At 43.4% G+C, this 72,089-nt stretch overlaps 2 protein-coding genes across 2 annotated transcripts; one reads left to right on the top strand and one right to left on the bottom strand.

Moving 5' to 3' along the window:
• The first annotated feature begins 25,793 nt into the window (after nt 1-25,793).
• polh (polymerase (DNA directed), eta) lies at nt 25,794-36,096 on the top strand. Its single transcript, XM_084153124.1, has 10 exons — nt 25,794-26,250; nt 26,599-26,733; nt 26,846-27,078; nt 32,691-32,857; nt 33,068-33,171; nt 33,378-33,497; nt 33,719-33,842; nt 34,007-34,072; nt 34,239-34,411; nt 34,627-36,096. The coding sequence occupies exons 1-10, from the start codon at nt 26,114-26,116 to the stop codon at nt 35,735-35,737; spliced, it is 2,370 nt and encodes a 789-aa protein (XP_084009250.1). The 5' UTR covers nt 25,794-26,113; the 3' UTR covers nt 35,738-36,096.
• A 982-nt stretch (nt 36,097-37,078) lies between these two features.
• gtpbp2a (GTP binding protein 2a) lies at nt 37,079-69,442 on the bottom strand. The gene is made up of 12 exons (XM_084153382.1): nt 69,051-69,442; nt 65,950-65,976; nt 63,550-63,734; nt 63,322-63,430; nt 62,965-63,162; nt 62,666-62,840; nt 41,394-41,613; nt 41,073-41,208; nt 40,924-40,982; nt 40,224-40,395; nt 39,882-40,046; nt 37,079-39,405 (listed from the first exon to the last, which is right to left on the bottom strand). Exons 1-12 carry the CDS (start codon nt 69,264-69,266, stop codon nt 39,220-39,222), a joined length of 1,848 nt encoding a protein of 615 aa, XP_084009508.1. The 5' UTR covers nt 69,267-69,442; the 3' UTR covers nt 37,079-39,219.
• Between the last annotated feature and the right edge of the window lie 2,647 nt (nt 69,443-72,089).

Raw genomic sequence — 72,089 nt, 5'->3', positions numbered from 1 at the left:
CCTCTGGATGAGCGTTTTCCTGTTTACTTATGGCCTTATACAGCTCATTGAGCGCAATCTTAGTGCCAGCATCGGTTTGTGTTGGTAAATAGTGTGGTCTACAGTTTATCATGAGATAATCTTCCTCAGGCAAACAAAACTTTGAGACTTCCTCAGCTGTTGTTTACAAATATACACAGACCGCCACCCCTTGTCTTACTGGAGTCAGCCGTTCTATCCTGCTGATGTAGGGTATATCCCGCCAGCTGTATGTTATCCATGTCGTCGTTCAGCCACGACTCGGTGAAACACAATATATTACAGTTTTTAATGTCCCGTTGGTAGGATAACCTTAATCTTAGGTCGTCCAATTTATTTTCAAATGATTGAACATTGACTAATAGGATTGATGGAAGAGGCAGTTTACTCGCTCACCTTCGGATCCTTACAAGGCACCCCAACCTACGTCCACGATATCTCCGTCTCTTTCTCATGCGAATGACGGGGATTTGGGCCTTGTCAGGTGTCTGTAGGATATCTTTCGCGTCCGACTAGTTGAAGAAAAAATCTTCGTCCAATACGAGGTGAGTAATCGCTGTCCTGATATCCAGAAGCTCTTTTTGGTCATAAGAGACGGTGGCAGAAACATTATGTACAGAATAAATTACAAATAAAGCGAAAAAACACACATAATAGTACAATTGGTTTGAGGGCTGTAAAACGGCAGCCATCTTCTCCTGCGCCATTGCTCTGCTGCTACCTTCTGCTGGAGAGAAATTAAACCTTCAGTCACTCACTTAAAACCATCATTTGTGTGCAGTATGGTATCCAACATGTAGTCAGACACAGTTAAAAGATGACAGCAAATGAAAAGGTGAACATGCTGCATAACTGAAGAGTTATGTTATGTTTATGCTTTATACAGACCTATCTCTGGTTTGGGGCCACTGTGCTGTTGACCACATAATCTGGTTCTGCTGCCTGCTAGAGAGGAGGAACACACACACACAGTTGTAATGTTGATATACAGCGCCTTCTGTATTGACACAGTACACAGTAGACACATACAGGTATGAATAAGTTAAGCAAATCATCAACACAATAGAGCAGCTTTTTATGTAGGCCTACATTTGGTTGGGTCTTGTTCTTGGTGACCAAGGTGCTGTATGTCACTGCATCATCCGGAAATGGGTCCTGCTGGTAGACAGTTACACAGGGAGTTATTCAGAAAACATTTACATTCATTTTGAATCCACTGTACATTCTACAACACATCAGAGCTGCAAATTCAATTTCTGCTTTTCAAGACAGAAAACATTTTCTATAAGACTAACCATGCTTATATGTTCATTTAGTTTAATGTTTACCCTTTGTGCTTTCCTGTGCTGCATAGGAATCACATTGCTGTACAAGTCAACATGTCTCTCAGGGTTTAAGCCCTGTGTGATGGAGGAGCGAGAGCAACATGATCACATCAACTCAGAGATAGACAGACAGTGTGGACTTTCACTTTGAGTTGGTTTGCAGAGGGTTTAGGTTGTGTTGAAGGGGGGTTGGGTCAAAGGGGTTTGGTTTAACCTGTTGTGTTGCTCCTCTGATGTGACTCACAGTGCTGTAGGTAATGTCCTGCTCAGGGTCAGCAGACTGCTGAAGGAATGAAACAAACCTTCTTTACAAACTGTTTTACCATACGCCATAGAAGGATACTGCATGCATACTGACATGAAATAGAATATTTTTTGCAGTTTCATTTTTCTCCAATGATAACACAAAATGTGTTATTGTTCAAGTGTCAGTAGTTGTGGTGTGAGATTTGAGGAAGTCTGTTCTGGTCAAAGATGCATACTTAGTGCATGACTAAATGAAAAATAAAAGTGATCTTTAAACTGTTTACTTTAATATTACACATAAGAGATCGGGTTGATTTAAAATGTTAGTTATGACTAACTATTAATCAAAGAGAACCCTAGAATATCAAGAAGAGAAAGGAACAGATGAGTGAGAAGATAACATGATCATAGCTTACTACTGAGGTGTTTGGTGGTTGGCCCTTTGCCTTCTTGTCCTCTGGAATAAAGAAAATAGGATGTTGGTACTAATGATCTGTCAGAGCGGGTGTAGGTGTGGTGTAGGAATCAGATGCAGGACACAGATGCTAGTCCAAAAATACTTTAGTAAAGTCCACAAAAGAACGGCTACAAAACAGAGCCGGAGGCACGAGAAAAATAACGCACACAGCGTAATAAATGCAAAACACAGCAAACTCGCACAACAAGTGCGGACTCTCTATCTAATACAAAATAGAGCACTAACTGACTGGAAGCACCTGCTGACAAGGAACAACTACACACAACCACAAGACAGAAACAACGAGAACTTAAAGGACACATAATCAAGACAAAATGAGAAACAGGTGTACCAAAACAGACCAAACCAAACAAACACAGAAACAACGAACGGTGGCAGCTAGTACTCCAGAGACGACGACCGCCGAAGCCTGCCCGAAAAAGGAGAAGGAGCAGCCTCGGCCGAAACCGTGACAGTACCCCCCCCCCTTGACGCGCGGCTCCAGCCTCGGGGACGACCAGGAGGACGCGGAGCAGGGCGTGTGGGATGACCACGATGGAACTCAGTCAGAAGGGACGTGTCTAAGATATCTCTCCTCGGCACCCAGCACCGCTCCTCCGGACCGTACCCCTCCCACTCCACGAGATATTGGAGACCCCCCATCTGACGTCTCGAATCCAGGATGGACCGAACTGTGTACGCCGGAGCCCCCTCGATGTCCAGCGGGGGCAGAGGAGTCTATGCTATCTCACAGTCCTGGAGTGGACCAGCTACCACCGGCCTGAAGAGAGACACATGGAACGAGGGGTTAATATTCTTATAATCAATAGGTAGTTGTAATCTGTAACACACCTCGTTCAACCTCCTCAGGACTTTAAAAGGCCCCACAAACCGCCGACCCAGCTTCCGGCAGGGCAGGCGGAGGGGCAGGTTTCTGGTCGAGAGCCAGACTCGATCTCCCGGTGCGTACACCGGTCCCTCACTGCGGTGGAGATCGGCGCTTGCCTTGTGTCGACGGATGGCCCGCTGCAGATGTACGTGAGCAGCGTTCCACGTCTCCTCCGAGCGCCGCACCCACTCATCCACCGCAGGGGCCTCGATCTGGCTCTGATGCCAAGGTGCCAGAGCCGGTTGGTACCCTAATACACATTGGAAGGGAGTTAGTGTGGTGGAGGAGTGGCGAAGGGAGTTCTGGGCCATCTCGGCCCAGGGAACATACCTTGCCCACTCCTCCGGCTGGTCCTGGCAATACGACCTCAGAAACCTACCCACATCCTGGTTTACCCGTTCAACCTGCCCATTGCTCTCCGGGTGGTACCCCGAGGTAAGGCTCACCGAGACCCCCAAGCGCTCCATGAACGCTCTCCAGACTCGAGAGGTAAACTGGGGGCCTCGATCAGACACTATATCCTCGGGTACCCCGTAATGCCGGAAGACGTGAGTGAATAGTGCCTCAGCGGTCTGTAGGGCAGTAGGGAGACCCTGCAGGGGAAGGAGACGACAGGCCTTCGAGAACCGATCCACAACGACCAGGTTGGTGGTATTCCCCTGGGAGGGGGGAAGGTCAGTAACAAAATCCACAGAGAGGTGAGACCAGGGTCGTTGTGGAACGGGCAGGGGTTGTAGCTTACCCCGGGGCAGGTGTCTGGGTGCCTTACACTGGGCACACACCGAGCAGGAGGAAACATAAACCCTCACATCCCTGGCTAACGTTGGCCACCAGTATTTAGTGCTAAGGCAGTGCACTGTCCGGCCAATACCTGGATGTCCAGAGGAGGGTGACGTGTGAGCCCAATATATAAGTCGATCCCGAACCTCGAGCGGAACGTACGTCCGACCCACAGGACACTGTGGAGGGCTAGGATCGGTACGCAACGCCCGCTCGATTTCGGAATCGACCTCCCACACCACCGGTGCCACCAGGCAAGACGGCGGTAGTATGGGCGTGGGCTCAACGGACCTCTCCTCCGTGTCATACCACCGGGACAGGGCATCTGCCTTACCGTTCTGGGACCCAGGGATGTACGTGATCTTAAAAATGAACCGGGCCAGAAACATGTTCCACCTAGCCTGGCGAGGGTTCAGTCTCCTAGCTGCCCGGATGTACTCCAGGTTACAGTGGTCAGTCAAAATGAGGAAAGGGTCTTGAGCCCCCTCAAGCCAATGCCTCCACACCTTTAGGGCCTGTACCACGGCTAGCAGCTCCCTGTCCCCCACGTCATAATTTCGCTCCACCGGACTGAGCTTTTTAGAGTAAAAAGCACAGGGACTGAGTTTCGGTCGCGTGCCAGACCGTTGCGAGAGCATGGCCCCTATACCGGCTTCAGACGCGTCTACCTCGAACTGGAATGGTAGCGCGGGATCCGGATGCGCCAGCACCGGCGCCGAGGTAAACAGGTCCTTCAGTCTCCCAAAAGCCCTATCAGCCTCAGCAGACCACTGCAAGCGCACCGGACCTCCCTTTAGAAGGGACGTTATGGGAGCTGCCACCTGTCCAAAACCCCGGATAAACCTCCTGTAGTAATTCGCAAAGCCCAAGAACCGCTGCACCTCTTTAACAGTGGTTGGAGTTTGCCAATTACGCACGGCCGACACACGGTCAACCTCCATCTTCACCCCTGACGCAGACAACTGATAACCCAAAAAGGAGACAGACTCCTGGAAAAACAGACATTTCTCTGCCTTGACATATAGGTCATGCTCCAACAATCTCCTCAACACTCGGCGCACGTGCTCAGCTCGGGTAGAAGAATACACCAGAATGTCGTCAATGTACACGACCACTCCTTGCCCCTGCATATCCCGGAAGATCTCATCTACGAAGGATTGGAAGACTGACGGAGCATTCATTAACCCGTATGGCATGACGAGATACTCGTAATGACCCGAGGTGGTACTAAATGCTGTCTTCCATTCGTCTCCCTCCCTAATACGCACCAAGCTGTATGCGCTCCTGAGGTCCAATTTTGTGAAGAACCGCTCCCCGTGTAAAGATTCCGTCATAGTCGCAATCAGAGGGAGTGGATAACTGTATTTCACAGTAATCTGATTGAGACTGCGGTAATCAATACACGGGAGCAAACCTCCATCCTTTTTCTTCACAAAAAAGAAACTCGAGGACGCAGGGGAAGTGGAGGGCCGTATGTATCCCTGTCTCAGAGACTCGGCTATGTAAGTCTCCATAGCTCTCTTCTCCTCTTGAGACAAATGATACACATGGCTCCGCGGAAGCGCAGCTCCTACCTGGAGGTCTATCGCACAATCCCCCTGTCTATGTGGTGGCAATTGCGTCGCCGTCGCCTTACTAAACACAAGTGCTAAATCCTCATACTCGGGGGGGAATGTGCAATGCGGGCACTTGGTTTGGACTCTCCACCGAGGTCGCCCCTACGGAAACGCCCAGACATCGCCTTACACACTGGGCAGACCACTCCTTAAGAGCCCTCTGTTGCCACGAAATAGAGGGATTATGGGTAATTAACCAGGGAAGCCCCAGCACCACCGGATACGCAGGAGAGTCAATAAGATATAGCTGAATAGTCTCCTCATGACCCTCCTGCGTCCCCATCCTAAGTGGAGCTGTGACCTCCCTAATCAACCCCAATCCCAACGGACGGCTATCTAGAGCATGTACAGGAAAAGGATTGTTGACAGGAAGGAGGGGAATCCCTAACTCTACACAAAATCTCAGATCTATAAAATTCCCGGCTGCGCCTGAATCTACTAGCGCCTTATGCTGGGAACGAGGTGCAACCTGTGGGAAACAAACAGGTATGGTTAGGTGCACAACAGAGAGCTCTGGGTAAGTGGGGCGCCTACTCACCTGGAAGGACTCCCCAGTGCGGGGCCTGCCGTCTCGTCCCCTAGGAGACCCCCCCCAGCACCTAGCCGCAGTGTGTCCTCCACGGCCACAGTTGGTACAGGGGCTGGTCCCTTTCGGGCTCCTTCTCCTCTCCTCTCTAGCGCCAGCACCCCCGAGCTCCATAGGACTAGGCTCGGAGGTGTTGGAGGGTGGAATGGACGACCCCCACTCAGGACGTCCGTGGGTAACCAGCAGGGTGTCTAGGCGAATGGCCATGTCCACCAACTGGTCAAACGTTAGGGTGGTGTCCCTGCAGGCCAACTCACGACGGACGTCCTCCCGTAGGCTGCAGCGGAAGTGGTCTATGAGGGCCCGCTCATTCCACCCTGCGTCTGCCGCTAGAGTCCGGAACTCCAGTGCAAACTCCTGGGCGCTCCTCCTCCCCTGTCGGAGGTAGAATAGACGTTCTCCCGCCGCCTTCCCCTCAGGTGGATGGTCGAATACAGCCCTGAAGCGACGGGAGAACTCCGCATAGGTGATCGTCGCAGGGTCTATTCTCCTCCATTCGGCGTTGGCCCACTCCAACGCCTTGCCGGTGAGACAGGAGATGAGGGCGGAAACGCTCTCGTGTCCCGAGGGCACCGGGTGTACGGTGGCGAGGTAGAGTTCAACATGTAGGAGGAAACCTTGACACCCGGCAGCGGTACCATCATACGCCCTCGGGAGCGAGAGCCGAATCCCACTGGGTTCCGGAGCGTGGACAAAGGGACTGACCGGTGCTGGTGGTAATGTGGGAGGAGGCGTGGGTGCCCAACTGGTCTCCAGGCGATGCAGGGTATTCATTACTCCCTGCAGAGCGTTGGTGATTTGGGCTATCCGCTCGTCCTGTCCGTGGACGCGCTCCTCCCAAGACTCGGTCGCTGCTGCTGCTCCTGCTGATTCCATGGGTGGTGTGTAGTTCTGTCAGAGCGGGCGTAGGTGTGGTGTAGGAATCAGATGCAGGACACAGATGCTAGTCCAAAAATACTTTAGTAAAGTCCACAAAAGAACGGCTACAAAACAGAGCCGGAGGCACGAGAAAAATAACGCACACAGCGTAATAAATGCAAAACACAGCAAACTCGCACAACAAGTGCGGACTCTCTATCTAATACAACATAGAGCACTAACTGACTGGAAGCACCAGCTGACAAGGAACAACTACACACAACCACAAGACAGAAACAACGAGAACTTAAAGGACACATAATCAAGACAAAATGAGAAACAGGTGTACCAAAACAGACCAAACCAAACAAACACAGAAACAACGAACGGTGGCAGCTAGTACTCCGGAGACGATGACCGCCGAAGCCTGCCCAAACAAGGAGAAGGAGCAGCCTCGGCCGAAACCGTGACATGATCTTTGATGTCAAACCTTTCATTTGTAGTAGCAACTGTCCTGTATTTATTATATTCTGCAAATCACAGTCGTAAACATTATACAAATTTTTACATAATTAAAACAAATACTTACTATGTTTTCTCAACATCTTCCATGTGATCAAGGTACCAGCTATCACCACCCCCAACAGGCTCAGAGGAATGAGCAGGACTACCAGCAAACTGGAATATAAAATACAATAAAATAGAATAGAATATTTAGATAATCACTGTCATTGATCTACATGTCATAGGCATAATTTTTGTTTGAACTGTTGCGATAGAGTAGAAATACTTAATGGCCTATCATATTATAACGGCAGTTAGCCTAACGGTTAAGAGAGTTGGGCCAGTAACCAAAAGCTCACTGGTTTGAATCCCAGAGCCAGCAAGGTTAAGAAATCTGCCGTTTTGCCCTTGAGCAAGGCAGTTAAACCCCAACAACATCTGCTCGCCGGGTGCCGATGAAGTTGATTAAGGCAGCCCCCCGCACCTCTCTGATTCAGAGGGGTTGGGTTAAATGCGGAAGACACATTATGGTTGAATGCATTCAGTTGTGCAGCTGACTAGGTATACCCCTTTCCCTTTTAATCGTATCATACTAAGGAACTTGACCAGAGAAGAGAAGAAAGCCACACATTCTTATATATGTCACAGGACACACACAAAGATATCTAACCATGGGGAAGTGGTAAATGTTTAAGCAAGAACATTTAAAGCAAGTGTTTCATTTTGTATACAATCTTCTATATCTGAAAATGAAATAGACATTTATTTATAATTTGGGGAATTAAAAGTATTCTTGTTAACCCAGACACCTGTCTCTAGCCTTGCTAGTCACAGGCAGGGGCAGACTTAAATATTTGAAGGCCCCAGACATAGGCCAGTCTGGGTTTTATAGTAAAGACATGTAACTTAACTGTAAAAATGTTTTAATGTGCCATGAACCTGTTTTCATCTGATTGTCAAACAAATCATATTAAAAATAATGTTACCTTCGCACCTTCTCCAGCATCCGAACAGTGCACTGTGCACCCGCCAACTTCCCTTGTGGCTGAAACTATCTCAACGGAGAAAGCATCCGAGCAAGCGAAACAGCTCCCCTCTGTCTTACTATATGTACTTCATGTACACTATATACAGTAAACAAAAGTATGTGGACACCCCTTCAAATTAGTGTATTCGGCTAATTCAGCCACACCCCATTGCTTACAGGTGTATAAAATCGAGCCCACAGCCATGCAATCTCCATAAACAAACATTGCCTTACTGAAGAGCTCAGTGACTTTCAATGTGGCACCATCATACTGTAGGATGCCACCATTCCAACAAGTCAGTTTGTCACATTTCTGCCCTGCTAGAGCTGCTCCGGTTAACTATAAGTGCTGTTATTGTGAAGTAGAAATGTCTAGGATCAACAACGGCTCAGCCGCAAAATGGTAGGCCACACAAGCTCATAGAACAGGACCGCCGAGTGCTGAAGCATGTAGCATGTAAAAATCGTCTGTCCTCGGTTACAACACTCACTAACAAGGTCCAAACTGCCTCTGGAAGCAACGTCAGCACAAGAAATGTTCGTCGGGAGCTTCATGAAATGGGTTTCTATGGCCGAGCAGCCGCACACAAGCTTAAGATCACCATGCGCAATGCCAAGCGTCGGCTGGAGTGGTGTAAAGCTCGCCGCCATTGGACTGGAGTAGTGGAAACACTATCTCTTGAGTGATGAATCACGCTTCACCATCTGGCAGTCCGATGGACGAATCTGGGTTTGGCGGATGCCAGGAGAACGCTACCTGCCCCAATGCATAGTGCCAGCTGTAAAGTTTGGTGGATGAGGTATAATAGTCTGGGGCTGTTTTTCATGGTTCGGGCTAGGCCCCTTAGTTCCAGTGAAGGGAAATCTTAAAACTACAGCATACAATGACATTCTAGATGATTCTGTGCTTCCAACTTTGTGACAACAGTTTGGGGAAGGCCCTCTCCTGTTTCAGCATGACAATGCCCCTGTGCACAAAGCGAAGTGCATACAGAAATGGTTTGTTGAGATCGGTGTGGAAGAACTTGACTGGCCTGCACAGAGCCCTGACCTAAACCCCATCAAACACCTTTGGGATTAATTGGAACGCCGACTGCGAGCAAGGCCTAATCGCCCAACATCAGTGCCCGACCTCACTAATGCTCTTGTGGCTGAATGGAAGCATGTCCCCGCAGCAATGTCCTACATTTAGTGGAAAGCCTTCCCAGAGAGTAGAGACTGTTATAGCAGCAAAGAAAGGACCAACTCCATTTTAATGTCATTGATTTTGGAATGAGATGCTCGATGAGCACGTGTCCACATACATTTGGTCATGTAGTGTATCTGATGCTGTCTGGCCAAAAAGATATGACATGCCATACTCTTTTTGGCCAGACCGCATCAGATACATGGGTTACACATACACTGAGTGTACAAAACATTAGGAACACCTGCTCTTTCATTGACATAGACTGACCAGGTGAATCCAGGTGAAAGCAATGATCCCTTATTGATGTCACTTGTTAAATCCACTTCATCAGTGTAGATTTCCTACTAAGCTAACATATGGAATTGTTTTAAGATGGTCATACCAAGGATCATCTAGCTATTTAATTTAGAATTTTAGGACCCCTTTAGGTATATATAACAAAAAACTTTTAAACAATTATTTGATAAATTATTGAATTTGATCTTTGCTACCATAGCCAATAGAAACGCATTGAATAACACATTCATAAACCGCAAAACAGACAGTCAAAAAATAAATCATAAGGAATAAGGTTTTGAAGTCTCTTTCCTATATCTACAGTGTATTCGGAAAGCATTCAGACCCCTTGACTTTTTCCACATTTTGTTATGTTACAGACTTGGATTAAATTGTTTTTTCCCCTCATCAATCTAAACACAATAATTTTTTTCCTCATCAATCTACACACCATATCACATAATGACAAAGCAGAAACAGGCTTTTAGAAATGTTTGGAAATTTAAAACTGAACTATAACATTTATATAATTATTCATACCCTTTTCATGCTTCACCGTAGGGATGGTGCCTGGTTTCCTCCAGACGTGACACTTTGTGTTGCCAAAGTGTTCAATCTTGGTTTCATCAGAACAGAGAATCTTGTTTCTTATGGTCTGAGAGTCCTTTAGGTGCCTTTTAGCAAACTCCATGCGGGCTGTCATGTGCCTTTTACTCAGGAGTGGCATCCGTCTGGCCACTAAACCATAAAGGCCTGATTGGTGGAGTGCTGCAGAGATGGTTGTCCTTCTGGAAGGTTCTCCCATCTCCACAGAGGAACTCTGGAGCTCTGGCAGAGTGACCATCGGGTTCTTGGTCACCTCCCTGACCAAGGCCCTTCTCCCCTGACTGCTCAGTTTGGCAGGGGAGCCAGCTCTAGGAAGAGTCTTGGTGGTTCCAAACTTTTTCCAGTTAAGAATGATGGAGGCCTCTGTGTTCTTGGGGACCTTCAATGCTGCAGAAATGTTTTGGTACCCTTCCCCAGAGCTGTGCCTCGACACAATCCTGTTTCAGAGCTCTATGGACAATTCCTTCGACCTCATGGCTTGGTTTTTGCTCCGACATGCATAGTCAACTGTAGGACCTTGTATAGACAGGTTTGTGCTTTTCCAAATCATGTCCAATCAATTGAATTTACCACAGGTGGACTCCAATCAAGTTGTAGAAACATCTCAAGAATGATCAATGGAAACATAGCAAAGGGTCTGAATACTTATGTAAATAAGGTATTTCTGTTTTATTTTACTTCATAAATTTGCAAAAATGTCTAAACACCTGTTTCAATTTGTCATTATGGGGTATTGTGTGTAGATTGATGAGGATTTGTTTTGATCCATTTTAGAATAAGGCTGTAACATAACAAAATGTGGAAAAAGTCAAGGGGTCTGAATGATTTCTAAATGCACTGTATATACAGTGGGGAAAAAAAGTATTTAGTCAGCCACCAATTGTACAAGTTTTCCCACTTAAAAAGATGAGAGAGGCCTGTAATTTTTATCATAGGTACACGTCAACTATAACAGACAAATTGAGAAAAAAAAATCAAGAAAATCACATTGTAGGATTTTTACAGAATTTATTTGCAAATTATGGTGGAAAATAAGTATTTGGTCACCTACAAACAAGCAAGATTTCAGGCTCTCACAGACCTGTAACTTCTTCTTTAAGAGGCTCCTCTGTCCTCCACTCATTACCTGTATTAATGGCACCTGTTTGAACTTGTTATCAGTATTAAAGACACCTGTCCACAACCTCAAACAGTCACACTCCAAACTCCACTATGGCCAAGACCAAAGAGCTGTCAAAGGACACCAGAAACAAAATTGTAGACCTGCACCAGGCTGGGAAGACTGAATCTGCAATAGGTAAGCAACTTGGTTTGAAGAAATCAACTGTGGGAGCAATTATTAGGAAATGGAAGACATACAAGACCACTGATAATCTCCCTCGATCTGGGGCTCCACGCAAGATCTCACCCCGTGGGGTCAAAATGATCACAAGCAAAAATCCCAGAACCACACGGGGGGACCTAGTGAATGACCTGCAGAGAGCTGGGACCAAAGTAACAAAGCCAACCATCAGTAACACACTACGCCGCCATGTACTCAAATCCTGCAGTGCCAGACGTGTCCCCCTGCTTAAGCCAGTACATGTCCAGGCCCGTCTGAAGTTTGCTAGAGTGCATTTGGATGATCCAGAAGAGGATTGGGAGAATGTCATATGGTCAGATGAAACCAAAATAGAACTTTTTGGTAAAAACTCAACTCGTCGTGTTTGGAGGACAAAGAATGCTGAGTTGCATCCAAAGAACACCATACCTACTGTGAAGCATGGGGGTGTAAACATCATGCTTTGGGGCTGTTTTTCTGCAAAGGGACCAGGACGACTGATCCGTGTAAAGGAAAGAATGAATGGGGCCATGTATCGTGAGATTTTGAGTGAAAACCTCCTTCCATCAGCAAGGGCATTGAAGATGAAACGTGGCTGGGTCTTTCAGCATGACAATGATCCCAAACACACCGCCCGGGCAACGAAGGAGTGGCTTCGTAAGAAGCATTTCAAGGTCCTGGAGTGGCCTAGCCAGTCTCCAGATCTCAACCCCATAGAAAATCTTTGGGGGGAGTTGAAAGTCCGTGTTGCCCAGTGACAGCCCCAAAACATCACTGCTCTAGAGGAGATTTGCATGGAGGAATGGGCCAAAATACCAGCAACAGTGTGTGAAAACCTTGTGAAGACTTACAGAAAACGTTTGACCTGTGTCATTGCCAACAAAGGGTATATAACAAAGTATTGAGAAACTTTTGTTATTGACCAAATACTTATTTTCCACCATAATTTGCAAATAAATTAATTAACAATCCTACAATGTGATTTTCTGAAAAAAAAAATCTCATTTTGTCTGTCATAGTTGACGTGTACCTATGATGAAAATTACAGGCCTCTCTCATCTTTTTAAGTGGGAGAACTTGCACAATTGGTGGCTGACTAAATACTTGTTTCCCCCACTGTATATAGACAATCACATGCATGGGGAAGTGGTAAATGCTTAAGCAAGAACATTTAAGGAAGATGTTTAGTTTTGTATACATTTTTCTTTATCTGAAAATGAACTAGACCTAATATTTTGTAATTTGGGGAATTAAAGTTATTATTGTTAACCCAGACACCTGTCGCTGATCTGATCAGCCTTGCTAGTCATAGGTTTCCACACCAAGGTTATTATAGTTTTGTGTTTTTATATTCATCTTTATTTCTATTAGTTTTAAGATTTTTATTTAAAATTCAGTTTACTTTCAGTTAGTTTTCAGATCTGATTTACTCGTTTTTATTTAGTTTATTGTATATTTAGTTTTTATATTATTTAGTTTCAGTTTTAGTTTTAGTGTTAGGGACAGAAAGTCGCCAATGCATGGGAGGTCAGGAGCCATTTATGTGTTGTATACTTGTTGTGGTTTTTGGGGACGTCACTTCTTGCAACTGTGGGGCAGTAATGCACAAGGTGATGGGTCAGGTCATAGGTTAGGTTGTGTTGAAAGGTAGACTCAGCGAGATGATGTAGATGCACGAAGTAAACAGTAGTAATGTGTCAGTCCTACGACGTTGTAACAGTGTGAAGCGCACATGTGCACATGCGCAGATACTATGTGTGACTGTGTGAGAGCAAATTATTGCATCGCGCTCATCTCAATGGGTGCGTTCCTCTGCTCAGACATTGCATGTATCAACCAATGGTTGCATGCCACGTCATCGACTGTGCAGTCGGGCACCAGACTGCTATAACATATGATGTGGTCAGCTGATACGTAAAATAACTATCCAGGTGTTGTAAGATCTGGCAGGCATCAGCAACGTCAGAGCAGAGGAATATGACCAACATGTTATAGCAATATGGTGCCTGACTGCACAGTCGATGACGTTGCATGCAACTATTGGTTGATGCAATAAAAGTCTGAGCAGGGTAATGCGACCAATATCTGCAGTGCTGCTGGTGGCAACAACATCTGGCTGAGTATAGGTTTAAATGAAAGTCATTCTCAATGTGACCCGTCAGATTCAGAAGCTTTTAAACAACATTGAAAACCCCATAAAATGTTTGCCCAAAAACTACAACTGAACATAATCATAATAGTTTCTATTATATTTGAGTTAGCTTTGGAGTCAAAGAAAATCGTTTCAGTATTCAGTGAGGGAAAAAAGTATTTGATCCCCTGCTGATTTTGTAAGTTTGCCCACTGACAAAGACATGATCAGTCTATAATTTTTATGGTAGGTTTATTTGAACAGTGAGAGACAAAATAACAACAACAAAATCCAGAAAAACGCATGTCAAAAATGTTATAAATTGATTTGCATTTTAATGAGGGAAATAAGTATTTGACATGCGTTTGACGCATGTCAAAAATGTTATAAATTGATTTGCATTTTAATGAGGGAAATAAGTATTTGACCCCTCTGAAAAACATGACTTAGTACTTGGTGGCAAAACCCTTGTTGGCAATCTCAGAGGTCATACGTTTCTTGTAGTTGTCCACCAGGTTTGCACACATCTCAGGAGGGATTTTGTCCCACTCCTCTTTGCAGATCTTCTCCAAGTCATTAAGGTTTCGAGGCTGACGTTTGGCAACTCGAACCTTCAGCTCCCTCCACAGATTTTCTATGGGATTAAGGTCTGGAGACTGGCTAGGCCACTCCAGGACCTTAATGTGCTTTCTCTTGAGCCACTCCTTTGTTGCCTTGGCCGTGTGTTTTGGGTCAATGTCATGCTGGAATACCCATCCACGACCCATTTTCAATGCCCTGGCTGAGGGAAGGAGGTTCTCACCCAAGATTTGACGGTACATGGCCCCGTCCATCGTCCCTTTGATGCGGTGAAGTTGTCCTGTCCCCTTAGCAGAAAAACACCCCCAAAGCATAATGTTTCCACCTCCATGTTTGACGGTGGGGATGGTGTTCTTGGGGTCATAGGCAGCATTCCTCCTCCTCCAAACACGGCAAGTTGAGTTGATGCCAAAGAGCTCGATTTTGGTCTCATCTGACCACAACACTTTCACCCAGTTCTCCTCTGAATCATTCAGATGTTCATTGGCAAACTTCAGACGGCCCTGTATATGTGCTTTCTTGAGCAGCGGGACCTTGCGGGCGCTGCAGGATTTCAGTCCTTCACAGCGTAGTGTGTTACCAATTGTTTTCTTGGTGACTATGGTCCCAGCTGCCTTGAGATCATTGACAAGATCCTCCCGTGTAATTCTGGGCTGATTCCTCACCGTTCACATGATCATTGCAACTCCACAAGGTGAGATCTTGCATGGAGCCCCAGGCCGAGGGAGATTGACAGGTCTTTTGTTTTTCTTCCATTTGCGAATAATCGCACCAACTGTTATCACCTTCTCACCAAGCTGTTTGGCGATGGTCTTGTAGCCCATTCCAGCCTTGTGTAGGTCTACAATCTTGTCCCTGACATCCTTGGAGAGCTATTTGGTCTTGGCCATGGTGGAGAGTTTGGAATCTGATTGATTGATTGCTTCCGTGGACAGGTGTCTTTTATACAGGTAACAAGCTGGGATTAGGAGCACTCCCTTTAAGAGTGTGCTCCTAATCTCAGCTCATTACCTGTATAAAAGACACCTGGGAGGCAGAAATCTTTCTGATTGAGAGGGGGTCAAATACTTATTTCCCTCATTAACATGCAAATTATAACATTTTTGACATGCGTTTTTCTGGATTTTGTTGTTGTTATTCTGTCTCTCACTGTTCAAATAAACCTACCATTAAAATTATAGACTGATCAATTCTTTGTCAGTGGGCAAACGTACAAAATCAGCAGGGGATCAAATACTTTTTTCCCTCACTGTAGTTTTAGTTGTGGTGGTGGTGTTACTCTGCGTTGTGTTTGGTTGATTGACAGTGATATGAACAGGCATCTGTAGGTCTCCCTTTTCACACCTGTACCAGCCAGTGTTCTTCATCATCAATGCACTCATAGTCACCATTAAGACATAACCGCTGGTGGTTTTTCTCTGCTCCTGCTCTAACTTCACAAATGTTCCATCTAAAATCCTAGAACGTCCCACAGCCACACAAGAGTCAGAGCCACCCATCCTGCACCACCTCCCGCTGCCTCCAGGTTTACTATAGTAACAGCGCACGGTGACACTCCCTCCTACAACTCCAGTCAGCTCTTGTTGGTCCACAGCTTGGAAAAGTCCAGAAAATGATGTCATGGCTTTAGAAGCATGTGATAGGCTAATTGACATCATTTGAGTCGATTGGAGGTGTACCTGTGGATGTATTTCAAGGCCTACCTTCAAACTCAGTGCCTCTTTGCTTGACATCATGGGAAAATCAAAAGAAATCAGCCAAGACCTCAGAAAAATCATTGTAGACCTCCACAAGTCTGGTTCATCATTGGGAGCAATTTCCAAATGCCTGAAGGTACCACGTTCATCTGTACAAACAATAGTACGCTAGTATAAACACCATGGGACCACACAGCCATCATACCGCTCAGGAAGGAGACGCATTCTGCCTCCTAGAGATGAACGTACTTTGGTGCGAAAAGTGAAAATCAATCCCAGAACAACAGCAAATGACCTTGTGAAGATGCTGGAGGAAACAGGTACAAAGGTATCTATATCCACAGTAAAACAAGTCCTATATCGACATAACCTGAAAGGCCGCTCAGCAAGGATGAAGCCACTGCTCCAAAACCGCCTTAAAAAAGCCAGACTACGGTTTGCAACTGCACATGGGGACAAAGATTGTACTTTTTGGAGAAATGTCCTCTGGTCTGATTAAACAAAAATAGAACTGCTTGGCCATAATGACCATCGTTATGTTTGGAGGAAAAAGGGGGTTGATTGCAAGCCGAAGAACACCATCCCAACCGTGAAGCACGGGGGTGGCAGCATCATGCTGCAGGAGGGACTGGTGCACTTCCCAAAATAGATTGCATCATGAGGAAGGAAAATTATGTGGATATATTGAAGCAACATCTCAAGACATCAGTCAGGAAGTTAAAGGTTGGTCGCAAATGGGTCTTCCAAATGGACAATGACCCCAAGCATACTTCCAAAGTTGTGGCAAAATGACTTAAGAACAACAAAGTCAAGATATTGGAGTGGCCTTCACAAAGCCCTGACCTCAATCCTATAGAAAGTTTGTGGGCAGAACTGAAAAAGCGTGTGCGAACAAGGAGGCCTACAAACCTGACTCAGTTACACCAGCTCTGTCAGGAGGAATGGGCCAAAATTCACCCAACTTATTGTGGGAAGCTTGTGGAAGGCTACCCGAAACGTTTGACCGAAGTTAAACAATTTAAAGGCAATGCTACCAAATACTAATTGAGTGTATGTAAACTTCTGACCCACTGGGAATGTGACAAAAGAAATACAAGCTGAAATAAATAATTGACAATGACTTTTCAGATCACCCAGTAGTGCTATCTGCAGGGTCAGCTCCATGCAAATATTGCAATCCTTCAGCCATTCCTGGACCTGTGTCCAGAAACAAGCTAAAAATGGACAGTACCAAAACAAATGATCTAATGATTCTGTCTCTTCAGCCAAATCTGCAGAGCTGGGAAGATTGTATCCCCCATTCTATTGCTCATAGGATTGTCGGTGCGTACCACAAAAAGGCACTCACTCCAATAACATCCACTACACCAGTATTTTACATGGTTTAAGTAATACTGATCATAGAGACATGGGATGGTGATGGAGTTTCCTTTACTCACAGAAACATGACTTACTGTGGACACACTGAGTGTACCTGAACAAGAACAACAGAAAACACATCTGCAGTTACAGTATGTTTCCAGATTTCAGAAGAAGAAGTCCTTGCGTAAACATTGCTATTGCAGAAGTGTCTGGGCTGGACGCTCAAACAGTTTGTCAAATTCAAAGGTTCTGACTATATTGCAGAAGTGTCTGGGCTGGACGCTGATGTTTTTCACAGCCACACCCAGCCACGAGAATGGAGAAGGCACTTTGACCACTAAACATCTGAGAAATAAAACAATATTACAGTTTGTCAAATTAAAGGTTCTGATTATGATAATCTAATCATTTACATTTAGTGGCAAATTATAATGAGTCTACAAGACTACACAATAAGTCAGAAATGAAGGAAATGCAGTAAACTGCAACTGGACATTTTCACAGACTACTACCATTTGAAGACAAGTTAATCAATGACATTAGACTACATGTAAGTTGGTCTATAATGAATGAATCGTGAAGGTAGAAGTCAGTTCTTTCCTTCAGACTTTTATCATGTACCTTTTCTCTGACTTAAAAGAACACTGCTCTGAACCAGATAGACTTCAGCATTCCATAGAAGCATGTTAACTTACGTAAGAGTCTGGAGATGATGATGAGGAGGGAGAGGGATAGATGAGGAGCCATGTGCCTGTCTGTGTGTTACACAAGCCTATGTGTCTATAGATGTGTTGATGATCAAGGCAATTGAAACTTACTTGACTTCCTATTTGTGTGATATTGTGTCCAAAAGTATCGGGACACTGACACATTTTTGGTTGTTTTGGTTTTGTACTCCAGCAATTTCGATTTGAAATGATCCAATGATTATGAAGACTGTTTAATTTGAGGGTATTTTCATCCATATCAGGTGAACTGTTTAGAAATTACAGCACTTTTTATGCGTAGTCCCACCATTTTAGGGGACCAAATGTATTGGGACAAATTCACTTCTAAATTAAGTGTATTAAAGTAGTAATTGGTTCCATATTCATCGCACGCAATGACTACATCAAGCTTGTGACTCTACAAATTTGTTGGATGCATTGCTGTTTGTTTTGGTTGTGTTTCAGATTATTATGTGCCCAATAAAGATTTATGGTAAATAATGTATTGTATCATTTGGAATCTGTTTCTAAACACTTCTACTTTAACGTGGATGCTACCATGATTACGGATAATCCTGAATGAATTGTGAATAATGATGAGTGAGAAAGTTAGAGACGCACAAATATCATACCCCCAAGACATGCTAACCTCTCACCATTAAAATAACAGGGGAGGTTTGCATATTTATTTTTTTAGGTGGGGGCTCTATGATATTTGTGCGTCTGAAGTCGGTACTGCCGATCTGCCAACTTCTGTCTGTAGTGTCCAAATAGTTTAGGCTATACACTCTATGGAAAGGCGAGACTCTCAAGAACACGTACATGTCGGTTGTTTTGCTTTAGGACGCTCACAAGACTCGTCTGAAGTTAGCCCGGTACCAGTTTAAAAAATGAATGGTAGTATACACTGAGTATACAAAACATTATGAACATCTGCTCTTTCCATGACATAGACTGACCAGGTGAATCCAGGTGAAAGCTATGATCCCTTATTAAGTGGTGGAAAAAGTACGCAATTGTCATACTTGAGTAAAAGTAAAGATACCTAAATAGAAAATGACCCAAGTAAAAGTGAAAGTCACCCAGTAAAATACAACTTGAGTAAAAGTCTAAAAGTATTTGGTTTGAAATATACTGAAGTATCAAAAGTAAAAGTATAAATCATTTCAAATTCCTTATATTAACCAAACCAGACTGCACCATTTTAATGTTTTTAACCAGGGCCACACAGAGCCAGTAGGGATGATCAGGGATGTTCTCTTGATAAGTGTGTGAATTGGACCTTGTTCCTATCCTGCTAAGCATTCAAAATGTAACCAGTACTTTTGGGTGTCAGGGAAAAAGTATGGAGTAAAAAGTACATTATTTTCTTTAGGAATGTAGTGGAATAAAAGTAAAAGTTGTCAAAAATATAAATAGTAAAGTAAAGTACAGATACCCCCAAAAATGACTTAAGTAGTCTTTTTTTTTAGGGGGTAGATTAGCTTTAATACTGCAGATAGATTGTAGCTTCCATCAATGTAATTGTCTGCATCATTTCCAATCCCCTATATATTATTTTGTAAATATATACACATATCTTTAAAAAACATATTTTCCTTTATTATTTTCCCCTAACCCTACCACCCCTCCCTAATTGGAGTAAACTAATGGAAAACAACACTTAGGCTTCTACTTCCAGTTTATACATACTCTATACATTTTATGGACACAATGTATTTTACAATAGTTATCTTTCGTTTGTTTTTAATCCCATCCTTCAGCTACCATCAACCCCTCCCATCTATCTCTAAAGACCATCTAGTTTGATTTCTATTTTGCCATATATTTTTAACTGTGCTGTTTCACAAAAGTTCTGAACCTATATACATTTTATGGACACAGTATATTGTACATGAGTTATCTTGTTGTTTTTAATCCCACCCTTCAGCTCCACTCAACCCCTCCCATATATCTCTTAACACCATCCATAAAAGTATTATTATATTATTGATCGATTGACTATGACTTTTCAAATCACCCAGTAGTGCAATCTGCAGAGTTAGCTCCAGGTAAATGTTGCACTTCTTCAACCATTCTTGGTCCTGCGACCAAAAACAAGCTACATATGGACAGTACCAAAACAAATGATCTAATGATTCGGTCTCTTTGCAGCAAAATCTGGAGAGCTGGGATGGTTGTATCCCCATATATATAACATTCTATTGGTTGCAAGAATTTTGTATAATATTTTAAATGGTAAAATTCTACATTTTGAATCCGGCGTTGTTTTGCATATCAGTTCATAAACCATGTGCCATGGATTCAGTACATCGCAAATCTCTTCCCAACTACTTTGCAATCTATATGGCATAGCTGTCAATTTTTTGGTCCTTAAATGAAACTGGTATACTTTTTTATTTATCACAATTTCCTTGGACCTATTTTGGTCTTTAATACAGGGCCAACAGACAAGTTCCTTACTTTTTCCCACTTTAAAGTATTTTTAATTAAGTACTTTACACCACTGATGAAGGGGAGGAGACAGGTTAAAACATTATTTTTAAGCCTTGAGACAATTGAGACATGGATTGTGTATTTGTGCCATTCAGAGGGTGAATGGGCAAGACAAATTATTTAAGGGGTGTGGTAGTAGGTGCCAGGCGCACCGGTTTGTGTCAAGAACTGCAACGATGCTGGGTTTTTCACACTCAACAGCTTCCCATGTGTATCAAGAATGGTCCACCACCCAAAGGACATCCAGCCAATTTGACACATCTGTGGGAAGCATTGGAGTCAACATGGGCCATTATCCCTGTGGAACTCAATATTAGGGACGTTTTCCCAATGTTTTGTACACTCAGTGTACATGGAAGTAGTTTAGTGGCAAAAAAAGTTGGTTAAATATGGGTAAAAAACAATATTTCAAAAAGTCCTGATCTTTATTATATCTCTCAGATATAGGACAGACACTTTAAAACTTCCTTTTGATTTTTTTTTTTTTACTATCTGGGGGTGGGGGGTATGGGCTATGTACACAAAGTACCGTAATGTCTAAATGGTTCACCCGATATGGATTAAAATACTTTCAAATTAAAGCTGACAGTCTGCACTTTAACCTCATAGTCAATGTACCATGGCGTACAGAGCCAAAACAAAAACTAAAATGTCACTGTCCCAATACTTTTGGAGCTCACTGTATTTCAAATAAAGTGACTGCATCTATTAAGGCCAAATAGTCTTATTCAAATTCATCTGCTGTTTACCGTGCCCTGGGTCAGTGAGAAGGTGTCTTTGAACAACAGACTCAGATTAGATTATTAGATTATAATATTATAATCTTTTTTTTATTAATGCAGGTCAAGCTTTGTTTTCCCGCCTGCATGCAACAACAAAGATTTCCCTTCACTGCCAACTGAGATTGTGAGATTGAGATGAAACATTGCATTTTATTGAGTCGTCAAATGCCATTGACCTTATCAATAAATGCAGTAAAGAGGTCAATGGAACGCAGTCCTTGGGGGATAGAAGAAGGATGCCGGATTGGCGCACATTTGGCTGGGAGTCTCTGACTAACAGAAGGGCCCAGCATTGGCTACTTAAAAAATAAATATAAAGCAGTTCTTCAGAGACTCCCCCACTACCTCAGCTCATGTATTCATTGGAGATCCAGCAATTTTCAGACCCGTTCTCTGCTGGCTGGTTCTGGAGGTCCAATGAGCTGGGGAAAAATGCTTTTAGTTTTTATGCCCACAGCTTGTGGAATAGCCTTCAGGCCACCTTGAAGCTAGAGTTGCTGGTCCCCATTGGACAGTTTAGATCAATTTGGAGGGAGATGAAATGTGATTGTTGTGTTTGTTTTGATTAATCTTGTTGTATTTATTGTTGTTGTATTTATTGTATTGTGTTGATGTTATTTTGCTTTATGTTATATTGAATTGTGTGTTCATGTTCACATGGCTCTCTTAAGAATGAGACCCTTGTCTCAATGGTGACCCCTCTTGTCTAAATCAAAGTAAAAAATAACTACAACTGATCTAACAAAGTGGATATTCGTCTAACCCGTCATGATTGATGTATTGTAACAGGCTCACAATGTGGTTTACTAAAGTCCGATTTGGATATATTTGGCTGTTTTTGCTGCATAACATTTAGAAGTAGTCCCTTTTCAGGTTTAGAAGAAATGACTGCTAAATGCTAACTCCCATTCGTACAAGTTAGCATAGTTAGCATAGAGAAATCGGTGGTGGTAGTCCCAAAGTCGTTTTTAACTGTAATGCAGTTGATTGGTGACGATAACATGAACATGTATTGGGGTTGACATCCAAACAAGCGTTCTACTCCGATTTTTACCTCAACATTGTGTGAAATACACATATAAACATTGTTTTGGTTGAGTTCCATTGACCTCTTTTCCGCATCTATATAATTAATCCATTGTACTATATGTGTCTTCTGTACAGTGCATTTGGAAAGTATTCAGACCCCTTCCCTTTATCCGATTTTTGTTACGTTACAGCTTTATTCTAAAATGGATTAAATAAATAAAAATCCTAATTAATCTACACACAATACCCCATAATGACAAAGCGAAAACAGGTTTTTAGACAATTTTGCAAATGTATTAAAAATAAAAAACAGAAATACCTTATTTACATAAGTATTCAGACCCTTTGCTATGAGACTCGAAATTAAGCTCAGGTGCATCCTGTTTCCATTGATCATCCTTGAGATGTTTCTACAACTTGATTTGAGTCCACTTGTGGTTAATTCAATTGATTGGACATGATTTGGAAAGGCACACCTGTCTATATAAGGTCCCACAGTTGACAGTGCATGTCAGAGCAAAAACCAAGCCATGAGGTCGAAGGAATTGTCCGTAGAGCTTCGAGACAGGATTGTGTCGAGGCACAGAACTGGGGAAGGGTACCAAAAAAATCCTGCAGCATTGAAGGTCCCCAAGGACACAGTCGCCTCTATCCTTCTTACATGGAAGAAGTTTGGAAACACCAAGACACTTCCTTGAGCTGGCTGCGCGACCAAACTGAGCAATCGGAAGAGAGGGGCCTTAGTCAGGGAGGTGTGACCAAGAACCCAACGGTCACTCTGACAGTGCTCCAGAGTTCCTCTGTGGAGATGGGAGAACCTTCCAGAAGGACAACCATCTCTGCAGCACTCCACCAATCAGGCCTTTATGGTAGAGTGGCCAGAAGGAAGCCACTCCTTAGTAAAAGGCACATGACAGCCTGCTTGGAGTTTGCCAAAAGGCACCTAAAGGACTCTCAGACCATGAGAAACAAGATTCTTTGGTCTGATGAAACCAAGATTGAACTCTTTGGCTTGAATGCCAAGCGGTGAAACATGGTGGTGGCAGCATCATGCTGTGGGGATGTTTTTCAGCGGCAGGGACTTGGAGACTTGTTAGGATCGAGGGAAAGATGAACTGATGAAACCCTGCTCCAAAGCGCTCAGAACCTTCACCTTCCAACAGTACAACGACCCTAAGCACACAGCCAAGACAACGCAGGAGTTGCTTCGGGACAAGTCTCTGAATGTCCTTCAGTGGCCTAGCCAGAGCCCGGACTTGAACCGACTTGAACCCGATCGAACATCTCTGGAGAGACCTGAAAATAGCTGTGAGAGCTTGAGAGGATCTGCAGATAAGAATGGGAGAAACTCCCCAAATACAGGTGTGCCAAGTTTGTAGCGTCATACCCAAGAAGACTTGAGGCTGTGATCACTGTCAAAAGTGTGTCAGCAAAGTACTGAGTAAAGGTCTGAATACTTATGTAAATGTAATATTTCATTGTTTTTTTATACATTTGAAAAAAACTACAAAAACCTGTTTTTGCTTTGTCATAATGGGGTATTGTGTGTAGATTGATGAGGAAAAAAAGCAATTGAATCAATTTTAGAATAAGGCTGTAACGTAACAAAATGTGTAAAAAGTCAAGGTGTTTGAATGCTTTCCGAATGCACTGTATATACCTGACTTTGTACGTCTTTATTCGTCGCTTGTTGATGATGTACTACCGTACATATGTTTGATAACATTACGTGAAATAAAAGTCAAGTTGATTCAGGTGATTCGGCAAGTGTCATCTGGCTGTGCAGTGGGTTGAGATTTTTGAAAGCCGGCTAGTCAGGTGGCACGGTCAAGAGACTCAAACGAAAAGTAGTAGTGGAAAAGGATGGAAACACATGGAATCTGGAGTCTGACAGTGAAAGTGATAAGGATTCTAATGGAAGTATATTTCCAGGCTTAGGGTCAATGAAGAGATGAAAGGAGGTAGGTTACAAGTTTGAATCCGATGAAGCTAGCAACAATGAGAGAGACGGTGAGTCGAGGAAGATTGGCGTCAAGTACAAACAGAATGAGCTGTACTCCAGTAGCTCTGGAGGTGAATTGGAAGAGAATAAGGTGGCAGGAGTATTGAAGATATTGGAGCTCAAGCCTCACCATGATGGTCATGATAAAGATGACTCTGGTCCAGCAGGAGAGACATTTTGGGAGAAAGTGGACCCCTGCCTTTTGGCTGACCCAGTTGGGTACTGTTGAATCGTTGAAGGTAACCCGAAGTGGACTTGTGAGGATTTTTTGTGTTTCTTCCTCCGAGAGGGAGCGGGCGCTCCGCGTCACGTGAATGGGGACAAGACCTGTTATTTGCTTTGCTGTCAGGAATAGGGCACCATTGAAAGGAGTGATTACTGGGGTAGTGGTAAGGTTGGAGGTGGATGAACTGAAGTTGAAGATTCCCAGTGTCTGTGATGCCCGCCATATGGCGCGACGCAGACACGGTGGCGAGGGTGGTGAAACAGAAGAGTCACTGTCTGTCTTTTTTAGTTTTGATGCTGAGTCGTTACCCGACAAAGTAATGTTAGGATATATCAGTTATCCCGTAAGAGCTTTTGTGCCGAATCCACTACGATATTTCAGGTGCCAAGCTTATGGTCATGTTGCAGCAGTGTGTAGGAGGGAGATTCCTAGATGTGAGAAGTGTGCAGGAGGGCATGGGACAAAGGAATGTGTAGTACCGGTGAAAGCGGTATGTGTTAAACTGTAGGGGTGCCTATGTTGCTGGGGATCAGAAGTGTCTGGTGCGAGAGAGGCAGGTTGAGGTTGCCAGGGTCAGAGTTTTACAGAAAGTGTTGTATGCTGAGGCAGTGAAGAAAGTAAAGGAAGATGGTTCAAGGGTGAGGGGTCCTAAGAGGCTCTTGGTGAGTAGTAGACTTTTGCCAGGACAGAGTGATAGGCCTACGAATTAAATGTGCTTCAGTAAGGTTGGCTTTTTAGTGTTCATTACCATGGTTATCAACTTTACCGCAGGAATGGAACGTAAGTCACAGAAAATAGGTGTTGTGGTGGCAGCTGCAGAGAAGTACAGTACTTGGGATTACGAGATTTTACTGCAGAAGAGTTACAGGGTGTGTTGAATGATAGTGTCCCGTCCTCCCAGGCTGTCAGCCTGGTGTAGGATCAGATAGGGTCAAAGTAGTGGTGGGTTTTAATGAGTGTAGAGTTAGTTGGCAGGGTAATCTTTTCCTTTTCCATTTTCCCATTTTTGTATCACAAAGTATAAAGGCTTCATACTCCAGTCCAGTTGGTGGCGGTAATGCACCATTAATATTGGATGCCAACCGCCATTAAACTCACCCAAAGAAGAAGACGATTCGTCGTGCGGCATTGTTACATTATGAAGCGTTATCTAATTTGTTTATATTTTTCTACTTCGCTATCTAGCTACTGTAATATCTAATGTTGGGTGTTTCAAGCTACTATAGCTAGCTATCTATTCTGTCAATACAGTTAGCTAACGTTATCTAGATAGCTACTAACGTTAGATAGGCTAACTGCCATTAGCTAACTAACTTATATCTAACCTAGGTCTGGGGCTTTATCTACCATAGCAATTCATTTTTAACTTCCAGTGTTGTCCAGTCGTTCTGCATCGCTTCTGGTATGGATTATGGGAAGGAGAGGGTTGTGGCGTTGGTGGATATGGACTGTTTCTACGTGCAGGTGGAACAGAGGCTGAACCCCGCGCTGAAAAACACCCCGTGTGTGGTCGCACAGTACAAGACATGGAAGGGAGGCGGGTGAGTCGACGTAGCTAACATACACACATCAATCCAGAATAAAATATGTAGACCTAGGGGCAATGAGACAGTGGGAGTGAGTCGTAGGTGCTTCCCATTACCCCATGTTTCTTCGTTGTATGGGTCAGGCTGGCTAAGATTTAACTCCAGTGTCCATTATAATGTAATGGAGACAGTCAGTGGAATTAAACCTTAGCTTGGGCTAGGCCTGACTTGTGATGCATACCTACATCGTCTGGTTCTCACCTCTACAAAACGTTTGTCTCTCCCATACATTAGTTTTTTTTGCATGGACTGCTCAGAAAACATACCTGGACTATGATACTCACACTTTGTATCTTTACCCAGTATCATAGCTGTGAGTTACGAGGCCAGGGCCCATGGTGTCTCCAGGAACATGTGGGCAGACGATGCCAAGAAACTGTGCCCAGATCTCCAGGTTGCAAGGGTCAGAGAGGCACACGGGAAGGCAGACCTCACCCAGTACGTGTCCGTTATACAATATTTTAAGTAACTTGTTACCAAAACGTAAATCCCCAGGAACTCCTTCAGAAAGCCTGCAGTGCTAACCAGCTAACTGTCACCCCCTGTGTAGTTACCGGGAGGCGAGTGTGAATGTGATTGAGGTGATGTCACGCTTCGCTGTGCTCGAGAGGGCCAGTATTGACGAGGCCTACATGGACCTGACTGCTGCGGTACAGCAGAGATTGAAAAGCATGACTGATCAGCAGGTAGACCCTCAGCTCCTGAAGACCAGCCACGTCCAGGGCTACCCACTGGCTCCTCTTGACCAGGAAGGGGCAGCACAGGACACCGCAACTGATAAAGGTGAGTTTTAAACCACAGTCGTCATTGGGCTGGGATTGGGTTCGTTTACCCCAAAAACTCTAAATATGAGTGTCGAGTTTGAGCATTTCAGAAAAATATTTAGGCCTATCTCTTTTAGTGCTGTGTTCTCATTTTATATACACTGCTCAAAAAAATAAAGGGAACACTTAAACAACACATCCTAGATCTGAATGAATGAAATAATCTTATTAAATACTTTTTTCTTTACATTGTTGAATGTGCTGACAACAAAATCACACAAAAATGATCAATGGAAATCAAATGTATCAACCCATGGAGGTCTGGATTTGGAGTCACCCTCAAAATTAAAGTGGAAAACCACACTACAGGCTGATCCAACTTTGATGTAATGTCCTTAAAACAAGTCAAAATGAGGCTCAGTAGTGTGTGTGGCCTCCACGTGCCTGTATGACCTCCCTACAACGCCTGGGCATGCTCCTGATGAGGTGGCGGATGGTCTCCTGAGGGATCTCCTCCCAGACCTGGACTAAAGCATCCGCCAACTCCTGGACAGTCTGTGGTGCAACGTGGCGTTGGTGGATGGAGCGAGACATGATGTCCCAGATGTGCTCAATTGGATTCAGGTCTGGGGAACGGGCGGGCCAGTCCATAGCATCAATGCCTTCCTCTTGCAGGAACTGCTGACACACTCCAGCCACATGAGGTCTAGCATTGTCTTGTATTAGGAGGAACCCAGGGCCAACCGCACCAGCATATGGTCTCACAAGGGGTCTGAGGATCTCATCTCGGTACCTAATGGCAGTCAGGCTACCTCTGGCGAGCACATGGAGGGCTGTGCGGCCCCCCCCAAAGAAATGCCACCCCACACCATGACTGACCCACCGCCAAACCGGTCATGCTGGAGGATGTTGCAGGCAGCAGAATGTTCTCCACGGCGTCTCCAGACTCTGTCATGTGCTCAGTGTGAACCTGCTTTCATCTGTGAAGAGCACAGGGCGCCAGTGGCGAATTTACCAATCTTGGTGTTCTCTGGCAAATGCCAAACGTCCTGCATGGTGTTGGGCTGTAAGCACAACACCCACCTGTGGACGTCGGGCCCTCATACCACCCTCATGGAGTCTGTTTCTGACCGTTTGAGCAGACACATGCACATTTGTGGCCTGCTGGAGGTCATTTTGCAGGGCTCTGGCAGTGCTCCTCCTGCTCCTCCTTGCAAAAAGGCGGAGGTAGCAGTCCTGCTGCTGGGTTGTTGCCCTCCTACGGCCTCCTCCACGTCTCCTGATGTACTGGCCTGTCTCCTTGTAGCGCCTCCATGCTCTGGACACTACGTTGACAGACACAGCAAACCTTCTTGCCACAGCTCGCATTGATGTGCCATCCTGGATGAGCTGCACTACCTGAGCCACTTGTGTGGGTTGTAGACTCCGTCTCATGCTACCACTAGAGTGAAAGCACCGCCAGCATTCAAAAGTGACCAAAACATCAGCCAGGAAGCATAGGAACTGAGAAGTGGTCTGTGGTCACCACCTGCAGAACCACTTCTTTATTGGGGGTGTCTTGCTAATTGACTATAATTTCCACCTGTTGTCTATTACATTTACATTCCATTTGCACAACAGCATGTGACATTTATTGTCAATCAGTGTTGCTTCCTAAGTGGACAGTTTGATTTCACAGAAGTGTGATTGACTTGGAGTTACATTGTGTTGTTTAAGTGTTCCCTTTATTTTTTTGAGCAGTGTATATGGTATCTTGACATTCTATATCTGTCCACATCCCTGAGTTTCTGATAAAAGACCATGTCATTTCAGATTTTCACATAAAAAAAAGTATAATTACATTTTATTGTTAACATACACATATTTAGCAGATGTTATCGTGGGTGTAGCAAAATGCTTATGTTCCTAGCTCCAACAGTGCAGTAATACCCGACAATATAAATCCCCCCCCCCCAAAAAGGAGATTTAAAAAATATTAGAAAGAGCAATGAGTCAGAGTTCGGAATATAAATATACACTGAGTGTACAAAACATTAGGCACACCGGCTTTTTCCATGACACATTGACCAGGTTAATACAGGTCGAAAACTATGATCCCTTATTGAGGTCAATCTGGAGGTGAAAGAAACGCAGACCTGTTTAGGTGAGGTGCTGGCTAGTGGAGTAGAACACTTGAAAAAGAAAAGGAGAGCTGCATACTCTAGGAGCTCAGATGCAATCATTTAATAACCTAATAACCAATGTTTCGACAGACAAGCTGTCTTCATCAGGGTATAATGACAAACACTGCGGTTCACTAGTTTTTTATAAACTGGGTGGTTCGAGCCATGAATGCTAATTGGCTGAAAGCCGTTGTATATGAGACCGTATACCACGGGTATGACAAAACATTTATTTTTACTGTTCTAACTACATGTGTAACCAGTTTATAATAGCAATAAGGCACCTCGGGGGGTTTGTGTTATATGGCCAATATACCACGGCTAAGGGCTGTATCCAGGCACTCCGCGTTTTGTCGTGCATAAGAACAGCCCTTAGCCGTGTTATATTGGCCATATACCACACCCCCTCGGGCCTTATTGCTTAAATGTAGTTTCAATGGACACACAGGTGTCTGTAATCATGGCTGGGTGTGGCTTGATTTCATTGGTTAATTTCAGATATAAATAGAACATATAAAAAGCATAAATGAATAACATACGATCATAGATATAATTTGGCTACATAGGCCAACAAACATTTACAATGGATAGCAAAAACACAATAATCACAAGAATGGCTTCAGATTAAAGTCTACGTTGAGACCGAAGAGAGCGAGGGTCTTTAAATTAAAGATTCAGGTAGCCTCTCGTTTTAACAATAAATTATCAAGGGTACCCCCTCTCCTAGGGAGGGTGATGTGTTCGATGCCGATATAAGAAGGGATGAAACAGTGGTTAGCTTCCAAGAAGTGGGCCGCAACTGGGTACATTGAGTTTTTGCACCTAATGGTGCTATGATGCTCAGAGATTCTTACTTTTAATTTGCCCTTCGTTCCCCCCACAATTTTTACCACAAGGACAAGTTATAAGATAAATAACTGCCTTAGTGGAGCACGTGATAACACCTTTGATTGGGATCGGTTTCCCTGTTTGAGGGTGTTTGAAGGATCTACATTTGTAAGTGCCGTTGCATTGAGCACAGCTATTACACTTGCAGTTTCCATCCAATAGAGGCGCAAATAGACGTTGTGCGGGGGTATTTTGGGGTGGTAAATCAGAGTTTACCAATTGATCTCTGAGATTTCTGCCCTGCGAGAATACGACCAAGGGAGGGTCCGAAAACACATTACCCATACTGTCATCGGATCTTAGAATGTGCCAATGTTTGTGAACCATTCCCTTCATTTGTTCAGAGCACTTTGAATAGCGCGTAGTAAGAATGCAAGAATGCTTCTTTTCGCCAGACTGTCCTTGAAAGAGATCATGTTTCGATTTGTTTTGGATTTTCTCAATGGCGGTATTAATCTGACCATTTTTGTACCCCCTCTCTTTGAACTTTCTTTGCACCTCAGCCATATTTCTGTGGAAATCTGATCGATCTTTACAAATTATTTTGATTAGACAGAATTGGCTCCATGGCAAACTGTTTTTCAAGGGAAGCAGATGACAGCTATCAGTCCTCAACAAACTATTACGATCAGTAGGTTTCCTGTAAAGATCAGTGTATAGAACATCATCCTCACACAAGATATAAAAATAAAGTGAAACTGATTTGACGTGTGTCAGATTGCATAGTAAATCTCTGGTGCTCAGAACAAGAGTTAAGAAATGCATGGAACTCCTGGAGCTGTTTTGCATCACCCCGCCATAGAACAAAAATATCATCAATGTACTGTTTCCAAATAATAATGTTAGGCAAGAAAACATTTTTGAGAGGTTTGAGAATTGACTGTTTCTCCATTTAACCCACATACAAATTAGCATAGTTAGGAGCCATAGGGGATCCCATAGCAGTACCCTTCGTCTGGATAAAGAAATAATTTAGAAATAGTTGTGTGTGTGTGTGAGTACAATTTCAGCCAATGTTATAATGCATGCACTGGAAGGTAGTTCATTGGGTTCACGTTGCAGAATTATTTTTTCCATGGCTTCAATACTGCCTCGTGTGGAATATTTGTGTATAACGACAACATCAAAAGTAACTAACAAAAGGATTCTCAGGGAGAGGATCAAGAGATTCAATGATAGAGATCATACTGCTGGTGTCCTTTACATAGGAGGGGAGCTGTTCTGCGGGTGGTCTAATAACACATTCAACAACAGTTGATAATGGGGCCGTTACTGCATCAATGCCCGCTACAGTAGAGCGACCAGGAGGTTTTGTAACATTCTTGTGTAATTTCGGCAAGGTAGAGAAAGTGGCAATTTTAGGGTGTTGAATAGCCAAAAAGTTGTGTTCTTTTTTTATTGATTTGACCAGAACTTAAATACCCATCTAGGACAGTAAAGATAGTGTTCTGAAATTGGGAAGTGGGGTCACTTCTGAGTTTCTTGTAAAAGGTGTTGTCAAGCAGTTGTCTATGACCCTCATTTACATAAGCTGTCCTATCCATGAGTACAACCGACCCACCCTTATCAGCAGGGCGGGTAAGGACTGACGTATCGGATTGTAAATCAAGCAAAGCTTGTTTTTCATCCTTAGGTAAATTATGGAAAGATATGTACTCATGTTTGTTCTTAACCCTCCCGTTGTCCTAGGGTCAAAATGACCCGCCACTGTGTTGAACCAACTTTATTTAATTTGTATATTTTTTTTGATCATTTGTGATCCTCCTTCTCACAAATGATCCCAAAAATATACAAATTAAATAAAGTTGGTTCAACACAGTGGCGGGTCATTTTGACCCTAGGACAACGGGAGGGAGGAGATTATCAACATCTTTTTCAACGAGTCTGCAATATGTCTCAATAGAACGATTGCGATTGGCTGGAGGTACAAAATAACTCTAAGGAGTCGGAGTGTGTGCAGGTGAGGTCACCTGTTAAATCCACTTCAATCAGTGTAGGTGAAGCGGAGGAGACAAGTTAATAAAATACTTTTAAGCCTTGAGACAATTGAGACATGGATTGTGTATGTGTGCCATCAAGAGGATGAATGGGCAAGACTAAATATTTAAGTGCCTTTGAATGGGGTATGGTAGTAAAGGCCAGGCGCACCGGTTTGTGTCAAGAACTGCAACGTTGCTGGGTTTTTCATGCTGAACAATTTTCAGTGTGTGTCAAGAATGGTCCACCACCCAAAGGACATCCAGCCAACTTGACACAACTGTGGGATGCATTGGAGTCATCATGGGCCAGCATTCCTGTGGAACACTTTCGACACCTTGTAGAGTCCATGCCCTGACGAATTGAGGATGTTCTGAGGGCAAAAGGGGGTGCAACTCAATATTAGGAAGGTGTTCTTAATTTTTTGTACACTCAGTGTATATGTATATGATGGTGTATATAGACAGTATGGACAGTATATGAATAGAAAAGGTGTGTACAGCAGTAGTTAAATAGGATAAGCCTTGACTAGAATACAGTATGTACATATGAAGTGGGTAAAACGGTATGTAAACATGGTGCTCCTCTCCATGGTTTTCCCCAGAAGAGCGAAGGTCCAGGGGCCTGCAGCAGTGGCTGTCCTCCGTGTCAGAGGGCTCTGGCTGTGCAGAGCTGCGGCTGGCTCTGGGGGCTGTGATCGTCGAGGAGATGAGGGCTGCAGTGGAGCAGCATACAGGCTACCGCTGCTCAGCAGGGATATCCCACAACAAGGTCAGTACTCTCTTCCCCTCTCAACACAACCAGTGTGTTCTTCCTCTTTCTGTCAATAGTTCTACTAGCTTCCTTTACTTGTGTCCTTTCCCTCATGATCACTGAATCTTGGCAGAACATGACAGGTCTGAGCAACATGGTGGAAACTTGGCCAGTCCTTTCAGCTGTCAGTTCTAGGGCAGTGTCTGTTTACTTATCATGTCTCCCCAGGTGCTGGCTAAACTAGCCTGTGGTCTGAACAAACCCAACCGCCAGACAATCCTGCCTTTAGGCTCTGTTCCAGAGCTCTTCAACTCACTTCCCATTAGCAAAATGTGAGTGTACTGCTAGTGAAAACTAACTGTGTGCTGTAACTGAGAGAAAAAGACAATTGACACAATTACACATATCCTTCACTATACATGCAACATACAATACGATCTTTCCTGGACTACATGACCACAAACTATGCAGATGAATACAGAATCAACCTTACAGACTCAGAGATAGACTGATCCAGTCCTGTTGTTCCTCTCTCCAGCCGTAACCTGGGGGGTAAGCTGGGGGCGTCCATCACAGAGACCCTAAAGGTAGAGAACATGGGAGAACTGACCCGCTTCTCTCAGGCCCAGTTGGGACAGCACTTTGGGGACAAGACTGGGTAAACAACACACACTTCCTTCATGTCATGAAGTATATAAACCACTCTTTCTCAATGAACCACACTTAGGTACTACTGTGGATCATTTTAAGTTATTAGCTAATTTTTTATATTGCAATCTGGTGTTGTAAAAGTAACTATTCTCTTAAAGTAGTTATACTATTTGCAGTGGTGACTAATATAGTTCCTATATTGATATAAATAAATATTGCTCTCTTCAGCCAGTGGCTGTACGACCTGTGTCGGGGGTTTGACTTTGAGGCAGTGAAGCCCAGACAACTCCCTAAATCCATCGGCTGCAGCAAGAACTTCCCTGGGAAGACATCTCTCGCTACCAGAGAGCGGGTACTCAGAGCTATATTCATGCCCTCTCTCCATCTGTTCTTCTGTCTGCCTCCTCTGGTGCATCTCAGTAGATTATGGCCAGTCTCCCGTGTTGATTCTTGTTGAGCTCTATTCCTTCTAGGTCTGTTGATGTCTGAATAAAAACCTCTGTCTTATCTCTGCAGGTGCAGCACTGGCTCTATCAGTTGGCTCTGGAGCTGGAGGAGAGACTGACAAAGGACAGAGAGATGGTGAGGGACTCCATCTCATCTCACCATCTTCTCTTTGTCTCATCCCTCCCTGTCTGGGTCACGCCCTCGTGAGACTAAGGGACAGAAGGATAATCTACCTGCATACATGTCACTCCTCTCCCTCCCATTTCTGTCACTCATTCTATCTCTCTCCCTCTCTGTGTAGAATGGTCGTGTGGCTAAGCAGTTGACTGTGGGTGTAAGGCAGTTGGGTGATAAGAGGCCAAGCAGTTTCTCTCGGTGTTGCGCGTTGGCGCGCTACGATGCCACCAAGATCTCATCGGACAGCTTCGCCATCATCAAGAGTCTTAATACAGCAGGGAACCATCAAGCAGCATGGCAAGTTGCACAAATTAAGTCTGCCGTGACATTAGCTATATATGCAAACAAATCTAGACAGCATGGCAAATATAACACCATTATTTGGAACACTACAGCTATAGACCCCCTGAAATCTTAACCTTCAGAGACTTTGATTTCCCATGGCCAGAGTATTTCTTATTTTTTGTATGTTCGCGTTGTCTCACTCTCTCTTTCTGTCTCTTTCTATCCAGGACTCCTCCCCTCACCCTGCTCCACCTTTCGGCCAGTAAATTTAATGAAGCACCCTCTTCCGGGGCCGGAGGAATCGCTGGCTTCCTGTCCAGTGATGTCACTTCCACCCAGGCCTCCACTCAGTCTTGCTCTGGCTCAAAGAAGGACTCCACCCCCGAGAGATCCGGCGCCATCCAGTCCTTCTTCCAAAGAGCTGCAGAGAAACAGAGGAAGGAGGAGGAGGAGGAGGAGGGAGATGAAGAAGAGAATGATAGGGGCTATGGAACCTTTCTCCCACCTTTATCTTTTCCTGTGTCTTTCTCTGTAGTAGAAAGGAGTGTGTCTGAGAATACAACCCCAACCTCAACTGTCCCTAGTAGACCTTGTCACCCTTCCTCTGTAGTCAGTTCATCAGCCAGCCCCCAGACTGCCATTTCCTCCTTCTTTCAGAGGAAGACTCTTGGGAGAAACCAGCAGCTCGCAACCGCAGCCTCACACAGCGACAGTTTCGCAACAGGCAGAACAAGATGTTCCACAGTAGGAAATGATACAATAGGAAGTGTCCGACTTTTAACAGAAACAGTTGAGTGTGAAATAGCAGGAAGTTACACAGCTCCGGGAGCTAAAACATGTGAAGAGCAGACTGTGAACGTAAATGTAAAACACACGAATCACACTCAATTCACTGGTTCTAACCAAGCAGAGGACCAATCTCTGGGGTCTGGGGAGGGAACGTGTACCCGATCAGAGGAAAAACAGTCTGGGGGGTCAGAGTTGCCCTACTATCCCCCTTCTGACCCGCCTCAGTGCCTGGCCAGTGTGGCCAAAGAGGACCTGCTGACCTGTGAGTGCTGTGGCCAGGACGTGCTGGCCTGGGAGATGCCTGAACATAATGACTACCACTTTGCCTTGGACCTACAGAACTCTTTCTCCTCCACCAATGCCTCTCTTCATTCCTCCTCTCTCTCCTCCTCTGTTTCGACCGCCTCCCGCCCACCTCTCAGAGCAGGCGCCCTGCTGTCGTCCCATGGGAAGACGCGGGCCAGGGGCCAGTCAGGACCCAAGTCTAAACGGCTCCGCTCCACAGGGGGTAGTACTGGTACGCTGGACTCCTTCTTCAAGAGGAGCTGATGACGAAGTGGAGGACAAGAAGAGACTGACCATGAAAGGAGTTAGAATTCACTGTGCTGGACTGGTTACTACCGCTGATGCTAGGTAAACTGACCAACAATATTCTAAACTCACTGCAAAAACAATTTGTGATTGTATGGCCAGATGTTGTTCAATTGTAATGGCAATTATTGTACAGAATAAATATTTTTTAATTATGTAAAAGTAGCATATTTTATGATGGTTGAACAGATATTGGTAAAGCCATGCTTTCCTGTATGTCCTATTTCAAGGGATATGTTGTCTTGAGAAGCATGTACATTTCTGTGATCATGTTTTAATAAACATTGAAAATAGGGCTTGTGGGCCTTTTTTATCAACCATGTGAAATGTGTTTTTGCCACTAGATGGTAGCATCACACATGACAAGACAAACGCAGGCAAAGTTAAGGCACTCAGTTTCATGCTTATTCAGCTTAGATACAGTATTTGCGTTCAAGGAAATTGTTTGCTTACTTTTACCAATGCAAATCTAAGAGAAGGCAAAAATGCAAAATGCCACGATGTGCTATTGGGCTTTTGCTGTGATAACATTGTTAAAGGTATATGGGTCAGTGTAATCAGTATAAACAGTAGCCTATATTGCAGAAACTGGGTTGTAGTGTCACCATCTCCAAAGCCATTAAACACCCTATAATGCTCATACTGAAGTGGTCTTTTTGAAAACTATTCCATATCACAGATTATTTTCCTAATCTTTTTGAACAAAAGAGGATAATCAAGTGTAAACCTCATGTTGGCTTTACTTCTAGGTCATGGCAGAGGTAGACTGTGTGCTACAAGGAGGCCCTAAACTTATGACAGACACGGAGCGCCAGTCCCGTGAATGAAGAGGCCTGGGAACCAACTACTTTCTTTCATTATGTGGATTTAACTATTCCCATACACTGGAATGAGAATTTGGGGTCTTAATACAGAGGTTCAATATTAATATCTGTTTTATGTCATTATTCCAACTGTTTACATCAGGTCGCACCAGGAGGTCTTTGACCTCCGTACAGTCCTGGTTGCCTCTGAGTGGCATTGCACCATTTCTGGGGGTCACATGCTTTTATGTACATTCTCTTTACGTGAGGAATCAAGTGATCATACCTTTCATAACACAGTGGCGTTTCAGTCTGACTCACAGTTTCTAGTGTCTTGCATCAGCTGAGAAATAGAAAGGGAGGAGGCTAACAAATGGGGGAGGAGAGAGAACTTCATGGACCCATTTATTATAGCTTTTCACCAGGGCACCCTTCAGGTAAACAGCCTAACTACACCATTGAGGTGTAGAATCTATAGAAAACAGACAAAAATAAATTGAATACAACTTTTTATTTATGTGTACCATAATATACAAACGGGATCTGTACATAAATATGTGGTACTTCACCCCCCAAACATTTCAAATAGCATTTACATTTATTTATTTTAAACTAAAACAATCGTTGCATCCGCGGCAGAGAAAACGTGACACTTGATGGTGTTGGTGCTGGATTAAAACAGTCTGAACAACAGGTGATATATAATTGATTGAAATTAGAAACCACTACAAATCTATAAAAACAGAAACATTCCTCAGATACAAAAATCAATTTACAACATCTGATGAGCTCTTTTTTCATATTTTGGTTCAAATACATTGTTATTTTTCCCTCTACGAGTGCACACGAACCACACATAACATATGTGCAACAAAAAGGGCACATTTTAGTTGCCCCTCTTAATAGTTTTAATGCCGCGTTTACGTGCTAGTTGGAAATAGGAAACTGACATTTCCAACTTGCTAACTGGTTGTAGTTACATGTACCGCGTTCAACCAGTTAGCAAGTAGGACATTTCAGAGTTCCGACTAGAACGTGAATGTGGCATAAATGAGCGAGTGATTTCTCTGCATCATTCTTTCTAACATGCAATAACTTGACAGTTTATAAGGTCAACAGCAGCCTTGAACAAACAAATTCAGCAACAAACACATCTTTCCCTATTCATCTTCTAGATATCAAAAGTTGTTTCAAGGAATAGCACCAAATCAAGTTGATTTACCTAAAAAGTTGTAAAACCTTGGGGTGTCATGGAAGGGTACTCCAAAAGTAGTTCCACTAGGCACTGTGTTTTACCCCTTCATAATCAGAAACAACAGTAACATAAGGGAGAAGACGACAGAAAAAGACAACCTCAGACACGATTGCCGAACAGGGCAGTTTCAACATAGCAGTACAAAGTGGCAGCTTTTAAACAATAAGCATAATCAAAAACACACAAAGCAGTCACAATCTCTATGGGAGAAATGGCTGATTATTCCTCAAAGATACTCAAAGTGATCAATAAAACCTTCTCTATTTATCATTGGAGTAGTTCTGGGAGAGAGTGGAATGCTGTCTATACTGTACGAACTATACTGACCTGAGTAACTAAAGCACTTGAAAAGTAGGTAGCAACACCATTAATTGGTTAGTTGGACTATCGAGAGGCATTGCTGAGAGTTACAAACATAATTCTCAAACTATGCCAGAGGAAGGAGAACGTTACTGGGGATGAATGTCAGTGAGATCATTGGCCATCCTGGCCAGTTTATCACAAGGTCAAGTTTTACCCATACATCACAAGCTAACAGGAAATGCCTCATCATCATAAAGTGCCATTGTGAACGACATATTCAAACATGGTATAAGAGGACTTTTGTCACTTTCAGTCAGGCACTGTGCAGGTCATAAAAACAAGATGTGGGATTATGAAGTTGACAGAGGAGATATCACAATTCTAACCTCTGACATCCTAGTACTGTAGCTGCAATCAATAGAAGTAAACTCACATCAATCTGCCATCAGTCCTCTGTCTGTATTTTTGGTTTGTAAACATGCCAGACGCGTTAACAGAACTCAGTGCCTTTTCAGGTGATAAATACAGGCGTCTCAGTGTGTGTGGACGCACCTGTGTTCTTGTGTTTCAGTGTGTGTATGTATGTTTGAGTGAGAGACGAGTGTGTGTATGCACTTCACCCAGAGGTGTGAATCATCTATGTGTTTATGGTGACTGCTGCTTTACACTCATATTTCCATAGTTACTATTGGATAGATCTCTGTGCCTTTTGTAACCAGGTCTTCCTTACACCTCAACCTCACCGTGGTGACTGTTGCTAGGTGAACAGGTGACACAGGAGACAAAATAAACTTCCCTTCAGTATCTAGAAAAGCAAAAGGAAACAATCGGAAAAGCAGTTCTTGAAAAAGCTTGAGATAAGGTTTAGTGACAACAACGGCTTTGGAAAAACAAAGTAAAATACTAAAGTTGTGAGGGAAAAGTCGGTTCTTTGCTGAGATGACAGGAGAGGGGCTTTGGAAGAAGCAGGAAGGCTGAAGATTACAGGAGAAAGAGAAGGAACCTTCTCCGATGTTCTAGATCCTGGGATCTAGCTGGGACGGCTGTGGTTCTCCTGTTCCACTGGGCGGTTCTGGGTTCTAGGCCTCGTCCTCCTCCTCACTCTGTGAGGGCTGTGACTGGGAGACAGGTTGTAGCTTGGTGACCTGGCCGATGCCTTTGGTGGCTCCCTCTCTGAACAGCAGCTTGGCCCCCACCTTCAGGTACTCTGGGTGCTTAATGAACTTAAAACATACCACCGCCTTCTCGCCTGTCCTCAGCTCCTCCTGTGGTACACAGATAGATGGATTAGTTTCATAGAAGACTTGTATTAATTTCATAGAGGAAGACTTGTATAGAATATTACCACTGTATGTTAACACTTCATAACTATTCATTCTACAAATCCTTCAAACTAGTGTTGTCACAATACCAGAATTATTCAAGTATGTTAACTTATGTGCAGCATGAGTGGGGAGCTAACATGATACAGCCTAGACTCCCAGTGCAGGCTAGCAATGAGTAAGTGGAGCAGGCACAGTTTGCACTCTAATAAGGGGTCAGCTGCGCCAATATAGACAGGCTTGATCCGTGAAGTACCGAAAGTTGTAAAAAATTATAGTACCAGACGGCTTCTCATGTTCTAGTATCGAAAAAGTACCGAAGTTTCGGTATACCGTGCAACACTACTTCATAAAATGTTCTGTCTTTGACTGCAGGGTTTCCCCAGAAAGAGAGGATTGTGGTAAGGTGGAGGACTGACCTTGCCGTGCACAGCCTTCACAGTAGCAGTCTGTCTGATGTTGCCCACGTGCACAGTGACCTGGAAGCCCTTGTGGAAGGTCTTGGCGTGGAACAGCAACACGATCTCAGCCTCAAACAGCCAACAGATAGTGGGGTTCATCTCTGGACTCACCATCACCATACCCTGGGAGGGAACACACAGTAAGTACAGTCATTAAACACAATGAAACGGAACAATGGAAAACATGTTGATAATAGAAACTGAAGGCAAACACTACTGCATAAACCAGGATGGACAGAGATTTACAACTCAGTTGCAGCAGCTTGGGTGAAAAACAAGAACACAGTTTGAGCATCTCACCTTGCGTAACAGTGAACGGTCGAAAGTGTCCAGTGCGAGCGTGGCGGCCTGGCCGGCCCTCAGTACCCTGCATGCCGAGCGGTTCCTTTGGATGCTGCACACTGTCAACTTGAGGAACTGACCTGAGTCTGTAGGACCCACAACCAGCTGCTCCCCCTCATGACAGATACCACTTGATGGATGGAGAGAAAAGGGATGAGAGTTTGACAGATACCAATGGAGAGGGAGAGAGGGATGAGAGTTTGACAGATACCAATGGAGAGGGAGAGAGGGATGACAGTTCGATACCAATGGAGAGGGAGAGAGGGATGACAGTTCGATACCAATGGAGAGGGAGAGAGGGATGACAGTTCGATACCAATGGAGAGGGAGAGAGGGATGACAGTTCGATACCAATGGAGAGGGAGAGAGGGATGACAGTTCGATACCAATGGAGAGGGAGAGAGGGATGACAGTTCGATCCCAATGGAGAGGGAGAGAGGGATGAGAGTTAGACAGATACCAATGGATGGACAGTTCGAGAGATACCACCACTACAACGAGAGAGAGAGAAATGTATTAAGACAAACGCGACGGGGGAAGGTCAGATAGATGCTACTCTACAAGGAAGGAGAACTAGGTAAGAAAAGGAACATGACTTATAGAGAGGAGAGGACAAGACACTGACAGAGACAAAGGGCTCCTATATCAGTGCACTGACCTGTATAGAGTTCCTCCCACCACTGTCCCCACATCAGGCACTGTGTAGATCTCATCCACCTACAGGGAAAGCACACACTGTCAAACACACATTTACATGTATGCTATTTATTTACAGTTTGTGCATGTGTCTGTTTGTGCGTGTGTTACCTGAAACTCAGTGAGCTGTTGCATGAGCTCCTCCTGCTCCTTGCTGTTGCTGAGTGGGGGGATGATGTTGAAGAAGACCTTGAGCAGATCCAGACTTTCCCCAGACACGCTGGACACGGTGAAGATGGGAGTGATGCTGTACAGGAAACAGCACCACCACTGTCACATGACCAGGGACATGACAACACACACCATGACCAACATCAAATGACCAATTATGACACTAACATTGTGGGTGGAACCCTGGGTGGCTGTGTACGTACAGTACATTAAGTACTCATCATGTACATAGATCATGACACTGCACGTGTGTGTGTGTACCTGGGTGACTGAGCGAACTGCTGTGCGGCTGTGACCGCATCGTCAGCAGTGGACACCACCAGAGGCACCTTGTTGCAGCCGGGCTGTTTGAGGATGCGCTCCAGCTGCCGGACCGTGCGCTCCACCGTGTCGCGCTTACACAGGTCCACCTTACTGACCACAATGAAGATGGGCACCTTCAGAGCCATGGCCAGACCCAGGTGCTCCCGCGTTGTACCAGCTGAAGGGGACACAGAGAGAGGGGCGCAGGGTAATATGTGTTTTGTCCATACATTTCATTGATGTGTCAACACAGATCTCTTAACCCTCTAATCATAAAGTATGTTTTATCAAGTGTTTATGTATGGTGTAGCTATAGGGTTTCCATCATTGATTTTAAAAAAGCATACATTCAGAAGCTTATATGTAATAAATTAGTGTTGGAGATGACACTGCTTATTTAGTGTTTAAATCCCATAGAAAGAGACTGGGACATGAGGCCAGGGTGATGACATCAGGTAAACAAGCCATGACGTAGGCTATGACTGTTACGTCATGGAAAGAAGCGTACAAAGGTGAGACCAGATAACAAGAAAACCGAGAGCAGTGAAATAATCACATTTTACTTTGCACTCAACAATTTCAGATCCCCAGACATCTGATTTGGATATAGCCTAAAGTTTTACACATATTTCACAATGACTTTGACCCTATCCATATGTTGGCTACCTCAATAAAGTTGATGAGGTCACATGTTTTTTTGCTGGGAGTGACTTTTAGAGGGACTGTGAGAGAGTTGAGTTGAGAGACTGGAGAATTCCATCACATGCTACTACATGCAGACTCAAATAATCTCAGTCTGATTCCATTAGATAATCACATCACATAGAAACGCTTTTAAAAACACACACGGCAAATCTAAATCACCTGGCTGGAGCCAGACTGTTTGTACGCAATTCTACACTTCTTATCACCATGTACACTGAACAACAATATAAAACGCAACATGCAACAATTTCAAAGATTTTACTGAGTTTAAGTTTACATAAAGAAAATCAGTCAATTGGAAATATTCATTAGTTCCTAATCTATGCATTTCACATGACTAGGAATACAGATATGCATCTGTTGGTCACAGATACCTTTAAAAGAAAGGTAGGAACGTGGATCAGAAAACCTGTCAGTACCTAGTGTGCAGCGCGACACATCTCCTTCGCATAGAGTTGATCAGGCTGTTGATTGTGGCCTGTGGAATGTTGTCCCACTTCTCTTCAATGGCTGTGCAAAGTTGCTGGATAATGGCGGGAACTGGGACACGTTATCGTAAACGTCGATCCAGAGCATCCCAAACATGCTCAATGGGTGACATATCTGGTGAGTATGCAGGCCATGGAAGAACTGGACATTTTCAGCTTCCAGGAATTGTGCACAGATCCTTGCAAGCATAATCATGCTGAAACATGAGGTGATGGTGGCGGATGAATGGCACGACAATGGACCTCAGGATCTCATCACGGTATCTCTGTGCACTCAAATTGCCATCGATAAAATGCAATTGTGTTCGTTGTCCATAGCTTATGCCTGCCCATCCCATAACACCACAGCCACCATGTTCACAATGTTGACATCAGCAAACCACTCGCCTACACAACGCCATACACGTGGTCTGCGGTTGTGAGGCCGGTTGGATGTACTGGATGCCAAATTCTCTAAAACAACGTTGGAGGTGGTTTATGTTAGAGAAATTAACATAAAATTATCTAGCAACAGCTCTGGTGGACATTCCTGCAGTCAGCATCCCAATTGCACGCTCCCTCAAAACTTGAGACATCTGTAGCATTGTGTTGTGTGACAAAATTGCACATTTTAGAGTGGCCTTTTATTGTCCCCAGCACAAGGTGCACCTGTGTAATGATCATGCTGTTTAATCAGCTTCTTGATATGCCACACCTGTCAGGTGGATGGATTATCTTGGCAAAGGAGAAATGCTCATCACGTGAGACACTGACCCACAACAGTCTGGCGGGACCTAAATAAACCTACCCTCTCAGCTGAGATAGATTGGCTTGCCAGCATGCAAATACAAACATAACTACTTTCGCTGTATGTGTCTGTGTGTGTGTTAGGGGGCAAGGCTACATGGTGTCATAATGACCCAGCCTATGCCTCTGCTTTTATGGGCCCCATCAAGAGGCATGTCTTGGCTCAACATGATACCTCAACACTGAGTGGAGTGGAAAGTATGTACTAGCATGGAGAGGCATGCCTTGGATAGCCTGCAGCTTCCCCGATCAGCTGATCCATCTCCGAGTCTGTGCGTCAGTGTCACATCAAACTTTGTCACACGCTTTGTAAACAACAGGTGTAGACTAACAGTGAAATATTTACTTAAGGGCCCTACCCAACAATGCAGAATAACAATAATTATATATATATATATATATATATATATATATATATATATATATATATATATATATATATATATATATATATATATATATATATATATATATATATATATATATATATATATATATATATATATATATATCTTTTTTGTATTTGTATTGTAACATGAGGAATAAATACACAGTGAGCAATGATAGCTTGGCTATATATACACATGGAGTAGTTGTACCGAGTCACTGTGCAGGGTATGAGGAAATTGAGGTAGGCAACAGGAAAGATAATCGACAATAGCAGCAGTGAATGTGATGAGTGTGAAAGTGTGTGTGTGGCTAATGTGAGCCTGTGTGTACATGTTCTGAGTGTGTGTGTGTGTGTGTGTATGTGTCGGTGTGTCAGTGTAAGTATGTGTGAGTGTGTGGGTAGCGTCCAGTGTGAGTGCATAGTCAAAGAGAGTGTAAAAAAAGTGTCAATGTAGATAACCAAGCTAAACTGAACATAATTATAAAACACAACATGTAAAGTGTTGGTCCCATGTTTCATGAGCTGAAAAAAGATCCCAGAAATGTTCCATACGCACAAAAAGCTTATTTCTCTCAAATTTTGTGCACAAATTTGTTTGTTTAAATCCCTGTTAGTCAGCATCTCTTTTGCCAAGATAATCCATCCACCTGACAAGTGTGGCATATCAAGAAGCTGATTAAACAGCATGATCATTACACAGGTGCACCTTGTGCTGAGGACAATAAAAGGCCACTCTAAAATGTGCAGGTTTGTCACACAACACAATGCCACAGATGTCTCAAGTTGAGGGAGCATGCAATTGGCATGCTGACTGCAGGAATGTCCACCAGAGCTTTTGCCAGATAATTTAATGTTCACTTCTCTACCATAAGCAGTCTCCAACGTCGTTTTAGAGAATTTGGCAGTACGTCCAGCTGGCCTCACAACCGCAGACCACGTGTATGGCCTCGTGTGGGCGAGTGGTTTGCTGATGTCAACGTTGTGAACAGAGTGCCCCATGTGGCGGTGGGGTTATGGTATGTGCAGGCATAAGCTACGGACAACGAACAATTGCATTTTATCGATGGCAATTTGAGTGCACAGATATACCGTGACGAGATCCTGAGGCCAATTGTCGTACCATTCATCTGCTGCCATCACCTCATGTTTCAGCATGATAATGCATGGCCCAATGTTTCAAGGATCTGTACACAATTCCTGGAAGCTGACGTTACAGCCTTATTCTAAAAACTGTTTTTTTATAATCTCAGCAACCTTTTTTTTCGCTCATCAATCTACACACAATGCCCCATACTGAGAAGGCGAAAACAGGTTAAACTTTTTTTTGCACATTTATTAAAAATAAAAAACTGAAATACCTTATTTACATAAGTATTCAGACCCTTTGCTATGAGACTCGAAATTGAGCTCAGGTACATCCTGTTTCCATTGATCATCCTTGAGATGTTTCTACAAACCTGGAGTCCACCTGTGGTAAATTCAATTGATTGGACATGATTTGGAAAGGCACTCACCTGTCTATATTAAGGTCCAACAGTTGACAGTGCATGTCAGAGCAAAAACCAAGCCATGAGGTCGAAGGAATTGTCCGTAGAGCTCTGAGACAGGATTGTGTCGAGGCACAGATCTGGGGAAGGGTACCAAAACATTTCTGCAGCATTGAAGGTCCCCAAGAACACAGTGGCCTCCATTATTCTCAAATGGAAGAGGTTTGGAACAACCAAGACTTTTCCTAGAGCTGGCCGCCCGGCCAAGCTGAGCAATCGGGAGAAGGGCCTTGGTCAGGGAGGTGACCAAGAACCCGATGGTCACTCTGACAGAACTCTAGAGTTCCTCTGTGGAGCACCAATCAGGCCTTTATGGTAGAGTGGCCAGACGGAAGTCACATGACAGCCTGCTTGGAGTTTGCCAAAAGGCACCCAAAGACTCTCAGACCATGAGAAACAAGATTCTCTGGTCTGATGAAACCAAGATTGAACTCTTTGGCCTGAATGCCAAGCATCACGTCTGGAGGAAACCTGGCACCATCCCTACGATGAAGCATGGTGGTGGCAGCATCATGCTGTGGGGATGTTTTTCAGCGGCAGGGACTGGGAGACTCCTCAGGATCGAGGGAAAGATGAACGGAGCAAAGTACAGAGAGATCCTTGATGAAAACCTGCTCCAGAGAGTCTAAGGACCTCAGACTGGGGCAAAGGTTCACCTTCCAACAGGACAACGACCCTAAGCACACAGCCAAGACAATGCAGGAGTGGCTTCGCGACAAGTCTCTGAATGTCCTTGAGTGGCCCAGTCAGAGACAGACTTGAACCCGATCTAACATCTCTGGAGAGACCTGGAAATAGCTGTGCAGCAACGCTCCCCATCAAACCTAACACAGCTTGAGAGGATCTGCAGAGAAGAATGGAACTCCCCAAATACAGGTGTGCCAAGCTTGTAGCATCATACCCAAGAAGACTCCAGGCTATAATCGCTGCCAAAGGTGCTTCAACAAAGTACTGAGTAAAGGGTCTGAATACCTATGTAAATATTATTTCAGTTTTTTTATTTGAAATAAATTAGCAAACATTTCTAAAAACCTGTGTTTGCTTTGTCATTATGGGGTATTGTGTGTTGATAGAGGAGGGGAAAAAACAATTTAATCAATTTTAGAATAAGGCTGTAACCTAACTAAATGTGGAAAAAGTCAAGGGGCCTGAATACTTTCAGAAGGCACTGCATTTACCAATGAAGTAATTCAGAAGAAATCATATAAACAGTCTACAACAAAAGCAAATCTCATGCATATTAACTCAGTAACGGAAGAGAGAGCCCAGATTCACCAGCTGCAGCTGTCACAGTTGTGGAAGAAATAGAAGCAGGGTGAGGCATGTCAGGATGGCAGAGTGGTCTAAGGCACTGCGTTCAGGTCGCAGTCTACCCTGGAGGCGTGGGTTCAAATCCCACTTCTGACAATAACATTTTGGTTAACCCTTGCAACTAATATGTGAACAAATTAATAATGTTGTTACAATAACACTCAGCCTAAAAGGTATTCAATAATCCTGGAACCCAGAACCAGCCATGATGTCTGACATACAGGAAAGTTATGAACATGTGAACAAATTAAAACTGTGGTCAAAAGAGCACTTAAAAAGGAGCAGTAGGTAGCTTTATGGGCGAGCTGAACAAATTCACGTAGAAATGAGTTATAGATCTGTCATTCTCATTGAAAGCAAGGGGGCAAGTTTTGTTTTTGCTCTTTTTACACCAGCTTCAAAACAGCAGAAAATACGATATTTTTGGTTATTGAATAGATTTAACAGCATTTTAGATGGTACAATGATTCTCTGACACATCAACTGAAATTAGGCAAACCATTCGTATTTTAGCAACCAGGAAATGGCAGAGCGATTTCTGCCTATTGTACCCTTAAGCAGAGAGGAAGAGGCGAAGCGAGAGGATTTACTCCGCCCAAAATCTGTCCACATGATATAAGCCCTTTGGTCTACGAGAGAGAATCGAATTACATGAGGCTTATTTGATCTAATAGACGTTGCGTAATGTTTAGGCTGTTACAAATGTAATGACATAAGTGGATGCACGTGGCATTCCCGCAACTTTGAGAAAAACTACTAAGTTGTGCCTGTTGTTCACAAGCGTATCTGCCCTCTCATTGGCTAGAATGGTCCCACCTGATCTCGCCTGATTTCAATCATTGAGGACATGTATTTCTATTGTTAGAGAGGTCACTCGGCTATCTTGTCAATAATCTTTGCCTTAAGGTATTCAAATAAATCTCAGATCCCAGAAGCAGCCATGGCGCCTGACTGTTAGACATGTAGGCGAGTTAGGAGGAAAGATAAACATGTCAGGATGGCCGAGCGGTCTAAGGCACAGCATTCAGGTCGCAGTCTCTTCTGGAGGCGTGGGTTCAAATCCCACTTCTGACAACATTTTGGTTGTTCCCGGCAACTAAGAGTGCAAATCAATAGTGTCATACTCCTACACTTACAAAGGGTATTTAGTAACAGCCAAAACCTGTAACAGGGCTAGAGGCTTCAACTCTACAGGCTGCCTACGTGCCCCCTGAGGCACTCAAGCTCACTCTGATATCCAGGCAGTAAAGTATGGTGTTGGCAGACTAGCAGATAACACTGCTTATCTATAGAGTTAGAAACCCAGAGAGGGAGTCTTTGTAGGACGTGACTGTTAGATATGACATTTGCACATTAAGCTAAATATGTCAGGATGGCCGAGCGGTCTAAGGCGCTGCGTTCAGGTCGCAGTCTCCCCTGGAGGCGTGGGTTCCAATCCCATTTCTGACAATTTTTTAGCTAATCCTAGCAAATGACAGATCAAATGGATAGCGTTACAAAACAGGAAAAAAGTAATGAGCTATTCAGTAACCAAAGTTTAATAAAGAAGAAGGCTAAGCAAGGGTGCTGCATGTGTGTCACGGTATCCTATCCTTCCTTCGCTCAGATTTCAGCTGTGTCCCGATAAAGCTATTTTAGACTGTCTCCTCTCATTCCTCAGGTCATGACCACTGATCTGGGAGGACTTGAAAGGTGAAAGCAATATTAAGGACCCCTATCCAGTCCCTTCAAGTATCAGTAGCAAAGGAACGGAAAAGAAACAAGGGCAGAATGCCTTTGGAAGCCTTGGGCCAGTGGTGAACTTTAAGAATCAGAACCTTTCCTGTAGCGTCAGCACTGACGGCCCAAGTGTCTGCTTACTAACTCAACAGGTTTCATTGGTGAGCTACAGACCAGCATCTGTTAGGGGGCTCAGAGGAACGCAGGGTAGTCTGGGACTGGGGTAGGGGGCGGCAGGGGTAGTCAGTTACATAAGCCCAGATAGTGTTTTTTATTTTATTTTTGCAGTGTGTTTGTACAGCCCTACTGCCCAGCTTGGAACTTAGCTAGCCTACCAGCTACAGAAGAGAGAGGAGGGTTGGACTGGAGTAGATTTGAGTCAGATTGTGTGATCCTCCTGCTTAGGGCTGTCCCAGACTAAAAAAAATCTTGGATCGACCGGAAGTCGTCTGTTCTTTTGACCAATCGATTGCTCAACATTTTTTTAAATGTGTATTTTTCCATATATGCGTTTTAATAAAATCAACTATGTGCATTGAGCTTGTCTGATGCTTTAAGCTAAATGGTTTGATGCCTCAAGAGGGCGCCAGAGATCAGAGAAAAAAAAACATAACCTGACCCAACTATTCTCCTCCCGCTCCTGCTGGCTTTCGCAGTTTCTGCCATTACTCTCCTGAAGTTGCCGGTAATAGGCTACACGAGGAGTCGGCAACCTTTCTCATGTGGAATGCCAATTTATTTTACAATTTCTACCGATCTGCGTACCAGTTTTGGTTTTCATATGCACATTTTCATGAAACAGTTTAGTTTAATTTATAACATCTTCATATCTCAAAATCATGGTCATGTGGTTAATCAAAATTATATCCAAATCTAAATGAAACAAACCTAAAAAGTAACTTATTTTGCCAACTATGTAAAAATAGCCTACATAAAGCCAACAAATAAAAACATTGCATCCTGCAGGTAGAAAATATCCTGATTAAAAATAAATATCCTATAAATCACATTGTATCAACTATGAACTTGGGCCGGCCCAAAGCTTGCACTAGCGAAATTGCAACATTGTATAAAATATTCTGGGCTCTCAGTTTCCCATGCCAGTAAGCTCGGGACAGACACAGCTGTAGGCTATTTGCGCAAGGGATAAGAAGCAGTGCTTGACTTGGGCAGGAGCTCACCGGAGCTGAGAACCGGCACCTCAAATGTTCTGCTGCTTGAGCTCCTTTTCCTCTTACAGAATATTAGCGCAAAAGTATTGTGGAGCTCCTACACCTAAATATAAAACAGTACCAGCACCCAAAATGAGTACCGGAACCTATTTCAGTCCAAGTCAAGCACTGATAAGCCTATTTTATGACGTTCCACTGGATCAGAGCATGACCTTTTTCCCTTTCACGCTGAGTGGTTATCGAAAGGGAGAGAGCTGGAATGATTGTAATACTCAATGGACGTAAAAACAGACTTAGTTTGCTTGCTATTTGAGGTGAAGAAAACTTTAATTTTGAGAAGCTCCACAGGTCATTAGTGGTGGTGCATTAAGCCAATCAGAAATACTATCAGATCCCCAAATGGCCACATTTATATGCCTACATTTGCGCGCAGGCCAGGTAGCCTATACGCCTACTTCTATGTGTGCGCGTCCTTACTCAACATTAACAGGAGCGCTCCAAACAAAAGACAATGACTAAATTGACAGAACTCGTAAATGGAATTAAATAAACCAAAACTTGTTTCTCACAAGCGTAGCATAGGTTGTGCAAACAATGTGTAAACTCTGACAATGAGAACAGGAAGACTGGAATAATATTGAATGCATTAAAATAAATGACCGTAACCAAAGAAACAAACATTGTAGTTTAGAAATTATAGGAATTAACAGTAAATGTACTACTGGTGATATATGTAATGGGGAATTGATATACACTAACAATCAAACACAAACAATTCACACAATGAAGTTATGAAACAAATGTGCACAAATTGGCGGGAGAGCGCACATTCTGGAGAGAGAAGTGCATTGTGCATCTGGGCGCATGGTCAATCCGACGTCTGCATTGGCCATGCAGCATTTACGGTGATATGGCCTCAGAAGTCAGGGCATTCATACTTCTTGCGCTTCGCAGAGCAGTGCAGAGCTGTTGTCAAGGAAGTGAGTTTGTGTTTATACAGGATGTACCGCCCCCACCTACCGTCAACCAATCATGTCAATGCGAAGCTATACAGAGCCCTCCACATTGTTATAACATTTGGGAGGCGCATGGCGATGTTGTACAGAGCTCGATTTGGCCTCTGCATGCCTCTGGAGGCTCCGCAATTGCGTCACACCCTCCATATGGAGCCTCCGACCACATTTTCGCATTCCAGCATAAATTGGCTTTTAGTCTAGGCCTCTGAAATGGATTAGTTCACTGAGATGGGCGCCAATAAATATATATACAGTACCAGTCAAAAGTTTGGACACACCTACACATTCCAGGGTTTTTCTTTATTTTTACTATTTTCTACATTGTAGAATAATAGTGAAGACATCAAAACTAGGAAATAACACATATGGAATCATGTAGTAACCAAAAAAGTGTTAAACCAAAAAAATATATATACAGTGAGCACCATAATTCATTGGACAGTGACCATTTTTTTGTTATTTTGGTTCTAGCACTGAGTTTGAAAGGATACTGAGTTTGACTGTCAGCTTTAATTTGAGGGTATTTTCATACATATCGGATGCACCGTTTAGAAATGACAGCACCTTTTGGTCCCCCCATTTTAAGGTACTACAAGTATTTGTTAAATTGGCTTCACAGATGTGTGTTGTTAGGCAGGTGTATTCATTTATGTCGTTAGTGAATGCAGGAGAGCTGTTGATGAATAGTATTGATTCTAGACTTTGCTATTGCCTTTGGAGATTGTTGTTGGGGTGTGACAACATGAGGAAGACAGCAGTGTTGATGCAAATGAAGCTGGCCATCATAAGGCTCAGAAATTAAAATCAATCAATCAATCAGGAACATTGCAAAAACCCTGGCCATGCCCAAGTCAACAGTTTGGTTCATCATTAACAAGAAAAAAACAACCGGTGAACTCAATTATGTCAAAAGACCCGCTAGACCGAGGAAGACCACTGTAGTGGATGACCAGAGAATACTCTCTATGGTGAAGAAAACCCCCCTGACAACAGCCCAACAGATCAAAAACACTCTCCTGGATGCAGGTGTAGATGTGTCAAAGTCTACCATACGTAGAAGACTACACCAGCAGGACTACAGATGGTACACTACAAGATGCAAACCACTGATAAGCCTGAAGAACAGAAAGGTGAGATTACAGTTTGCTAAAAAGCACATAAAAAGAGCCCCAAGAGTTATGAAAAAAGTATTGTGGACAGATGTGACAAAGATTAACATGTACCAGAGTGATGGAAAGACGATAGTGTAGAGAAAAAAAGAAATGCCCATGATCCAAAGCATACCACCTCATCCGTGAAACATAGTGGAGGGGGTGTTATGGCTTGGGCCTGTATGGCTGCCAGTGGAACAGGCTCACTTGTCTTCATCGATGATGTGACTGCAGACAGAAGTAGAACAATGAATTCTGAAGTCTACAGAAATATTTTATCTGCTCAGATAAAACCAAATGCCTCCAAACTCATTGGACAGCATTTCATCATGCAAGAAGACAATGACCCTAAACATACTGCTAGAGCAACGAAGGGGTTTTTGATGGCCAAAAAGTGGAAAATCCTTGACTGGCCGAGTCAATCACCGGATTTGAATCCAATTGAACATGCATTTTACATGCTGAAGAGGAGACTGAAGGCAATAAGTCCCCGAAACAAGCAGGAACTGAAGATGGCTGCAGTACAGGCCTGGCAGAGCATCACCAGGGAAGATACCCAACGTCTGGTGATGTCGATGCATCGTAGACTTCAAGCAGTCATTGCATGCAAAGGATATGCGACCAAATATTAACAATGATTACTTTATTCTACATTATTTTAATCTGTCCAATGTTTTTTGATGCCCGAAAATGGGGGGAACCATGTACAAAAGCTTCTATAATTTCTAAACGGTTCATCCGATATGTATGAAAATACCCTCAAATTAAAGATGACAGTCTGCACTTCACCCTCATTGTATCCTTTCAAACTCAAAGTGCTAGAGTACAGAACAAAAATAACAAAAAAATGGTCATGGTCAAATGAATTATGGTGCTCACTGTATATATTTTCTATTTGAGATTCTTCAAATAGCCACCCTTAGCCTTGATGACAGCTTTGCACACTTGGCATTCTCTCAACCAGCTTCACCTGGAATGCTTTTCCAACAGTCTTGAAGAAGTTCCCACATATGCTGAGCACTTGTTGGCTGCTTTTCCTTCACTCTGCGGTCCGACTCATCCCAAACCATCTCAATTGGGTTGAGGTCGGGGGATTGTGGAGGCCAGGTAATCTAATGCAGCACTCCATCACTCTCCTTCTTGGTAGAATAGCCCTTACACAGCCTGGAGGTGTGTTGGGTCATTGTCCTGTTGAAAAACAAATGATAGTCCCACTAAGCCCAAACCAGGTGGGATGGCGTATCGCTGCAGAATGCTGTGGTAGCCATGCTGGTTAAGTGTGCCTTGAATTCTAAATAAATCAGAGACAGTGTCACCAGCATAGCACCCCCACACCATAAGACCTCCTCCTCCATGCTGTATGGTTGGAAATACACAAGCGGAGATAATCCGTTCACTCTGGGTCTATATACAGGAAAGCCAAAGTTCCAACAGCTGGGCCTAAAATAGTGTATAAGAGATCATACAAAAGATTTAGCTGTGACTCATATGTGGATGATGTAAAAAAAAGTATTTGTTGGTCTGATGTGATTAATAAGGAGCATCCAGATGCTGCACTTGATGAATTTATGAAATTGCTTCTTCCGATTATTGATAAACATGCACCTGTTAGGAAACTGACTGTTAGAACTGTTAAGGCTCCATGGATTGATGAGGAATTGAAAAACTGTATGGTTGAAAGAGATGGGGCAAAAGGAGTGGCTAATAAGTCTGGCTGCACATATGACTGGTTGACTTACTGCAAATTGAGAAATGTGACTAAACTCAACAAAAAGAAGAAGAAACTGTATTAATGAAGCCAAGATCAATGATAAAGAATGATGGGAAAAAAAACTTTGTAGTACTTTAAATGAAAGACAAATTCAACTCCATCTTTCATTGAATCAGACGGCTTATTCATCACAAAACCATTTGATGTTGCCAATTATTTTAATGATTACTTCATTGGCAAAGTGGGCAAACTTAGGCAGGAAATGCCAACAGTGAACAGTGAGCCATCATATTCATGCATAAAAAAACAAATAATGAAAGAAAAGCATTGCAAGTTTGAATTTTGTAAAGTTAGTGTGAGAGAGGTAGAAAAATTGTTATCGATCAATAACGACAAACCTCCTGGCATTGACAACTTAGATGGAAAGCTACTGAGGATGGTAGCTGACACTATAGTCACTCCTATCCGTTATATCTTTAATCTGAGCCTAGAGGAAAGTATTTGTCCTCAGGCCTGGAGGGAAGCCAAAGTAATTCCGCTACCCAAGAATGGTAAAGTGGCCTTTACTGGATCTAACAGTAGACCTATAAGCTTGCTGTTGGAAAAAAATTGTGTTTGACCAAATACAATGGTATTTAAATTAAAAACAGGCTTTCAACATACTTACAGGGAAGGGCACTCAACATGTACTGCACTGACACACATGACTGATGATTGGTTGAAAGAAATTGATAATAAGAAGATTCTGGGAGCTGTACTGTTAGATTTCAGTGCAGCCTTTGATATTATTGACCATAACCTGTTGTTGAAAAAACATGTGTTATGGCTTTTCAACTATCTATCTAATAGAACTCAGAGTTCTTTAATGGAAACTTCTCTAATGGCAAACATGTAAAGTGTGGTGTACCACAGGGCAGCTCTCTAGGCCCACTACTCTTTACACCAATGACCTGCCAATGGCATTAAACAAAGCATGTGTGTCCATGTATGCTGATGATTCAACCATATACGCATCAGCAACCACAGCTAATGAAGTCACTGAAACCCTTAACAAAGAGTTGCAGTCTGTTTTGGAATGGGTGGCCACTAATAAACTGGTCCTGAACATCTCTAGAACTAAGAGCATTGTATTTGGTACAAATCATTCCCTAAGTTCTAGACCTCAGCTGAATCTGGTAATGAATGGTGTGGCTGTTGAACAAGTTGAGGAGACTAAATTACTTGGTGTTACCTTAGATTGTAAACTACCATGCCATGGTCAAAACATAGATTCAATGGTTGTAAAGATGGGGAGAGATCTGTCCGTAATAAAGAGATGCTCTGCTTTTTTGACACCACACTCCAAAAAGCAAGTTCTGCAGGCTCTAGTTGTCTAATCTTGATTATTGTCCAGTCGTGTGGTCCAGTGCTGCAAGGAAATACCTAGTTAAGCTGCAGCTGGCCAAAAACAGAGTGGCACGTCTTGCTCTTCATTATAATCAGAGGGTCAGAGGGCTGATATAAATACTATGCATGCCAGTCTCTCTTGGCTAAGAGTTGAGGAGAGACTGACTGCATCACTTCTTTTTATAAGAAACATTAAATGTGTTGAAAATCCCAAATGGTTTGCATAGTCAGCTTACACACAGCTCTGACACACACACTTACCCCACCAGTGTGCAGATGATGGCGCCGGAGAAGATGGCTGCCGTTTTACAGCTCTCTAAGCAATTGTAATATTATGTGTGTTTTTTCACGTTATTTGTAATTTATTCTGTACATAATGTTTCTGCCATCGTCTCTTATAACCAAAAAGAGCTTCTGGATATCAGGACAGCGATTACTCACCTTGTATTGGACAAGTATTTTTTCTTCAACGAGGCAGCCGAGAAGGATATCCTACAGACACCCGACAAGGCTCAAATCCCCGTCATTCGCAGGAGAAAGAGATAAGTAAAGCGAGTAAACTGCCTCTTCCATCAATCCTATTAACCAATCTTCAATCATTGGAAAATAAATTAGATGACCTACGATTACGCTTATCCTACCAACGGGACATTAAAAACTGTAATATCTTAGTCGTGGCTGAACGACGACATGGACAACATACAGCTAGCGGGCTATACGCTACATCGGCAGGAAAGAACGGCTGACTCCGGTAAGACAAGGGGTGGTGGTGTGTATATTTGTAAACAACAACTGGTGCACAAAATCAAATACTAAGGAAGTCTCAAGGTTTTGCTCGCCTAAGGTAGAGTACCTTATGATAAGCTGTAGACCACACTATTTACCAAGAGAGTTTTCATAGCTGTCTATTTACCATCACAAACCAATGCTGGCATTAAGATTGCACTCAATGAGCTGTATAAGGCCATAACTAAACAGGAAATACACAAGGCAGCAGGGCCAGACGGGACCACCCATACACAAAAATGTATGCACGCATGACTGTAAGTCGCTTTGGATAAAAGCGTCTGCTAAATGGCATATTATATTATTATAACACCATAGTGCCCTCAAAAGCTCATCACTAAGCTAAGGATCCTGGGACTAAACACCTCCCTCTGCAACTGGATCCTGGACTTCCTGACGGGCCGCCCCCAGGTGGTAAGGGTAGGTAACAACACATCTGCCACGTTGATCCTCAACACGGGGGCCCCTCAGGGGTGCGTGCTCAGTCCCCTCCTGTACTCCCTGTTCACCCATGACTGCATGGCCAGGCACGACTCCAACACCATCATTAAGTTTGCCGACGACACAACAGTGGTAGGCCTGATCACCGACAACGATGAGACAGCCTATGTGGTGCCAGGACAACGATGAGACCTGGCCGTGTGGTGCCAGGATAACAACCTCTCCCTCAACATGACCAATACAAAGGAGATGAATGTGGACTACAGGAAAAAAAAGAGGACTGAGCACGCCCCCATTCTCATCGACGGGGCAGTAGTGGAACAGGTTGAGAGCTTCAAGTTCCATGGTGTCCACATCACCAACGAACTATCATGGTCCAAACACACCAAGACAGTCGTGAAGAGGGCAGTCGTGAAGAGGGCACTGCTCGGCCTCCGACCGCAAGGCACTACAGGGGTTAGTGCGTACGGCCCAGTACATCACTAGGGCCAAGCTTCCTGCCATCCAGGACCTCTATACCAGGTGGTGTCAGAGGAAGGCCCTCAAAACTGTCAAAGACTCCACCCACCCTAGTCATAGACTGTTCTCTCTGCAACCGCACAGCAAGCGGTACCGGAGCGCCAAGTCTAGGTCCAAAAGGCTTCTCAACAGCTTCTATCCCCAAGCCATAACTCCTGAACAGCTAATCATGGCTACCCAGACTATTTGCACCCCCACCCCATCTTTTTACGCTGCTGCTACTCTGTTAATTATTTATGCATAGTCACTTTAACTCTACCCACATGTACATATTACCTCAACTACCTCAACTAGCTGGTGCCCCCGCACATTGACTCTGCACCGGTACCCCCCTGTATATAGCCGCCCTACTGTTATTTTATTTTACTTCTGCTCTTTTTTTCCTCAACACTTTTTTGTTGTTGTTGTTTTAATTAAAAATTGTATTAAGAAAAAAATGCATTGTTGGTTAAGGGCTGTAAGTAAGCATTTCACGGTAATGTCTACAACTGTTGTATTCGGTGCATGTGGCAAATAAAACTTGATTTGATTTGAGACATGCCACCAGGGGTCTTTTCACAGTCCTCAAATCCAGAACAAATTCAAGAAAGCATACAGTATTATATAGAGCCATTATTGCATGGAACTCCGTTCCATCTCATATTGCTCAAATAAACAGCAAACCTGGTTTCAAAAAACAGATAAAAGGAACACCTCACAGCACAACGACTCTCCCCTATTTGACCTAGATAGTTTGTGTGTATGTATTGATATGTAGGCTACGTGTGCCTTTAAAAAAGTATGTAGTTCTGTCCCAGAGTTCTTGTCTATTAAATGTTCTGTATTATGTCATGTTGGACACATTTCCACCGGTCTAATGCTGATTGCTCGTGTTTCTTGGCCCAAGCAGGTTTCTTCTTCTTATTGGTGTCCTTTAGTAGTGGTTTCTTCTTTTTATTTTTTTATTTTTTTTATTTCACCTTTATTTAACCAGGTAAGAAAGTTGAGAACAAGTTCTCATTTACAACTGCGACCTGGCCAAGATAAAGCAAAGCAGTGCGATAAAAACAACAACACAGAGTTACATATGGGGTAAAAAAAACATAAGGTCATAAAATACAACAGAAAATATATATACAGTGTGTGCAAATGTAGCAAGTTATGGAGGTAAGGCAATAAATAGGCTATAGTGCAAAATAATTACAATTAGTATTAACACTGGAATGCTAGATGTGCAAGAGATTATGTGCAAATAGAGATACTGGGGTGCAAAAGAGCAAAATAAATAACAATATAGGGATGAGGTAGTTGGGTGGGCTAATTTCAGATGGGCTGTGTACAGGTGCAGTGATCGGTAAGGTGCTCTGACAACTGATGCTTAAAGTTAGTGAGGGAGATAAGTGTCTCCAGCTTCAGAGATTTTTGCAATTCGTTCCAGTCATTGGCAGCAGAGAACTGGAAGGAATGGCGGCCAAAGGAGGTGTTGGCTTTGGGAATGAACAGTGAGATATACCTGCTGGAGCGCAGACTACGGGTGGGTGCTGCTATGGTGACCAATGAGTTAAGATAAGGCGGGGATTTGCCTAGCAGTGATTTATAGATGGCCTGGAGCCAGTGGGTTTGACGACGAACATGTAGTGAGGACCAGCCAACAAGAGCGTACAGGTCACAGTGGTGGGTAGTGTATGGGGCTTTGGAGACAAAACAGATGGCACTGTGATAGACTACATCCAATTTGCTGAGTAGAGTGTTGGAGGCTATTTTGTAAATGACATCGCCGAAGTCAAGGATCGGTAGGATAGTCAGTTTTACGAGGGCATGTTTGGCAGCATGAGTGAAGGAGGCTTTGTTGCGAAATAGGAAGCCGATTCTAGATTTAACTTTGGATTGGAGATTCTTAATGTGAGTCTGGAAGGAGAGTTTACAGTCTAACCAGACACCTAGGTATTTGTAGTTGTCCACATACTCTAGGTCAGACCCGTCGAGAGTGGTGATTCTAGTCGGGTGGGCGGGTGCCAGCAGCGTTCGATTGAAGAGCATGCATTTAGTTTTACTAGTGTTTAAGAGCAGTTGGAGGCTACTGAAGGAGTATTGTATGGCATTGAAGCTCGTTTGGAGGTTTGTTAACAGTGTCCAATGAAGGGCCAGATGTATACAAAATGGTGTCGTCTGCGTAGAGGTGGATCTGAGAGTCACCAGCAGCAAGAGCGACATCATTGATATACACGGAGAAAAGAGTCGGCCCAAGAATTGAACCCTGTGGCAACCCATAGAGACTGCCATAGGTCCAGACAACAGGCCCTCCGATTTCACACATTGAACTCTATCTGAGAAGTAGTTGGTGAACCAGGAGAGGCAGTCATTTGAGAAACCAAGGCTATTTAGTCTGCCAATAAGAATGCGGTGGTTGACAGAGTCGAAAGCCTTGGCCAGGTCGATGAAGACGGCTGCACAGTACTGTCTATTATCGATCGCGGTTATAATATCGTTTAGGTCCTTGAGCGTGGCTGAAGTGCACCCATGACCAGCTCGGAAACCGGATTGCATAGCGGAGAAGGTACGGTGGGATTCGAAATGGTTGGTGATCTGTTTGTTAACTTGGCTTTCAAATACTTTCGAAAGGCAGGGCAGGATGGATATAGGTCTGTAACAGTTTGGATCTAGAGTGTCACCCCCTTTGAAGAGGGGGATGACCGCGGCAGCTTTCCAATCTCTGGGGATCTCAGACGTTACGAAAGAGAGGTTGAACAGGCTAGTAATAGGGGTTGCGACAATTTCTGCGGCTAGTTTTAGAAAGAAAGGGTCCAGATTGTCTAGCCCAGCTGATTTGTAGGGGTCCAGATTTTGCAGCTCTTTCAGAACATCAGCTGTCTGAATTTGTGTGAAGGAGAAGCGGGGGGGGCATGGGCAAGTTGCAGCGGAGGGTGCAGAGTTGGTGGCCGGGGTAGTGGTAGCCAGGTGGAAAGCATGGCCAGCCGTAGCAAAATGCTTGTTGAAATTCTCGATTATTGTAGATTTATCGGTGGTGATAGTGTTTCCTAGCCTCAGTGCAGTGGCCAGCTGGGAGGAAGTGCTCTTATTCTCCATGGACTTTACAGTGTCCCAAAACTTTTTGGAGTTAGTGCTACAGGATGCAAATTTCTGTTTGAAAAAGTTAGCCTTTGCTTTCCTGACTGCTTGTGTATATTGGTTCCTAACTTCCCTGAAAAGTTGCATATCGAGGGGGCTATTTGATGCTAATGCAGTATGCCACAGGATGTTTTTGTGCTGGTCAAGGGCAGTCAAGTCTGAGGAGAACCAGGGGCTATATCTGTTCTTAGTTCTGTATTTTTTGAATGGGGCATGTTTATTTAAGATTGAGAGGAAATTACTTTTAAAGAACAACCAGGCATCCTCTACTGACGGAATGAGATCTACAGTGGGGAAAAAAAGTATTTAGTCAGCCACCAATTGTGCAAGTTCTCCCACTTAAAAAGATGAGAGAGGCCTGTAATTTTCAGCATATGTACACGTCAACTATGACAGACAAAATGAGAAAAGAAAATCCAGAAAATCACATTGTAGGATTTTTAATGAATTTATTTGCAAATTATGGTGGAAAATAAGTATTTGGTCAATAACAAAAGTTTCTCAATACTTTGTTATATACCCTTTGTTGGCAATGACACAGGTCAAACGTTTTCTGTAAGTCTTCACAAGGTTTTCACACACTGTTGCTGGTATTTTGGCCCATTCCTCCATGCAGATCTCCTCTAGAGCAGTGATGTTTTGGGGCTGTCGCTGGGCAACACAGACTTTCAACTCCCTCCAAAGATTTTCTATGGGGTTGAGATCTGGAGACTGGCTAGGCCACTCCAGGACCTTGAAATGCTTCTTACGAAGCCACTCCTTCGTTGCCCGGGCGGTGTGTTTGGGATCATTGTCATGCTGAAAGACCCAGCCACGTTTCATCTTCAATGCCCTTGCTGATGGAAGGAGGTTTTCACTCAAAATCTCACGATACATGGCCCCATTCATTCTTTCCTTTACACGGATCAGTCGTCCTGGTCCCTTTGCAGAAAAACAGCCCCAAAGCATGATGTTTACACCCCCATGCTTCACAGTAGGTATGGTGTTCTTTGGATGCAACTCAGCATTCTTTGTCCTCCAAACACGACAAGTTGAGTTTTTACCAAAAAGTTTTATTTTGGTTTCATCTGACCATATGACATTCTCCCAATCCTCTTCTGGATCATCCAAATGCACTCTAGCAAACTTCAGACGGGCCTGGACATGTACTGGGTTAAGCAGGGGGACACGTCTGGCACTGCAGGATTTGAGTCCCTGGCGGCGTAGTGTGTTACTGATGGTAGGCTTTGTTACTTTGGTCCCAGCTCTCTGCAGGTCATTCACTAGGTCCCCCGTGTGGTTCTGAGATTTTTGCTCACCGTTCTTGTGATCATTTTGACCCCACGGGGTGAGATCTTGCGTGGAGCCCCAGATCGAGGGAGATTATCAGTGGTCTTGTATGTCTTCCATTTCCTAATAATTGCTCCCACAGTTGATTTCTTCAAACCAAGCTGCTTACCTATTGCAGATTCAGTCTTCCCAGCCTGGTGCAGGTCTACAATTTTGTTTCTGGTGTCCTTTGACAGCTCTTTGGTCTTGGCCATAGTGGAGTTTGGAGTGTGACTGTTTGAGGTTGTGGACAGGTGTCTTTTATACTGATAACAAATTCAAACAGGTGCCATTAATACAGGTAACGAGTGGAGGACAGAGGAGCCTCTTAAAGAAGAAGTTACAGGTCTGTGAGAGCCAGAAATCTTGCTTGTTTGTAGGTGACTAAATACTTATTTTCCACCATAATTTGCAAATAAATTCATAAAAAATCCTACAATGTGATTTTCTGGATTTCTTTCTTCTCAATGTCTCATAGTTGACGTGTACCTATGATGAAAATTACAGGCCTCTCTCATCTTTTTAAGTGGGAGAACTTGCACAATTGGTGGCTGACTAAATACTTTTTTTCCCCACTGTATATCCATCCAGGATACCTGGGCCAGGTCAATTAGGAAGGCCTGCTCGCTAAAGTGTATTAGGGAGCGTTTGACAATGATGAGGGGTGGTCGTTTGACCGCGGACCCGTTACGGACGCAGGCAATAAGGTAGTGATCGCTGAGATCCTGCAGCAATTCGACCATGAAGGCCTGATTCACACAGTCCCCTCTGAACAGTTGATGTTGAGATTTGTCTGTTACTTGAAGTCTGTGAAGCATGTATTTGGGCTGCAATTTCTGAGGCTGGTAACTCTAATGAACTTATCCTCTGCAGCAGAGGTAACTATGGGTCTTCCTTTCCTGTGATAAAGTGCCAGTTTCATCATAGCGCTTGATGGTTTTTGCGACTGCACTTGAATACATTTTTTACAGTGCTTGAAATGTTCCTGATTGACTGACCTTCATGTCTTAAAGTAATGATGGACTGTCGTTTCTCTTTGCTTATTTGAGCTGTTCTTGCCATAATATGGACTTGGTCTTTTACCAAATAGGGCTATCTTCTGTATACCCCCCCCCCCCCCACCTTGTCACAACACAACTGATCGGCTCAAACGCATTAAGAAGGAAAGAAATTCCACAAATTAAGTTAACAAGGCACACCTGTTAATTGAAATGCATTCCAGGTGACTACCTCATGAAGCTGGTTGAGAGAATGCCAAGAGTGTGCAAAGCTGTCGTCAAGGCAAAGGGTGGGTATTTGAAGAATCTCAAATAGAAAATATATTTAGATTTGTTAACACTTTTTTGGTTACTACAGGATTCCATATGTGTTATTTCATAGTTTTGATGTCCTCACTATTATTCTACAACGTAGAAAATAGTAAAAATAAATAAAAACTGCTCAACTAAAACAATCTCGGGCAACCAACAGCCTAACAATCGACTAATTGGGGTCAGCCCTACTCCTGCTTCATCAGGGAGTGCTCCACTGACTGGCTTATCTGGAAAAACCTGTCAAACCACAAGTCTAGACAACAATGCTCAAGTGTTGCGGGCAGCCTGTTGCCGACCCCTGATATAAACCAACAAAAAGCCATTTTAACTAACAACCACAGAGTCTGGGTCAAGTGCTGCAGTTAGACTCACCGATGCCCGTGTTTGCACTGACCACCAGCATGGCAAAGTCTGGGCAGTAGCTGGTCAGGCCAAAGATGGTTGTCTTCAGGTACTTGTGGTGGCCGGCCAAGTCAATGAACGTGATCATCTTAGAGGCACTCTCACATATCTCCTCTGCCGTCCGCGACTCACTGTAGTTCACCACCTGAGTAGTGACACAAGAGGTCAAAGGTTAGAAATCACAAGCAAACCTATCCAGTCCTTTCATCTATTAGTGGCCATGAAAAGGCCATTTGAGAGTTTGGGACATGGCCAGTCCTTTCCCTCACCTCTCCTTTGCTGTTGAAGCCGAGAATCTCAAAGCTGATGCTGGAGGTGCGTCCGGTCTGGATCTCATGGAGGTGTCTGAAGAGGTTGAGTCTCGCCCGGCCTCGCCCATTATCCAGCTCACCCTGTGTCAGCACGCCTAGCAGGGTGGACTTTCCTGAGTCCACATTACCCAGCACAGCCACCCGCAGGTCCAGGAACTAAATACAAAAACACATGTATTAACATAGTATCAATGTTGACCTAGTCACACATAGCCAACTTATCAGCAAATGTAGTAGTACAAGTAGTGACTCTCGCTGTCTACAGCCAAGGTAAACACACTTAACGGTTTATGAGCTTCTCATGAGGTCACTAACCTGCTGGTCGTCTGGCACCTTCCTTATGAGAACCTCAGCGATCTTACGGGGGATGTCAGCATCGTGGTCCACCTCTCTCTCTCTGAGAATGGTGATGTCAGCTCCAACCCTTCACGTCAAAAGTAAATGAAGAGAGTCAATTACAACATTCATCACATCTTTAAAAAGGAGTATACGAGAAGGCTGCCAGTGTATTTACAATCTAAACAGTTGGTGTGTTGGTCGTACTTCTCTGCCATCCTGCCTAGGGTCTTTAGCGATGACCTCAGGTCTTCCTCTGATAGGCCCACCAGCATGCCATTGTCATCAACACCAATCTGATAGACAGCCTCACCCCGCCCCTCCTGTAGACGCCATTTCATCTGTGTGGCCAGGTGTTCAAAGCGGTATTGCGTGGGGTCGATCAGCTTCAGCTGTAGAGGGAGAGAGGAAGCTGAGACTAAAGAGCTGAAGGAATGGTGTGGCTAATACCTCGGTTCAGGCTAATGTCTAGTTTGCACTTTGTAGGTGGTGAAAATAACAGATAATGTAAGCAGGATGTCTTTGTACATTTGTTTGGAGGCAGCAGCTGCTCCTGGTCCTAAAAACGGCAGTGTTAATCCACTGTGGTAGGTCATGAACATGTTTGGGTTGCAGCCAGACTATTCACTGCTCTCCGGTCATAATACACCTTTACATACTGAACAGAAGAGTGAAACAAAGCTACATCCATTGTTTTCCACTAGTGCCACTGGCTACTTTTTCCACTTAAAATTAACTAAGCTACTTTTCAATTCGCTAGTCAGAAGAAAAGAAAAGTAAGCCGATCCCTCTCCCGCTAGAAGAAACAATATACATCTTCTAGCAATCTATAGATAGGACAGGCGCCGGTCAGTCAGAAAGCGAGCGATGACAGGGAAACACTACTGTGTCCCGCCTCCCGATACCTGTGTGATTTGTCAGCGCTGTGGTTGGTTGCAGTCAAATTTCTTTACACGGAGGAGGGGGAGAGCATGATGCTTCTTTATCTTCTCTGTGAGTGAATTTCATGGCTCTACAGTCTGACCATTTTACTTGCATATGCACCTAAAAACAGATGTGTGCGAACTGAAAAAGTAAAATATGAGCACGTGCAAGTTGTTGTTTATGCCAAAATGAATTGCTGCCATAGCAATTTTCAAAGTATTTCTGCCATTTTGTTTCATAGCAGGAAGCTAATCACACAAAGAACCATATAAATAAGAATGATTTCTTATTTCTATGGAAAGAACTATGTAGAGTCTCATATAACCCACCTCAGGTGCAGCAACAGTGCCTGTGTCATTGTGCGCACAGTGAAGTGCTGAAAGATTCCTTTTTAGAAGCACACCAGCATTGAAGTTAGTAGAATTTAGCCAAATGTCTACTAAAGTGTGACTTTGTCCTCGTGTTTCTTGGCTATTTACATCATTTTGTTCACACACTAGGTTGTTATTCAATGTTAGTTTGAGCTTGCTCAACTGCTACTAGCAAAGGGATGTCGGAGAATCTCATCTCTCAGACAGATTAATCCCACCATTACCACGGTAAAGGCCCCCCCTTAAAGTGGCAGCTGAATATTTGTCTCACCCAAGTGACTCAAATATTTGAGGGTACATTGTACTTTACTGAGTATGGAAAACCCCCAAAACCTTTTATTCATTAAGTTGTAGTCATTTCCAGTGTTTCCCCTATATTCATTTTAAATAATTTTCAGGATGGTAGAACGTTTTCAGTGTAAAGTATGTAGAATTAACAAATCACCTAAATAAAAACAGTCAGGGAAAATCTACAATTCCTAAAATGGCATGTCATGGGGCCCCATCCACCTGACAGGTGTGGCATATCAAGAAGCTGATTAAACAGCATGATCATTACACAGGTGCACCTTTTGCTGGGGACAATAAAAGGCCACTAAAATGTGGTCCTCTGTAGCTCAATCGGTAGAGCATGGCGCTTGTAACGCCAGGGTAGTGGGTTCGATCCCCGGGACCACCCATATGTAAAAATGTATGCACACATGACTGTAAGTCGCTTTGGATAAAAGCGTCTGCTAAATGGCATATTATTATTATTATTATTAAGATTTGTCACTCTGGATAAGAGCGTCTGCTAAATGATGTAAATGTAAGACAGGTTAAATGTTAAAAGGTTTCATGTTATTTTACTTAGAAAATAGTTGTGATCATATAGTCGTCCTTCTACACAGTACCACAACAGATTGTTCCAATCTGGGAAGTAAAATCGCATGGAATCAACGCATTAGAATGTACCAGAGGCCACCAAAATATCGGTTTTCTGCACTTTTTCTATTTGGCTGGCTCCTCCAGGTACTTGTGAAATAAACTGTACATCACTAACCTGGTTACTGTAGTAACTAACTGGTTACTGTAGGTCTCTGAGAAGTTCCCATTTGGCCTTACCCTGAGTAGATCACTCCGATGTGGAGTGATATAAACTAGGGCTAGGCTTTTCACTTGTGAAGTAAAGCTGAAATATAGACAACCAATGGTGGAGGCAAGATTAATGGAAACTGGCAGGCCTTCCATCAGCTGACAACTGCTATTCCCCAGTAATGAGTGAGCAAAGGTGTGTGTCATGACACATGTTTAACAATGTATTTCAGCTTACCTTGTACTCTATATTCCCCTCTTCAGCCTGAAAGAGAGGAGAGGACAGCATTGTTATGTTGAACCGAAGAGAACTGAGACAATGGTGCCTATTGTTCTCTAAAAAGGCACAAAGAACCCCAATCTGACTGAAAGAGCAGTATCCAACAGTAAATGAATGGAGTGGGTGGTTGGAAGAACTGTTTAAAGCTGCTACAATGTTTCAACTAGCCATGAAATAGTCTATATGCAAAAAGAACTGTAGATGCAAGGTGATGCAACTTCGGCTTAAATTGCTCTTTGAGTAGAGATTACCTGATTATTCTGTGAACTAAACACCACATACAGGCAGCCAATAGCATAGTCAATTAAAAACAATAGGCCCAACATCAGTGGTCACCAACTGGTCGATCACGCATTCCTAGTCGATCGCCAAATATTTATGTAAAAAACAACAACGATAAAGCGCTTCTTGCGCTGTTGGCGGTAGGTGCACTCGATTCAGCTGCCCTGCGGCCGGGTAGGCGAAGTGTTCCATTTTGAATCATCTCATGTGTCTGAAGGTACAAACTCTGCCTTCCCGGTGGGCCTGGAGAGCAAATTAAGTGCACTATAGGCCTACCGCTGGCCGCCTCAGAGTACAGTGTCGGCAGTAACGTAGCAGGTGTAAAATAAAAATATAGCAAAGTTGATACTGTGAGATAAAAATAAATGAATAACCGTGAATAGCGAAAGACTGTCAACGAATACAGCAAAGAGCTGCTGTATTTTTATGAATGAGTTCATGTTTGTTCTTACTCAGTACTGTCACTTTATATTCAACACTTTTATAAGTCATAAAATGCACGTTCTTCCTACTTCCACTCGTGCTACAACACGCACTGCAGCTGAAATGAATGAATAGGAAAGTGTATTGATAGGTTTGCGTTGTTATTATTAGCGGTTTGGGTATTTTTCACTTTCTCTGTTCATAGGAGTAACATGAATTGGCACGACTCAAGTTTCACAATCAGCTGGAAGACTGTCGCTTTTTGGTCAGTGTCAGCAGAGGAAAGGGAGCTGGACCCTCAGTCTGCTACTCTCTCCCTCCACTGAGAAATAAAAACAAATTCTTTAAAACGTATGCTCACTCAGCTGTGCCGCACAAGTAATACAACAACTGTTCTATTACCAGTGCGATCATATAGCCTACCTCAAATTTTGAAATATACAGTACCAGTCAAAAGTTTGGACTTACCTACTCATTCAAGGGTTTTTCTTTATTTTTACTATTTTCTACATTGTAGAATAATAGTGAAGACATCAAAACTATGAAATAACACATATGGAATCATGTAGTAACCAAAATCATGAGGACCACCACAGGAAAGAAAGACCCAGAGTTACCTCTTCTGCAGAGGATAAGTTAATTAGAATTACCAGCCTCAGAAATTGCAGTCCAAATAAATGCTTCACAGAGTTCAAGTAACAGAGGATACTGCGTGAATCAGGCCTTCATGGTCAAATTGCTGCAAAGAAACCACTACAAAAGGACACCAATAAGAAGAAGAGACTTGCTTGGGCCAAGAAACGAGTAATGGACATTAGACCGGTGGAAATCTGTCCTTTGGTCTGATGAGTTCAAATTTGAGATTTTTTGGTTCCAACCGCCGTGTCTTTCTGAGACGCAGAGTAGGTGAACGGATGATCTCTGCATGTGTGGTTCCCACAGTGAGGCATGGAGGTGTGATGTGTGGGGGTGCTTTGCTGGTGACACGGTCAGTGATTTATTTAGAATTCAAGGCACACTTACCCAGCATGGCTACCACAGCATTCTGCAGCGATACGCCATCCCATCTGGTTTGGGTTTAGTGGGACTATCATTTGTTTTTCAACAGGACAATGACCCAAAACACACCTCCAGGCTGTGTAAGGGCTATTTGACCAAGAAGGAGAGTGATGAGTGCTGCATCAGATGACCGGGCCTCCACAATCCCCCGACCTCAACCCAATTGAGATGGTTTGGGATGAGTTGGACCGCAGAGTGAAGGAAAAGCAGCCAACAAGCATTCCTCATGAAGCTGGTTGAGAAAATGCCAAGAGTGTGCAAAGCTGTCAAGGCAAAGGGTGGCTACTTTGAAGAACCTAAAATATATTTAGATTTGTTTAACACTTTTTTGGTTACTACATGATTCCATGTGTTATTTCATAGTGTTGATGTCTTCACTATTATGTAGAAAATAGTTTAAATAAAGAAAAACCCTTGAATGAGTATGTGTCAACTTTGACTGGTATTGTATGCATGTAATATATATATATATATATATATATATATATATATATATATATATATATATATATATATATATATATATATATATATATATATATATATATATATATATATATATATATCAGCCCAAGTTAAAGTCAATGGGAAACAAAGCTAAAAGCCTAAGTAATAAACTCTAGCCAATTATTCTGTGAGGAGGCTCTATTCTATCAAAATCTCTCAATCTCTCTGGGGGAGAAAGCAGCTCATCAGCTCTGCAGAGGATTTCAGGGTCAAACTGGCGGTGGCGTCTGCATTCGCTTCAGTCATCTACACTCAGCAGGCGAGGCAAGTCAAGCCCGTCCCCTTGCTATTTACAAACACAGCTGTTCCAGTTTTTGTAGCTCGCTAGCTTAGCTAGCTAGTAACGTTGGTCAACAAACCATTGGACAAAACTAAACTAAACATTAAAAGGGAACGATCTGGCTAACTTGTGTATAGTTTTACTGCAACTATTCAGTTAAATAAATAACCAACGATGCTACATTATGTATTTTGTAGAGCTAGCCAACGTAGCTAGCTTTAGCTACTTGCTACGTGTCACTGCCTCTAGCCAGGAAGCTAGCTAATCACTTGCTTCAAAAAGGCAGTCAGTTCACCAGAACTTCCAACAGAAGATGGTTACAAACATGTATTTGGACAATATGCATGCATACAAGTATGGTATGCACAAACTACTTAAGAGTTTTTAGAAAAAAAAATTGGCGGCTTATAAACGTGCAAGACATTTCTCGTTAGCCAGCTAGCTAACGTTAGCTAGCTACCACACAACTGCAGGCTACGGAACCTTCAATGGGAGCATATCTGCTTACCTCTGGGGGTAGATTAGCCGGGGGAAGATATGGGGGGTTATTGCTTGGTTTGGAGTTTCGGGATGACCGACTCTTTCCTTTTTTGGCATTCTTCAAAGAATACTTTTTAGAACCCATTACGAAGCCATTCCCCGAACTAACGTTAGATCCAACTCCTTGGCAACCAGACTTCTGCCCGGAACCTGACCCAAAAAGCTCTGATACCCGCGAATCCATTACTTCGGAACGGTGTGTACGCTAGCTATGTACGATTTGAAATAGAAAACTTCCTAAAACCGAGACATTCAAGCGTATTTTTAATGGGGAGAGTTTCAAAAAGAGCGAGAACGCCAACGCAACTACCTGCTGGTTAGGGTTCCTGCCCCCCCTACAAAGTGGACAATAACAACTCCGCGTCATTGACTCGTTTTGAGTTGACAGCGGATCTACGTCAGACCTACATATTTAAAGTAGCTAGCCACGTCAGTATATTTCAACAATACAAATATTTTGGCTTGTTCGACATTGCAGCCTACAGTGCAAGCAACTGCCGACTGACTGATCTACAAATCACCTTGCATCATAAATAACGACTCATTATTATTTTTAGATCAGTCAGTCAATCACATTTTACCCATGATAGGCTACATCACGGTTTTGACACAGCCAAAATGATTCAAGTCTTTTGCATGAGCTACTTAAAGGTGCATTCATATTACCTATATTTGAAGATGAAGTAAACTTTTTTATAACTTTCCAACTGATTGTGTAGCAATACCATTTGTTAGAAATATTGAGTTAATACAAGTTAAGATATTTATTTTAACCTAACCAATAGGCCTAAACTGTATGAGGTACGTTGTTACTGCAGGGACCAACTTGTATGAAAATGTATATTGTTCAATAGTACCACCATGTGGTCACACGCCAAAAAATATATTGTGCTTTCGGGGAGGTGCACCTGTGACAGCCAAAAGTCGAACTGATTTGGTTTTCCAACAGCAAGGCTCAGTGCAACATGGCAGTGTTGTCATTGTTTATAAAAGTTTTTCTTTGTAATGTTGAAACAAGCATGTCTCCAACCCCCATATCACACACAAATTGTAAATATACACTTTGTGTCCAGTTTATAAGGTACACCCATCTCAAATAAAATGTTATTTGTCACATAGACCTTACTGTGCAATGCTTACTTATGAGCCCTTAACCAACAATGCAGAGTTGTAAAAAAATAAGTAAGAAATGTTTGCTAAATAAACTAAAGGAAACATAGTAACACAATAAAATAACAATAACAAAGCTATATAGAAGTGGTACCGAGTCAATTTGCCGGGGTACGGGTTTGTCGAGGTAATTGAGGCAATACTGTATGTACATGTAGGTAGGGGTAAAGTGCATAGATAATAAACAGAGAGTAGCAGCAGTGTATGTGAAGAGTGTGAAGGACTGCCATCAGCATGACGCAACAAGAACCAGGATTCGTCGGACCAGGCAATGTTTTTCCACTCCTCAATTGTCCAGTGTTGGTGATCGGGTGCCCACTGGAGCCGTTTCTTCTTGTTTTTAGCTGATAGGAGTGGAACCCGGTGTGGTCTTCTGCTGCAATAGCCCATCAGTGACAAAGACCTACGAGTTGTGCGTTCCGAGATGGCGTTCTGCACACCACTGTTGTACTGCGGCATTATTTGCCTGTTTGTGGCTCACCTGTTAGCTTGCATGATTCTTGCCATTCTCCTTCAACCTCACATCAATGAGCTGTATTCACCCACAGGACTGCTGCTGACTGGATGTTTTTTGTTTATCGCACCATTCTCGAAAAGCCCTAGACACTATCGTGCATGAAAGCCCATTTCTGAGATACTGGAACCGGCGCGCCTGGCACCGACGATCATACCAAGCTCAAAGTCACTTAGGTCACTCGTTTTGCCCATTCTAATGTTCAATCGAACAGTAACTGAATGCCTCGATGCCTATCTGCCTGCTTAGTAAAGCAAGCCACAGCCACGTTACTCACTGTAGGAGCGAACCATTTTCGTGAACGGGTCGATGTACCTAATAAACTGGCCACTGAGTGTGTGTGTACATTGTACTATCAGTTGGGGAGGGATAGCCTCAAATATCACATTCATTTTCACATATCCACTGTATACATGTAAATTGTGGCAAAGTTGCTTCCTGTTTCAACGCCCACACCAGTAGAAATCCACATTTTTGAGCTGAAAGACGATGGCCAGAGCTTACACATGGTGTTGAACAAGGATGTAAGTCAATAAGTCATCTTTTTAGTCAAAGTATTATGTATTTGGGCTTGAAGTGACAAATTCGTGCCAATTACGTGTATTTTCCTATGAAATGACGTGTAAATCATTTTTTGCCTACGTTTAGTTTCGTTTCAGGGTTGGGTTTTATTTTAATGGTACCACCCACCAGCATGACATTGTTTATTAATCATAAACACCTGCAAGGCTTGCTAGTCACGACTGAGCTGAGCAATGTAATAGATAATCTTTGGCTACAACAAATATGATGAATAAATTAAGATAGTTCCCTCAGGCCGTTTACCATTGAAAAGAATGGTCAGTTCCGGTCTACTTAATGGGGTGGGTCTCCCATAGACACCAATGCAATAGTAGCTGGGTCTGGTCTACTTAGTTCATTGACTTTCATTGAACCAGAAAAAAACTGAGAGTGGGGTGTCTCGCTTCCTCTTCAGTCTCTGGCTACACTTCGCTGTCTGAGCCATGGTGCAAATTATGTTTTTGCACCTACACTTTTTTTTACCAGCGAATTATAATAATCCATTTGGTAATTTGTGAAGTTTCACTTATTTTTGCGATAGTCTGTATGTACATAAAAAACGAAAATTTTATAAATGGTAAAAGTGCGTGATATGATTGAGTTTTAGAACCCCGCTCCCCAGTCGTCCAAAGATGAATGGTTTTGACCACTACCCAGTGGGCATACAACATGATAAAGACGTCTTTTACTGGTTGAAATCTGGTCAGAACGTCTTATAACCAGATCACAACCAGATTAAGACATGATTTGACATCATGAAAA

This window comes from Coregonus lavaretus (genome assembly GCF_964263955.1).
Source record: "Coregonus lavaretus genome assembly, chromosome: 36".
Lineage (NCBI taxonomy): Eukaryota > Metazoa > Chordata > Actinopteri > Salmoniformes > Salmonidae > Coregonus > Coregonus lavaretus.
The sequence above is the reverse complement of the archived record's forward strand: the minus strand, read 5'-3'. Positions and strand labels throughout refer to the sequence as shown.

Coding starts and splice junctions, on each gene's coding strand:
- polh (XM_084153124.1), top strand. CDS start 26,114: ATGGATTATGGGAAGGAGAGGGTTGTGGCGTTGGTGGATATGGACTGT. Junction 32,858..33,067: donor CAGGGATATCCCACAACAAG/GTCAGTACTCTC, acceptor ATGTCTCCCCAG/GTGCTGGCTAAACTAGCCTG. Junction 34,073..34,238: donor TGACAAAGGACAGAGAGATG/GTGAGGGACTCC, acceptor CTCTCTGTGTAG/AATGGTCGTGTGGCTAAGCA.
- gtpbp2a (XM_084153382.1), bottom strand. CDS start 69,266: ATGGATTCGCGGGTATCAGAGCTTTTTGGGTCAGGTTCCGGGCAGAAG. Junction 65,977..69,050: donor CGGCTAATCTACCCCCAGAG/GTAAGCAGATAT, acceptor CCTCTCTTTCAG/GCTGAAGAGGGGAATATAGA. Junction 63,735..65,949: donor AGGGGAATATAGAGTACAAG/GTAAGCTGAAAT, acceptor CTCCCTCTACAG/CTGAAGCTGATCGACCCCAC.